Here is a 67,936-nt window from a genome sequence, read left to right as displayed (position 1 = left end):
TGAACGTTGTGAGCTCAGTGCGTATTCAATATAGACTTGGGTTTGATGCCCCCGATTCTTTGTATATATTACTCAGTATGCCATAAACAGTTGAAGTTTCAGCGTTCATAATCAGTTAAAGAATACATGTCTCAGTCTAGTCCTATTCAGTATTCCAGTATTATCTAACTCAGTGTGATCCAGTATTCCAGTATCATGTAACTCAATATGATTCAGTATTTACTATCATGTATTGCAATTTGATTCTCAGTTCTTGAATGTTGAACACCTGTATTTGGGCCTGAGGCCGTAGTTTATATGCTTTATGTATACTTGGACCTGAGGCCGTCGGTTATGCTTTATGCATTTTTGGGCCTGAGGCCGTAGTTATGTATACGTATACTTGGGCCTGAGGCCGTAGCTTGTGCACATATATATTGGGCCCGAGGCCGTAGCTTATTCAGATAAACAGGTTGTTCATCATTCAGAAGAGGGAGTATTCATATCCTTACTTCCTTTGTTCAGTTTAGTTATCAGTTATCATTTCAGTTACCAGTTATCAGTACAGTTATCATTTATCAGTTATCAGTTCAGTTATCAGTTATCATTTCAGTTTCTGTTTCAATAGTATCATTTCAGTACCAATTATCAATTCTCAGTTATCAGCTTAGTTTCAGTTTCAGCATTTATAATTCTTTCTTTCAGTTGCTTTACATATCAGTGCAATTCAAATGTACTGACGTCCTTGCCCGGGGCTTGCATCTCACGATGCAGGTAATGATTTACAGATTGATGATTCAGAGCGCTAGGATCCTCGTACCAGTTTGGTGATCCCTAGTTCTTTCGGGACATTATCATTACTTTACGATCTTTCAGTATTTACAGGCAGTTAGTATTTTCAGTACTTCATTAGAGGCTTCATAGACTAGAGTAACAGTTAGACAGAGTCTTAGGCTTTTCATGTTAAGCTTGCTTTTCAAAAGTGTTCTTATCATATAAAATATTACATGCCTTTTGCCTTATCTCTCATACTATTTATATGGGATATTCCCAAAGAACCCTACAAGGTACAAGAAGGAATATTCAATAGAATATTCCATTTGAAGGTTGCAAAGCTATACTAGCCGTTACTTCTATCCATGTTGCTCTACCTCGCCCCTGATGAATCACTCAGCAGCTTGTTCTGTTGACCACTGATCGACCTCTGCCAAACTGCTCATATTAATTTGCAGGTCACTCATAACAATCATCTCCGCGTATCAAATTTCTCTAATTCGATTTTGACCGTACTACCGTCACGAGAGGAAGTAGCACCACAAGAGGAACTGCCGGCACGAGAAGAGTTGTCAACACGAGAGGAACTACCAACTGCAACACCGTAGTGGACACTACTTCTATATGTCATCTTACCCTGTTTGCTCACTCAATCCACTTATTGGCTGTATTTACCTTTCCCAACATCCATCTGGTTATGAATTCAACTCTTTCTTAATCATGTTTTTTTTTTGTTGTACTACTCCCTCCATTTCATATTAAACGAGGTACTTTCCTTTTTAGTCTGTTCCAAAATAAATGACACATTTCTAAATTTGGAAATAATTCAACTTTAAACTACTCATTTTGCCCATTTTACCCTTAATGAGAAGCTTTTATAACCACACAAAAGTCATGGCCCTACAAAGCTTTACCCCTTAAGCTTTTAAGACCACAAATTGCAAAAATCTTCTTTTTTTCCTTAAACTTCGTTCCGAGTCAAACTAGCTCATTTAATTTGAAACGGATGAAGTATTATTCTTTAGGACTCCATTAAATGTGACATGACATAGCACAAGTAGTACTTCTTGAACGTCAACATCACGGAGAAATTTCGGAAAAAGTTGAGGCGAAGCCCACACAACTACCTAAGAGGATAACAAAGGAATTTCCACGTGAAACATGTATTGCTCCTTGGCTTTATCATGGAAACCGCGTACAACCCTCCCTTTTCTTCGATTTCAATCAATGAGAAGACAACGAACGCATTAATTCTTTCATGGAAGTCCATTCCAACTTGTAGTCGTGCTTCTTAAATCTGTATCTACTATAGGCTATTCAAATGTTCAATTAATGTAGTTGGTTTGGAGGGTGTATGGATAAGCTTAAAAGCGGGCTTAAAAGCGGGTCAGCTTATAAACATCCAAAGTACTTATAAGCTAAAATAAGCCATTAAGTCATAAGTTCAGTTTATGACTTTTCAGTTTATAAGCACTTTTTGTTTTATTAAGGCTAGTTTATCCTTAATAATATTTTTTAATTTAAAAATATTTTTCCCAAAATAAATTTCCTAAATTTCTCTTCGTGCCATATTTGTTGTTCATCCTTTTTTTTACAAAGAAAATTTTTAATTTATAATTTGTGTAAAGTTTTAAGGATATTTTGGTCATTTTAATAAAAGAACAGTTTATCAGCACTTTTCTACCAAACACATCAACTGTTTATTATCAGTTTCAGCATGTCTATCCAAACATGTAAATGCTTATTTAAAAAATTAGTTTCAGCATATCAATTATTTACGATCAGCTAATCCAAACGGGCTCTTAGCTCCTTGTCACTTTCTCCTTTTCTTCTTTTTTTTTTTTCATATATTTAAGAAAGTCGAAAAGAAAAAAAATCTATACTGAAAATATCTGTCAGCTTATTTGATTAGCAAGTTTAATTTTGCTAATCATGGCTAATTGAACCAAGTTATTTTGAGTAAAACCAAAAAGCGAAAGGATTGATATTTAATAACACATGCTCCTACCGAATATTCCCTCTAAATTGTACCTTTTTGTAGGATTTTCTATGGATAGCCCCCTTATAAATAGGAGGGGAGTACTTCCCAAAGGGGGGCTCTCTCTCTCCCTCTCCCTCTCCCTCTCACTCTCTCTAGAAAATATGTAAACACACCTCTCGAAAGAAAGGAGAGGATCTGTGATCCCATACCTTCATCAGATCCAAAAAAGGGTCATAAGGTTCTTGTATTTGTCTATCATTCGTCTTTATTGAAAGAAAGAAGATCCGTCTCACTGAAGATCGGGTGAATCTTTTTCTTTATTCATATTGATCCCATACCTTCATCAGATCCAAAAAAAGGTCATAAGGTTCTTGTATTTGTCTATCATTCGTCTTTATTGAAAGAAAGAAGATCCGTCTCACTGAAGATCGGGTGAATCTTTTTCTTTATTCATATTGATCCCATACCTTCATCAGATCCAAAAAAAGGTCATAAGGTTCTTGTATTTGTCTATCATTCGTCTTTATTGAAAGAAAGAAGATCCGTCTCACTGAAGATCGGGTGAATCTTTTTCTTTATTCATATTTTTATTACTTAATGCATCTTTCTTTATGCTATTAAATCTGGTCATAATCGCCGTCAACATTTATATTCGGCTATATTTTTTAATTCGTATTATTCATCTCGGATCTAGAGTTAATTATCCTTGACTAGGATTTAGCCTTTCATCTTTGATTGATTTGTCCAAAAAAGAGTGTAACATCTTTTGAGTCAAACATTTTGGCGCCGTCTGTGGGGATTTTCTAGTTAAGATTCTAGTTTTCTCTAGATGTCTAAAAGATATATGGATAATATATTCAATCCAGATGAGTGATACCTTCAACCAAATGTAATGTCGATTGACAGACCAAACATTTCTTCAAATCAAAGCTAAGTGTCTAATCCTGAACTTTACCCATCTCAATCTCATCAATAATTCCATTTAATTCAACCAAAAAGGGTTCCTCAAAAATTTCAATGGCAGACTATGTCTTCTCCTTCTTTTTTTCTATCTTTACTCCTTATTTCTTCAACTAACAATGTTAAATCCAATGAAGAAGGCTACATCTCAGTGGACATATCAAATAAGGGTCTTGATTTTGCGAAGGATTTTCTAGTACAAATGGCTGAGTCCTTACTAGTTCCCCTTGACCCACCTAAAATTGAGAATCAAAGCATAGTCCTTTTATTGGTACAGTTCATGTGGGTCTTCCTAATATCACTGTCGATAAAATCCATGTAATTTCGTCCACTGTTAAAGTTGGTGATACAGATAATGGGGAAGCTTCCATTCAGTTTATTAAAAAGGCACCAAGATTAGCGGCTTTCTCATCGGATTGTGTTGCGTTTGGTTCTGCGGCCACTCCACAACTTTGAAACAATCAAACATGAATATATTTCGGAGTGTTCGTTGTCAATCAAGTCACAGAGACTTTTCAAATCAAGAAACAAATATTGCAAGAATACCACGCCGAGATTCGCAAGCCGTTACCCGAGTTCGGCGAATGCCAGCTCAATCAAATCTCTCGAGCACAGGATATCGAAGCAGACGGCCTTGCCAAGCTGGTAGCGGCCACGAAAAGCATAACCAGAGGAGTGAATGTGACCACTCCTCTCCACTGGCCGACCGATCAAATCGAGGTAACGAACGATTTCATTTGGTTTAACTGACTATTTTTCTAAATGGAATAGAAGCAAAATTAAACAAACTGGGACTCCCCCAGGAAATGCATCATATTCCCCAGCGCAAGCAAAGTTAAGCAAACTGGGACTCCCCCAGGAAATACGTCATATTCTCCAATACAAGCAAAACTAAGCAAACTGGGACTCCCTCAGGAAATACGTCATATTCTCCAATGCAAGCAAAATTAAGCAAACTGGGACTCCCCCGAGAAATACATCATATTCTCCAGCGCAAGCAAAGTTAAGCAAACTGGGACTCCCCCATGAAATACGTCATATTCTCCAATGCAAGCAAAATTAAGCAAATTGGGACTCCCCCAGGGAATACCCCTTAAGGCCAAGGGCCTTCGCCAAAATGAAGAATTCGACATCGACCAAACAACGACGGGTTAACATTTCGATAAGTTCGGAATAACACCCCTTAAGGCCAAGGGCCTTCGCCAAAATGAAGAGTTCGACCTTGATCGAACGACGACGGGTTAACATTTCGATACGTTCGAAATAACACCCTTTAAGGCCAAGGGCCTCCGCCAGAGAAGAAGAGTTCGACCTTGATCGAACGACTACGAGTTAACATTTTGATACGTTCGAAATAACACCCTTTAAGGCCAAGGGCCTTCGCCAAAGAAGAAGAGTTCGACCTTGATCGAACGACGACGGGTTAACATTTCGACAAGTTCGAAATTACACTCTTTAAGGCCAAGGGCCTTCGCCACAAAAGAAGAGTTCGACCTTGATCGAACGACGACGGGTTAACATTTTGATACGTTCGAAATAACACCCTTTATGGCCAAGAGCCATCGCCAAAAAAGAGGAGGTCGACCTTACGGCCAAGGGCCGTCACCAAAAAAGAAGGGGCCGACCTTATGGCCAAGAGCCATCGCCAAAAAAGAGGGGGTCGACCTTACGGCCAAGGGCCATCACCAAAAAAGAGGAGGCCGGCCTTATGGCCAAGAGCCATCGCCAAAAAAGAGGAGGTCGACCTTACGGCCAAGGGCCATCACCAAAAAAGAGGGGGCCGACCTTATGGCCAAGAGCCATCGCCAAAAAAGAGGAGGCCGACCTTATGTCCAAGAGCCATCGCCAAAAAAGAGGAGGTCGACCTTATGGCCAAGGGCCTTCGCCAAAGAAGAAGAGTTCGACCTCGATCGAACGACGACGGGTTAACATTCCGACAAGTTCGAAATAACACCCTTTAAGGCCAAGGGTCTTCGCCAAAGAAGAAGAGTTCGACCTCGATCGAACAACGACGGGTTAATATTTCAACAAGTTCGAAATAACACCCTTTATGGTCAAGGGCCTTCGCCAAGAAGAAGTGTTCGACCTTGATCGAACGACGACGGGTTAATATTTCGACAAGTTCGAAATAACTCCCTTTAAGGCCAAATGCCTTCACTAAAAAGAAGAGTTCGACCTCAATCGAACGATGACGGGTCAATATTTCGATAAAATCGAAATAATACCCTCTAAGGACATGGGCCTTTGCCAAAGAGAATTCGAAATGTCCCTAAGGCCAAGTGCCATCAGAAAATAAAAAGGGAAAGAAAGACCGGGACTCGCCATGCAGGAATATACCTCGCACCAAAGTCGCGAAAAGCAAAAACATAGAAAAGTACACGGCGAATAACAACGAAAAATTCTTCTTTATACAAAGTCGCTGCGCAAATAGTCGCGGATTACATACGACCCGGATCAATGGTCAAAAAAGAGAGGTATCTTTTCACTCGTCGTCACCATCGCCACTCTCTTCACCACCATCTCCAAGATATTCTCCCTCGGCATCGGCATCCTCAGCTGCAATCCATACTAGTCAACCTCCCCATTCGAATTTCTCGAACTACGATTAATGAAGTCCGCTCACCGAGCTCGACCAAGAGGCGACCTCGATAAGCGGAGGGACTAAATGTATGGGTCAAAATTAGACCAGAGAAATTCGGCACGCGAAGACATAAGGCCGAGGTCGGACAGGTTGATGTCCGACAGGCCAAGGTCGGACAAGCTAAGGTCGGACCGGCCAAGGTCGGACAGGCCAAGGTCGGACCGGCCAAGGTCGGACAGGCTGAGGTCGGACAAGCTGAGGACAGACAGGACGAGGTCGGACAGGTTGAGGTCGGACAGGCCAAGGTCGGACAGGCTGAGGTCGGACAGGCCAAGGTCGGACAGGCCGAGGTCGGACAGGTTGAGGTCAGACAGGCCAAGGTCGGATAGGCTGAGGTCGGACAGGCCAAGGTCGGACCGGCCATGGTCGTGATGAAACAACTAGTGTGCTTTGGAATCCTCAAAAGGAATATTCTACTGAATATTCCCTCTAATTGTACCTTTTCTTTTAATGCTTTTCTAGGAATACCCCTTATAAATAGAAAGGGAGGACTTCCCAAAAAGGGGGGCTCTGGCTCTCTCCTTCTCCCTCTTTCTAGAAAAATATGTAAACACACCTCTCCAAAGAGATAAGAGGATCTGTGATCCCATACCTTCATCAGATCCAAAAAGGGTCCAATGGTTCTTGTATTTTGTTTATCATTCATCTTTATCAAATGAAAGAAGATCCGACTAACTCAAGATCGGGTGAATCTTTTCCTTTATTTACATTTTATTGCCACTTAATGTTACTTAATGCATCTATCTTTATGCTATTAAATCTGGCCATAATCGCCGTCAACATTTATACTCGGCTATATTTTTTAATTCGTATTATTCATCTCGGATCTAGAGTTGATTGTCCTTAACTAGGATTTACCCCTTCATCTTTGATTGATTTGTCCAAAAAGTTTAAATTTTTTTGAGTCAAACAGTTATTTGTATCTTTTCAAAAAAAAAAGATACAAATAGGTCCTAAACGTAGCAGGATCTTATCGCTTTCATATAAAGGAGAGAGAATGAGGAAGAATCAAACTCTATAGTCTTGCCACATCGATCAACAGCAACAAAATTCCCCTTATGCACAATGATATCGACTATATTGAAACTTACATCTTTTAACATAGTCCAGATCTCATCCAATGACTTCGAATAAATTAACATAGTATGATCATATTTTAGAGCTTCAAAAAACGCCAGTAGAGAAATATTACTGGTCTCATGAGTACACAACAAAACTTTTCTAACAAAGTCGAGTTTTTCGTGCTGGACACGATAAGATTTACAAACTTGAGAAACGCGGAAGTCTCACAGACGGCGGCACAGTTCTTCTCCCTAATATGAAAGAGATAGAAGAAAGGGTAACGCAGTCTTTTCATATTAATTTTAATAGACTAGTGGCTACTATTGCTAAGCATTGAAAATGCTGGATAAAAAGTAAATACCACTTTAAAAAGTGGCTACCCCACACAATTTTTACGATAAGGTGCGAGTAAATTTATACCATGTTTAGTTGGCAATAAAAATTTATCATGGTCTTAAAAAAGAAAATCCCACTTTATCCCATCAAACTTGGGATTATATTATTCCACCTCCCAAGTGGGATAAATTAATACATGGATTATCTCAGAATTATAATCACGGGATAATTTAGTCCGCTACCAAACGACCCCGAAGGGTCTTCCTCACTAGGCGAGTGGATCCACATTATTATATGTAAATGTGACCTTAACGGCCTCTTTTCAAGCAATTATTCGCTTCAAGATGTATGACAAGACCTTCATTCTCTCGATCGATCGAGAAGCACAACGGTATAAAATAGACTTGAACACAAGTAAAAAATATATGTCTATCTATTGCACCCACGTCCCGGGGGGGTGGGGGGGGGTGGGGACAATGATCCATAGAGAGAAATACATGACCAAAACAACACAGAGATTGGAGAGTCAGTCAGCCACTGTCTATTTCCTTTCAACTGTGAAATATTCTAAGATACATTACACCTAATTGATCTCATTTACATCTATCCAAATTATTATGAAAACTGATACAAGCTTGAAGAACTCTAGAAATGAAATTACCATTACAACAAACGAACATGGACTGGAAATAGTGCAACAAAATCTAAGCTGGGATCGGTAACGGCCCGCCACCGAGGAAATCCTTTGAAGCCAGCAGCTTTTCAGGAAGAAGTTCTCATTTACAAATGTCACCAAGAATCTTCAGAACAGTACTAGAAGAAAGTTGGTGTTACTTGTTACTCCCGGGGACGGGCAAGCCAGAGAGAGCTAAGTGCTCGAAGTCGAGAGAAATAATCACTGATGGCAAGAAGAGCACGAGCTGATTGGCGAGTTGTCAATATGCGATGCATTTGCTGCAGTGTCTGTTGTCGTAGGTTATCAGCCTGACATTTAAAACTTTATAGGTCAGTATTTTGTGTGCGAGGGAAAGCTTCCAACATGTACTCAAAACAACAATTACGGATCAATCCCAACCAAGTTGGGGTCAGCTATATGAATTTTCACTGATCAAGTCGCTCCATTTAAGCTCATCTCAAACCAATACTTTACAAAAATAAAAATAAGAATAAAAAGTAATAGAATTTCACTATATTTTCTAATGGCACCAACATGTACTCAAACATGCAGATAAACATTTGCACAAATGGCAGCTTATGCATGCAATTTACCATCTAACCCAACTAAACTGCTGCATTTCAAAACATAAATGTTATGGAGAGCATCTCTAAGGCAATGCAAGGTCATACAACATAAAACAGATCTTCTTTTCTTTCTGGAATTTGTCAACCTACCTAGCAAAGTTTGCAAACCTCACTTGGTCTTAACCTTTTCAACCATAACTATTAGCACCATGCTGGTAATAGTACCAGTTTTCCAATTGGTATAGCCCAGTGCTGAGTTGTCTCTGATTTGTCACTATAAAATCAAGAGTAGAAAGGGGCGAGAAGTTCTGAAACTTTTTACTAAGAAAAACACGGTCAATCAAATATGACGCCCGAAAACCCCTCATACATCCTCTCTATCTTCGGCACATATGCAAAAAAATACAAGGACTAAAGATCTTCAGCAACTTGGGAGCATCTTTTAGGTAAGATACACAGCCAAGCAACTATAAGAGAGAGAGAGAGAGAGAGAACTACAGTTGCTTCAACTCCATTCTTTGTTTCCTACTTATTCTCATCAGGAAAAAACACAAAATATCAAAACATAGAAGAAAAGAAGGAAAAAAAATGATGGAAACGAATAAGTAGTTCAATAAAGTCCCAAGGCACTATGTTCCACTTCGTAAGCTATTAATGATCTCAAAGAAGTGCAAATAACAAGGTCTAACGGCAAATACTTCAGACCACTATTTTCAGACCACTATTTTAAATACCAACACAAGACACCTATACCTCAACTAGGTACCTATTTTGAACTCATCCACGAGTATACTTATGCAACCTCTAAAGATTAATTGTTGCATAAATGATACAAGAGAAGCCACAAGACATCGCCATGAGAAAAACGGAAGAAAGACACGCTAAAAAGGAGAACTTTCCACCAGATAGAGCATGTATCTCTCAAATAATACATGCAATCCTGAATCTAGTATCCCCATATATGGCATACAACTATATCACTTGATTTTTAGTAACTCGTATGATGACCGGGAAATAAAGGTCCTAACAAGCACCTAGAAATTTCCTCCATTAATCTTGATGCTTGCATCAGGTATGCTGCCTACATCACACCTGCCTACATCACACCCCTTGAGGTGCGGCCCTTCCCAAGACCCTACGTGAATGCAGGACCTTTTTTAACACAAGGTAGTGCTAGGTGGCTAACGAGGCATGACAAAAAGGTCTCAAGTTGTTATTACTATGGTAAGGTCCAGATGGTTCTATATGCTAATGGAACTACACCGAATCTTCTCGATTGAGAGAAGATAATTAATGCAACCATCATCAAAGTTAAGATCGCCACCATATAATAAAAAAAATGGTAGCCATGCTCCGCTATCATAATTAATGTACTATGTAATCAAGCGGTGCAATAAATGCTCCGCACTCTATCCTTTATTACCTTCACATACATTGTCGTATTTTTGTATTTCCACATCTAATAATAGGTGTATCTTGCAACTCATTTGTATCAAGTTAGTTACCAATTTAAGAACACAAATCCCCCCTCCGTTCCCTTTTACTAGCCCCTTATACCAAAAACAAATCTTCCTTTTACTTGTCCGTTTTAGCAAATCAAGAGAGTTTTTCTTCCAATATTACCCTTATTTTTAAGTACCCTCACTTCCTAAGTTTATTGAAGTTACAACTTCAATAACCATTTACAAGGATAATTTAGTAAAACAAATCCTTAATAAATGATTTCTTAAAAGAAGTGCCAAGTAAATAGAGAACTAGTAAAAGGGAACGAAGGGAGTAATTCTCTCATTTCTTTCTCCTCCCTCAAGATTTTACACATGCTATCAAAGACTCTACGGCCTAATTTGAGATGTATCAGAGCCTCTATAAAGACATAAATTGCTTCTGCGCTCCAAGGGCAGCCTTACGTCACCTTTTGGTCAACGTTGTTCATTTTGTAAATATACGGTGATAGCTCAGAGAACACAGCCCTTTTTTGAAATGGTTATTATGGTGGGCATCTCTCTTCCTTGTTTTGGCCACCATTCAGGCAACTTCGGTCCCTCAATTTTTGTCGTCCAGCAACACATTTTCTATCAGCATTTTGTCAGCTACTACACTAGGCAGGCTTATGTCACCATCTAGTAGATGTCTCCAGTCATTGCCACCTAAACGTCCAGCGACATGTTGCCGTCTGATAGCACATTTTTAATCAGCGATTCAACAGCGCCACGTAGAGATCAAACAACAAGTCTTTCAGTCAGCACCTCGTCGTTGTCCAATAACATTTTTCCAAGCAGCACGCATCAGTGCCACGTCGCCATCAGCAACATGTTTTCAGTTAATAGTCAGTTATCACCACTTCACCATCCAGCAACACATTTCCAGTCAGCGTTTCATTAGCGCAGTGTTGTTTTCTAGTGACAAGTGTCTCCAATTAACATCATGTCATGCCACATCTCCCTCTACCAACAGTTTTCGATTAGGGTCAGGTCATTGTACATTGACACATTTGCAGTTAGAGCGACGTCGTTGTCCACGGACACATTACTCTCCACTCAGCACCTAATCTATACTACATGTTTCAAATTCAGCTCCTTGTCACATCCTACAACCTGTTATTATTCAACCAAAACCAGGTCGTCGTCAAGCAACATTTCATAATACGTTCAGCACCAGGTGCCATCCCGTGAGATGCTGTCATCCATCCATCAGTGCCATGTCATCAAACAATAATCTTTCCTGCATGCCCAACATGAATTCCCAGTTTTTGATTTGCAAAGTGTCCTCACCATCTTGAGTTTAACAGGGCATGTTAAAGGACAAGAATTCCCAGTTTATATTTGCAAGTAATGGTTGGCGTCGTAATGATAAATACGGTCATGTCAGGCAATACATGCACTACTATCATAATAAATGTAGTTAACTTGTATAATAAATGCACGATACTTAATCCTTTAATAATTTCACATATATTTCTGTATTTTCTGAAGTATTTTTATACATACAAAGTTGTATCTTGTAACGCATTTGTATTACCCCATATATCCCATTTTATATGGCACTCTTTCTTTTGTTAATGTATTCCAAAAGAATGACAGATTTAAATTTAAAAACTTTTTTAACTTTAAATTTATCATTTTATCCTTATTGGCATGCTATGATTGGAAGGTAGTAGGTGCATCATTCATTAAATGTAAATCCGCTCTGGTCATAAAGACCGATAATCGGGGGTATACTCAGTCAGTTGTAATTAATATCATTTTGATATAACAGATTTTTTATTTAAGAAAACAGCCAAACCGGTAATCAGACCGAAATTACTTCAGTTCATTAATTAAGTTTTCCTCTCTCATTTGATTCTATTGAATAAAATTAGAAGAAAAAAGGAAAGGAAATGTCACATGATTTAGCAAGTGTGCCTATCAATTAGATAAGTTAGTGAAAACACATAGCTCAATTTTGATATATTTTTTCTAGATTAAATAGTTTGCCTTTATAATATTTTCATTTTTATGCGCGTAATCTTTATCTGTGTATTATATTTCAGAAACTCCCTGAAGACAGTTAACCAGTGCGAGGCTATTGTTTGTTCATGCATTTGCTGCTGCTAGTATATGTGTACGCCTTGAAGATATTTACGGGTATATATCAAGTTTTTCTCGAAGTCTCCAGGTGCTCGTGCACCCTCGCCGGACAACATAAGTCCGCCTTAGAGTTTTGGTATGTGCCAAACATCTCGTTTTTCTTAAACTCCGTGCCCAATCAAACACCGCCATATAAAATGAAATGGCAAGAGTAAGTTAGTTACTAAATTATGAAAAACATAACTAGTTCTCAACATCTCCTCCCAAGATTACAATAAAATGAATTCTCTTTGTTACAGTGTCAACAAGAAGAGATGTCAAATTTATGCTTTTTCCCGCATTCAACAACAATGACAAAATAGAATACGACACTTTGGTGACAGATCCTGTCCAAGAGGGATGTTGGTTGGCAGGAATCCTTTGGGGTGGAATAGACAAGTATGATGCAGTAAAAGGTTTATTTGAATGGACTTAAATTATGAATCTCTCTTGAGGAACCTGGAAATTCTCCCCGTCTCATTTTATAACACACGTGTCATCTTATGTGACACAATTTCCTTTTTATTATGTCCCAAAAAGAATGGTACAATCTATATTTAGAAATAATTTTAACTTTAATTTTCTCATTTTACCCTTAATGATTATATTATACCGATGCAAATGTCTATGGCATGTTTTTTACCACAAGTTTCAATATTTTTCTGTCTTTCTTAAACTCTATATCCGATCAAACATTAACAACAAACACAGTGTAATCCCACAAGTGGGGCCTGGGGAATGCAGTGTGTACGCAGAACTTATCCCTACCTTGTGAAGATATCCAATCAAACAGCATCACAAAAAAAATAAAAAATAAAAAAAGGATGGAGCCGAGGAAATATGACACTATTCAATGACATATCAATGAGAAATCTGAGGCTTTTAGGAGAGCATCAGATAACCCCGTCTATTTTTTCCAATGAATACACACAAGTAAAGCATTAAGCACCTGGCGAATGAAGCCCTCAAGTGTTCCCAGCTTCCCCATTGCCATCGCCATTTGACCCATGTAATTGGCAACATTCCCCGAGGAGCCTGAAGGTCCAAGAGACCCTGCCAAGGTCTCAGCCAATGACTGCTGTAATGCCTCCATTCCCTGGGATAAAGCATCTTCAGCCTGTTGCGATGACTCTTGCAAGTTGTTGATTGCTAACAGTTGTTGTTCAGTTAAAGGCTCTAACTGATTAGTGAGAAGCTGCAACAATGGAAAAGGAAATTAAAAAGGGGTTTTTTCATTTTTAGCGCCGTGGCCGAAAATAATTACAGGTGGTAGCCCAAATATACAAAAAATATAATTTTATATGTATTTATGTATAGTAATGTATATTTATACTTAAAATACAAAACATATATATTTGCCAGCTATTATTTTTTTAGGCGGCCCAAAAATGTAATTATCCCAATTAAAAACTAGCAGGAGGTATTGAGTTAATGAGAGCAAAGGATGCACAAAATAACCTGCCTTTTAAACACCTCCAGCCCTTGGAAAGAGAAATAAAGGGAGCAAGCAAAGATTTTAGACATCTAAAGCTAAGAGTAATAAAAATGAATTGTAACCAAAATGAGAGAGAAAATAACAGTGGAGGAAGAAGTATAACTAAAGCAAAGATTATTACGAGAACATAGAATTTCAGGAGTTATCCGGTCTAAAACCAAGAACTTCTGTCTAGATAAGTATAGACAAGTCCATCATCAAGAAAGTGGCTGTAACTAAGGTCAGAAGTCGACTTGCAAATCCTTCATCAAGGAAGTGGCTGTAACTAAGGTCAGAAGCCGACTTGTCCTTTATTATTATTACTCCCTCCGTCCCAAAAAGAATGATACTTATTGGATCTCGAGAGTCAAACTTCTTAATTTTGACCGCAAATTCGGACATGGAATCTTGAAGTTTTTTGAAATAAAATTTACATATTTGGAAACTACAAGTACAATGTCACAATAATTAACCATTCAAAATATCTAAAAGACGTATAAAAAAGTCGTGGTCAAAGAACAACTCGTTATACTCTCGAAAATACGAAAAGTGTCGTCCTTTTTGGGACAGAAGGAGTATTATTTTATGAGAAAGGTAGAAAGATTTGTCCTTTATTATTCATAGTGAAGGTACACAATAGTAAGATTTTCATATGAAAGATTAAGCTGACTTACCACGTTGAATTCTAAAAGAAATCACCTCAATATTGGTGAACTCTTTTCTGAATGTGGATAACCACCAATTGTCCTAAACATCTAAACCCATTCCCTTTTTTTTTTCTTTCCTTAATTCCATTGGGGAGGCGGGGGTTGGGGTTTCTCAAGCAGTGCTGTCACTTCTTGGAATGGAAGAAAAGGCTCTCACCTTGAGAAGTTCTGATGAACGGAATCCACCCAACCACAAGAAGCATCTTTCTGCAGGAGTTTTCCACATGCCTGACAATATATGAAAAACATCAGCCTTTGCAGCATCACCTTTAATCCTGAATATGTCATCATAGTGCGCCAAGATGCCATCCACGATTATACGCAGTTCGCCATCACCAGCATGAGAACTTACAGCTCCCCTAAGCTCAGTAATACGCCGGTTGTGTTCTTCCAGCCATCGTGCATATTCTACATCAAACGTCAAAGCTCCTAAAATAGCAAATGTTAATATTACTTGCTTTCTCCGAACCCAAAATGTAAACTAGCTACATACAAAATCAATTATAGTCCAAATATATTGATCAAAAGCAAAGAACCAAAAGGGCATTCCATTAATCACAAAGTAGTTTGGATCTGTTAATATGATCCCACTCAGCACAATCATTCCAATATTGGGAAAATAATGTCTTTCAAAGAAAATTAGGGTACTATAAAACAGAAGACTCCATTTTTCGCACTTATCCCTACACCTACAGAGAAGTCTCTACCAAACTAACAAGGTTCCTGGCAAATATTGGATTTAATGCAAGTGTAACAGCAACTACACCTTAATCCCAACTAGTTATATCGCCTATATAGATCCTGTGCTTTCACTGGGTTCTTCTCTTAGTTATGTCCATATCAATTCTAAGGTACGTCATCCTTTTTACCATCTTCAATTATTATAGTGTTGCACCAGCGGACGGGTGCATTTGAAGGTTTATGTTGGCCAAACCATCTCAAGCTTGGAAGTAGCAACTGTTTGAAAAGTTGGAGTCTTTTCACCATTTTGCAAAACAAATTAGCTTACCATTTCCAGTCTTTGACTGTGATTGATCTCCTGAACTTGAAATAAATATGCCCTGCAGATGAAGAACAAAGCTTATCAAAAATGTTTATCATCTGAAATGATACTAGCCAACAACTACATAGGCTACCAGTAGTTCTAGAGCAAGACGAAATAAATGAGGAAAAATAATTGCGCCGAACAAACCTGTTGCCGAGCTCGTTGAAGCTCCTGCTCTAGCTGTGTCAGCTTCATTCTACTACTCTCTAACTGTTGAACATATGCCTAGACCACCAAAAAACCAAACATAGCATATACTTGGTGTAAGTGAAAGTAAAAGTATATGCCCTGCAACTTTAAACCCCATAAGAATGACAGCGGAGCGAAGTTAGACAGAGTTTTGGTGAAAGTTCAGATGTATAGGCTCAACCATGATGGCATGATGGATAAAGATGTCAAATGGATAAGGTAAGAAGATGCATAACAAAGTGAAAGAAAAAGTACTACAGAATGTTTGTAAGACCAGCACTGCTATATCACAATGAAAGCTGCACCTTTAAGGTCCGATATATCCACAAGATCAGTTATGAAAAAGAGAATGTTAAGACAGCTGTACAATGACCACATCCGAACAGAAGGTACAAGTACAACAAATACTGGATAATAAGAGAAAAGGCGCCTAAGATAGTTTGATTGTGTTCTACATAGATGCAAATACTTAAGTTATAGAAATTATCTTATTAGATTCAAATTATAAAGTATTTTGTGGTACAGATATTGGGACGTCATGGTGTAGTTATGTACAATACTCTTACTATTATTTTCTTAAATTAATTATGAAATAGAATGTCTTACCCAGTTCGCTAGCATTAGTGTTAGTATGATACCCTTTTATTCATAGATTGCTATTACTACCTAGAGTTTAACTGTTTTTGGCTTCGGTCTTTTTTATCTTGTTGTTCCTATTTGTTGCCATTACTTTTTTTTCATCCTTTTTCCAACCGAGGGTCTATCAGAAACAGCCTCTCTGCCCTTCCAGGGTAGATGTAAGGCAGCGTACATCTTACCCTTCCCAGACCCCACTAGGGGGAAATCACTGGGTTTGTTGTTGTTGTTGTTTAATTATGAATGGAATAGATATTTTAGTATTTTGGGTAGCCACCCCTTTTATGTTTATCTATATATCACCTTTTGTGTCATAATCCTTTTCACCTCCTTTCATTTCTTTCCCTCTTGCTAAAGAACTCGTAAAAAAACCTCAACCCTCTTTTTCCCTTATCAAAATCCAATTATCTTACATGAAACAATCAAATTCTCCTACTAAATTAACCAGCTAGACTTGTTTTTGATAAACCCCTAGTTACTTCTTTTTGTGGTAAGTTCACTAAACCTGTTTTTGCACTGCACATGTTTTGGTGTTTTTAGCATACCTCCTTGAGTAAAACTCCAATTTAAATGACTCAAAGTGATATGGAAAGATAACTTGTAACTCTACAACTTTTATGTTTATTCCAAAACCTAGTTATGCTGTTTATTACCCTAAAAATGGGACGAAGTACAAGGCAGGTGCTGCCCAGATTGATTTTTTTTTTACAAACCTTCCATGTGCTACTATACAATATTTTGAGCATATCTTTTTTTCTTCTTTTTTTCCGAAACTCATGTTGAGGTGATTTAAGACTTTTTAGAACCACAAGACATAGACCGATAATTTTCATGAAGACTACAAAATCTAGTTTTGCCGTTTACCTCCTCAAAACTGAGTCACAGTACAGGGCAATTATGCTATCCAAATCTTAATTACAAAAGGATGGGAGCAATGCAACTGTAAGAGGATTTACCTTTTTCCTTAGACGACTCTTTCGTGCAGCTTCACGATTCTGAGCAAGCCTGCGAAGCGTCTGCACAAGAAAAGTTCAACATCAGTAGGATACTTTTCTTTTCCAATCAAGTTTTATTAGCAAACTTTAAATGTGCATAATGGAATGGTTGGAACCTTTTGATCTCTTGGTTTGTCACTTCCATCAGAAGTCACACTGGCCACTGGTTGAGAGTTTAGAAACTGCGCCAAGAATGATGAATATCAATTTTCATTAAGAATTTGAAGTACAAATTATCATGGTACAGCAAGATTCTGGAAAGTTACGGAGTAATTTGCTGGCTTGAAATCAAATTTGTTTATTCTTTTCCAATATCTGTGAACCTAAAATTAGAATCAGGGTTGATCCTTTTTTTTTTCCAAGTGTTCCTCTTTTCTTCCTGAAACTCTTTGATGACATGTTCTGGTTTTGCAAAACAGGAAAAGAAATAATGTTTTTAAGTCATTTTAGAACATAGGGAGACGAGATAATAGAATATAACATAAGAAAAAATTCATATTAACTTGATTTACTTGTCAAGAAAAAAAGCATAAAAATTGATTTACTTATCTTTGAAAAAGATAGCTACTTGATTTCCAAATGGGAACTAAACTTTGAATGAAGATAATCAAAAACCATCAGCCATCAGTTAAGAGATTATGTTAAGTCCAGAAAAGCTATAGCTGAAATTTGAAAACAATAAATAAGATAAGAAAGTAAAGACAGATTTCAGAATTAACTGGTTTACCCTCAAGTTTTTATCATCTGTATCAGCATCTGTTGACGTGCTAGGACTGATCTCTACCATCATGAAGTGTTACCAACTTTGCAGATGATCACTGGGAACTTAGATTGACTCTCTCTGTAAAAGCACCGAATTAGAACACGACGTCAATACATATAGATGAAATTAAGTTGAAAATTGTACACAGATATTGTGCAATCATATCAAAATGCAGAAGGAACTCCACCTATGTGAGCTTTGCAAAGTATACTAGTAGCGACTCCAGATAAGAGAAAATTAAGGACGAGTATTGAAATGTAGCAATTCTCTGAATATTTAACTTTAACAAAGAGAAAGCACATCTATCTCCTACTTAATACTAAGCTTCAGCCCCACTAACATTGGCCATTAGATTTCATGCATCAAAAGTTAAATCACAGGTTACTTTCTCTTCTGTATTTTTTTTCCTTTTTCTTTTTTAATTTTTTTCACATTGCCAACTGTAGCTTGAGGGCTTGAGCAGCAGTATACACAATCCAAAATAGAAACGACGACCTATAGTCGTAGTTGGTTATATGAATCCTCTATGTCTATTCTCCTATAGTGCGCCCAAGGGTGTAGTCTAGCGGTTAATGCAGTGGGTCCCACTAGGAGTTAATTTCTTCTCATCTATTTAAAGTTTTAAACATTGGTGGTCGATCATAAGATACTTGTGCTGATGGGAGGTAGCAATACCCGGTGGAATAGTCGAAGTGTGCAATATGGCCCAGATAGCACCGTTATTAAAGAAAAGTCTATTCTCCGACAGTTTAGACCGATATCATTCCAATACTCAATACTTTTTCTTTCCAGACAAATCAGGAAATCCTTTTTTTAAAGTATCAGAGCTACAGTTTCACATCAAGAAAAAAAATTAAATTGCTCAACAGTTCTCAATCCTAGACAGACATAACTTCTGAGCTAATAGGATCAAGAATCATTTGCATCTCATATATAATATAGGGCTTTTAACACATTTGGTCAATCTGCCAAAAATGAATACAGCTGCTAGGCAAATATACAAAAACATATACTCCCTCCGTTTCAATTTATGTGAACCTATTTCCTTTTTTAGTCCGTTCCAAAAACAGTAACCATTTTCCATATTTGGAAACAATTTGCTTTTATGCAATAATTTATAGCCATACAAAATATATAAGCCTCGTTTTACACCACAAGTTCAAAAGTTTCTCTTTTTTCCTACAATCCGTGACCAGTCAAATAGATCATATAAATAGGAGTACTGATTATGTATAAAATATGTATACGATATATTATTATATAAAAAATATACATTCGTCCACTATTATTTTGAGTATTATACACTAATATAAAATTATTAATTCATCAGCTATTATTTTGAGGGGCGGCTTAGTTTCCCCAATAATAAAACCCAAATCAAATCTCCCCTCTCCCCCACCACCCCCCCCCCCCCCACCCCCACACACACACACCCCACACCCAACAGATAAATTCAAATTTGCTAATCAAATCCTCAGAAAAACCAATATTTTCACCTTCCACCTCAAAAAAAAAAAAAAAACACAGACAGCCTTCTAGCTAGTACATGGCAACTGAAGCGAAAGAGAGTTAAGCGACTTACAGTTTAATAAACGAATGACTTCAACCAAAAACCAAAGTTGGAGGAAAAAGATTCGGTATTTTACTTCTGTTCTTGTTTTTGAACGCCTTATTCTGTTGCTTTTTGTTTCTTCTTCTTCTTTTTGTTCAGAGTTCAGTAAATCAGTGAAATCAATTGAAGTTCTTTTTTCAGCAAAACAACAAACAAAAATGGCGATATTGATGAGTTGGTGTGACGCTTCACTGCTTTGTCAGCACACTCTCTCTCTTACCAAGCCAATTTTGACTTTTTTTTGGTCCTAGTGGATTCTTCTCTCTTTCTTTTTTTCTTTCTTTTTTCTTTTTTTTAAATTTTTTATAACACCTCTAACTAGCATTTTTAAAAATAAATTTAGTTGAAATTTGAAAGAGAAAAAAATGTATTGAAAAATAATTTTTGACATGCATTTTGCTTGAAAAAGATTAAAATTTTGTTAATGGAAAAAAAAATTCATCAAAAATTGGCTCAAACTAGTTTTTGGAACTTAAAAAAGAATCTATTCAATTTTTTTTCAAAAACTGATCAAATTTTATGAACAAATAATATTTTTAATCTTTTTTCAGAAAAAAGATAACCGAAATCTATGTTCAAAACGGGAGAAGGGGAACCTTGAAACGACGGTCAAGTGGCCTCCGAGTGACCTATAGGTCACGGGTTCGAGCCGTGGAGTCGGTCACTGATGCTTGCATCAAGGTAACTGTCTACCCCTTGGAGTGTCCGGACCCCGCGTAAACGCAGAATGCTTCATGCACCATTTTATGTTCAAACGGTATTAATTTGTGCGAATCTTGATTAGTTTTATCAAGTAATGATAATTTTATCCATCAAAATTTAGATAAATAAAAAGAAATAGTTTAATATTTTTATCTCCACTAAAATTTGAACATGAAACATATAGTTCTTCATCCATTTTAACTTTTTAAATTTTTTTCTATTTTGGGGTTTATATTTGTCTTTTAGCAAATAAATTTGAACCTTCCTAGTTAGTTTCTCACTTTAGAGTTTAGTCTCTTTGACAAGTTAACATGAAATTACTGTGGGGTCGCAATACAATGTTAAAATAACAACAATTTAACTATTCGTATTAGATTTTAAAGTTTACTATAAGTAAATCTATAAACCATTCTTTCTCATTATCCACAATTGGATAAAGACAAACTGGAATCAGCAATATGAAGTATGCTATGACAAACTTATGCGGGGTGCGAGGCAAAAAATTTACTTGATTTCATGTTTATACTATGATACATATTTTTATATTTTTGTTACTGCTAAATTATAATTAATTAATATACTTTGTTATCTTAGATTATAATTAATAAATTAGTATAATTTAATATAAATATTGAATAGGGATAAGTTTATTCTTGCAAATTGTGGCACCCCTCTCAATTCAGGCTACCGATTTAAATAAATGCATTGATAATATAAAATTATATTTTTGTTAATGAAAAAAATTACTCGTATTCAGTATTAATATATAAATACAAGACATATGTCTTGCATATATATTTTTACTGATAAATGATTTATGTTTTCATTTTAGTTCGTAATTCTTAACTTTAAATTGTTTAATTGTACGTAAACACTAAATACATAAATATTTTTCTTTGTTAAGCCGCCTTCATATGAATATTTGTCTCTCAATCATATATGTTTGAGTCACGTAGACTAAAACCGTCTAATATTTACCATTGCTAGCTAGATATTAGATAATTTTTAGCAGAAAACTGAAGTTATAATTTTTTTTAAAACTTAATACTCCTTCTCCCCCAATCTATATCGATTATTTCACATATAATTACTGAAATTAACTCATTATAATATTAAGTGGTTAAATTATTTTTTTACTCATTAATAATTGAACTTTAATTCACTAGAATAATAAAGTTAATAAATATCTTTTTGTAAACTTGTAGGTTGCAACAAAAACTAACTGTAATAACTAAAAATAGCATACTCGCTTCGAAAAGCACTCTGAGCCTTCCCTATTCAAAAAAAGTTTTCTGTACAACGAAAATTTATTAGCAAATTTATTTAACTAAAAAAGAAAAAGAAAGATCCAAAAAAATTAAAAAAGAAAAACCTGTTTCTTTCCCTCCTACAATCTCTCGCTATCAATCTTTAAGAAATGACCTCCTGTTTCCAACATTGGGATCATCCCTTTCTTTACCTCTAATCTTCCTCTTGCATTTGAAAAAAAAAAAAACAATTAAACAATTTATGATGAATATTCTCTCTTTAACAAATTATTATTTCTTTTCTTGACCCCTCCAAATCCTCATTTTCTTTCATGCTTTTCATCATCATGCCACTCTCAATTCCCATCATTTTGCCACCTTTTTCACTCATTTGGTTCTAATATATATAATCATTCTAATTTCCTTCCCCTTCAATTTCTACACTTGAAATAAAGGCGTAATTATTATTGTTGTTGTTAATGCGGATGAATCTTTTTCTATTTGGGATTGAAGCATAGCGATTATTGTCATTATTGTTGAATCTTGTAGCTGTTTGAGATTAAGATGTAACTATTGTCGTCATTGTTGCAAAATCTCTCTCGTTCTCGTATTATTTCTTTTGAATCCTCCATTTGACTTTCAGGCGTAACTGTTGTTGTCGTTGCTATCGTTGTTGAATTTTTCTCTACTTGGAATTGAGTCGTAGTTGTTGTTGTACGTTGTTGCTGGATCTAATAGCTGTTTGCGATTGAGGCGTAATTATTGTTGCCAAATCTCTCTCATTATTGTGGTATCTCTTCATCTTCATTTCTCTACACTTTATCCCCTAGTACAATGGGGAATTGTTGCTCTAGTGGAGAAGAACCAAATGAAATTACAAACAATGAAAATGGACAAACCAACAACCCTAAAAATGAAGAAACTTCATCATCTACACATAATCTTGATTCCACAACACAAACAAAAACAACCCCTCCACCTCCAACAACAACAACAACATCTCCTAGCCCATCATCAAAACCATCAAAACCATCACCAATAGGGCCAGTATTAGGCAGACCAATGGAAGATGTTAGAACAACATATACTATAGGAAAAGAACTTGGTAGAGGCCAATTTGGTGTAACACATTTATGTACACATAAACAAAGTGGTGAACAATTTGCATGCAAAACAATAGCAAAAAGAAAACTAGTAAACAAAGAAGATATTGAAGATGTTAGAAGAGAAGTACAAATAATGCATCATTTGACAGGACAACCTAATATTGTTGAATTAAAAGGAGCTTATGAAGACAAACATTCTGTGCATTTGGTCATGGAGTTGTGTGCTGGAGGTGAACTTTTCGATCGAATTATCGCTAAGGGACATTATACTGAACGTGCAGCAGCTTCATTGTTAAGAACAATTGTGCAGATTGTTCATACTTGTCATTCTATGGGAGTTATTCATAGAGATCTTAAGCCTGAGAATTTTCTACTTCTTAATAAGGATGAGAATGCACCTCTTAAAGCTACTGATTTTGGTCTTTCAGTATTCTACAAGCAAGGTATTAAAATCTATAACTAAATCTTTTCTTTTTTAAATAATGGCGGTGCCCTAGCCAGCTTGCTCGTACTTCTATTATTCTATTGTGTAGTACTTGTTGCTCTCGTCTGGCCATAGATGTTGGCTACTTTTTTTTCAAAAAGTTTTTCTCATAAAAGATTTGAAAATATTGTTTGTTCAAGGAATATGATCAGTTTTTTTTTTAAAATCTGAAAAAAATTTCAAGTTCCCAAAAATTAGTTTTTGGCAGTTTTTGGATGAAAATTTTTCTTCCAATCATAAAACTTCAACTTTTTTTCCAAATAAAGTGCATGTCCAAACACAACTTCAACTTCCAAAATTTATTTTCCAACACAACTTCAAAAACACTTTTTTCAAGTTTCGACCAAATTTATGACAAACGCTCGCGTTATCTCCTACCAGCATAAGTATCGGATATCATATTTAGATGTGGATTCATGATTTAAATTTGATTGGTCAATTGTTATATTTTTACAATTGAATCCAATACACTTTTAACATTATGAAATCAAAATCTACTATTTTTGTGATTTTTCACATATAAATAATGTTTTTTAAGATTTTAAAAGAGTGTTAAACTCTTTTCTTGAACTCTTTTATTTATGTCTTTAATAGTCATGTACGTTTGTTTTTGCAGGAGATGTATTTAAAGACATTGTGGGTAGTGCATATTACATTGCACCTGAAGTCTTGAAAAGAAGATATGGACCAGAAGTTGATATATGGAGTATTGGGGTTATGTTATATATTCTTCTTTGTGGTGTTCCTCCTTTCTGGGCAGGTAAATCACACACATAAGATTTAATGTCAAATTATTCGCATCTAAATATCCCATGTTTATGCTAAACCATGATATGTGTCTTATACATATATTCTTTAGTTAATCATGATTAAATGATATGTATACAACAACAATATCAATAAAAAAATCTAATATAATCTCACTAGTGGGGTTTGAAGAAGATAGAGTATACGCATACCTTACATCTACCTCAGGACAGATGCACGCTTACCGAAGCGGTGTCACGGGCAACACCGCTTCGTTGGGAAATTTTACTAAATATGTGTATTAATACTGTACAGAAATGGATAAGTAGGAAAAAATGATAGCACTTGACATAAATTGTGTTATGGTGTGTTGGTATCGTGCTTGATTTTGCTATAGGAGGTCAAAGGTTCAAACCTCAAGTCCTCAACTAGCACTTTTTTTTTTTTTTTTAATTTGAGTGGTTAAAAATTGTGATAGAAGTGAAATTAAACCCATTACCTTTTCTAACTTAACACTCAACCAAACCAATAGACTAAGGCTATTTCTTGTCTAAAAGTATGATAATCAAATTATATTCCAATTCTGTTATAAATTTTGACAACAATTACAAAAATTCCTGCGTACACTCTTGCTCTACCTTAAGGCATAAATGACATGTATGATCACTTTAATTTATAACTTCTAAGATAAACTTTCATGGTTCGGGTAAACACTGGGTGCGATTAAGTACCTCCCCGTTTACCTTTTTCATCATTTCTTTTACACTGAAATAATAAAATAGGGTGAAAATAACCTCTTGCAAAAATTAAGGTGAGACTGCGTAATGGATCCATTGTGATCGGATCCTCTTTTTTCCTGATAAACGTGGTACTCGGGCCAGCTTGCATGCACCTCGACTAATTTCATGGAATACCTACCACCTATCGCTAGCAACAAGTGGTAAGAAATCACCTAGTATTTTTGCCTCTACTGGAGTTTGAACCTGAAATCTAATGGTTCTTACTCATTTCATTGACCATTAGGCCACACCCTTGGGTGCATGATCCGACTCTTTCTCTAACTTGCATAGTAGGAATTTAGTGCATTATCGAGCAGCCAGTTTTAATAATAAAGATACAGAAAACTCTAATTATTGTATGTAAATATAACAAATCTTATTGTGTCACTCTTGGCATAAGTTAAATTTATTGAACAATTGAATCTTCTTCTTTTTCAGAAAACGAAAATGGAATATTCAATGCAATATTGAGGGGACATATTGATTTTTCAAGTGATCCATGGCCTTCAATTTCCAATGGAGCCAAAGACCTTGTCAGGAAGATGTTAACAATAGACCCCAGGCAGAGATTAACAGCTATGCAAGTCCTCAGTAAGTTATTTACACCCACAATAAGTGATCTAATCGTGTAAATATTTGTATGCAACATCAGTTCATACAATTTTAACTTAAAAAAAAAGGGCATCCCCGTGCACAATCCTACATTCATGCAAGGTCCGGGAAAGAGCCGTATCCCAAAAGTTGTGATGTAGACAGTCTACCCTAATGCAAGCATTAGTGGTTGCTACCATGGCTCGACTCTGTGACCTTATAGGTTACACAGAGACAACTTTACGTTTTCTCTAATGCTCCCCTTGATACAATTTAAACTCTTCCAAGTATTATATAATCAAAGAACTTATGTCCTATGCACGGGCGATAAAGAAGATTATTTACACAATTAAATTATTTATAAGGTAATTACAAGTAAATCTCTATGATAAGCATTAATTGGCGGCCGGTGTATATAACTCACATGTACTCTAACTAATAAAATTGTTGTGTATTAAGATCATTCATGGATCAAGGAGGATGGAGAAGCACCAGATACACCATTGGACAATGCTGTATTACATAGGCTCAAACAATTCAGAGCTATGAACAAGTTTAAGAAAGTTGCTCTTCGGGTAATTTTTACACTTTCAATATAGTTTAACCTATCGTAGTAGATTGTCTGTCTTATTTTTTAGCTTATTAGTCCAACATATTACGAACAATTACATTGAGGTAATCTAATAGTATAAAAATTATTTTACCCTACGGTATATAGAAGTTAAACTCTGGCGAGTTTTAAGGTCATTATACCTCTTCGTGATTGACTTTTAGCGTCAAAGCCTATAACGATAGGTGGCGATCAAATTTTTCTTGTCATTATTAACCTTTAGGGACCAGAATTCCATTTTTTTTTTCGGCCACTAATAGCCATTTTTTTGTAATAAATGAAGCAAAAATATTGTTATGGATTTGAAAGTACATTAATTTCATGTTAATTAAGTAATACTAATATATTTAAAGGTATACAAAAACTCACTACTTTAAATTGGGGAGATTTTCAGGTTATTGCAGGGTGTCTATCAGAGGAAGAAATTATGGGATTGAAGCAAATGTTCAAAAGCATGGATGCTGATAACAGTGGATCAATAACAATTGAGGAATTAAAGCAAGGATTAGCCAAACAAGGAACTAAACTATCAGATTATGAGATTAAACAGTTAATGGAAGCTGTAAGTTCTACAAGTTTTTTCCTTTTTTTTTCCGTAACTGTGATGTCCAATCTAGTTTGCGTGCACCTCGACTAATTCTACGGAGTACTTGCTACCTCCCGCGAGCAATTCTTAATTTTCAGTCATTTTTTCTCGTTCTCTCTCGAAGTATCCATTCACTCAAAATTAAGCGAACACAAGCTTTTTCGAGTTTCTAATAGCCTCTTCCCCTTCCCCCCTCCCGTTGTTCTTCTATTCGGTCGCTTAATTTCGAGTCTTCTCTTTAATCTCTGATTACTCGACAATTTTCACAAGCACAAACTCCGCTTTTTATCGGAGAAAAAATTCTTTCACAAAATAACCCATCTCTTTTTCTTTTTTCAGATAAGAAAAATAAGCCACCTTTTAGATCCAAACTAAGTAGGTGTTTGGACATAGGAATTGTAAAATTCCAAAAAATGGTAAAAATTCTTTTCAAGTGAAAATGGTATTTGAAATTTAGAGTTGTGTTTGGACATAAATTTCTGTTTGGGTTGTTTTGAAAGTTCTGTGAGTGATTTGAGTGTAAATTTTGAAAAACAACTTTTTAGAGTTTTTCAAATTTTCGAAAATTTCCAAATGCATATTCAAGTGAAAATTGAAAATTTTATGAAGAAACACTGATTTCGAAAAAAAGTAAAATTTTTTTGGAAAAAAGGAAAAAAAAAATTTATGTCCAAACGGGCTCTAAGCCTTCATAATTCGGATTTTTTTCAAACTCAGGGCTCATTCATTTTTTATTTGAGGTAAAGGAAAGTTTTCTCAGTATAGGAATGAATAAAGATGAGACATATACCCTACAACCTCTATTATCTTCAATTGTGATTTTATCACATGTATTTTTTCCCAAACTTTTTGAAATCCAAAACTGTTATACAATGACATAATATTTTGAAGAATTAACCCAAATAGCCGTTCATCAAATCGCTTAAACTAAAAATAGCCTGTGACATATAATACATGTATAATTTATATATAATTTGTGTATAAATATATATAATAAATGTATAATCTATATATACCGACTAAAATAATAAATAATAATCTGAGCGGCTATCTATATGTCATAGTAGGTAAATAGGCTATTGATTGCTTTATTTCCACCTCGAGTAGGTTGTTTTTGAAAGTTTATTTTTAATGCTAATTACCTTTTTTTATATATTGGGAACATTTAGGCTGATGCTGATGGAAATGGAACCATAGACTATGAAGAGTTCATCACAGCAACAATGCACATGAACAGAATGGATAAAGAAGAACATCTTTACACTGCATTCCAATATTTTGATAAGGATCACAGCGGGTAAGTTCCATCATATGATATTATTTTAAAATAAAAGAGAGAAAAAATGAAAATCTGATAATTAAGTTGGGGAAAATAAAATAAACGACTATTATTCCTCCTTTTCTTTTCTACTTTACTTTTTTCTCGCTTACTCTTTAATTTGGATTTTAAAATTCTGTTCGTTCCTAACTACATCTTATTTGGACCCTTCGCTTGCTTATAAGTGGATTCGAACTGACACAACAATTTGTAACTGGTCATTCAAAAATAACCAGTGTTTACCAAGTCAATGAAAAATAGTCACTATTTTGCTGCAATAGAGACCGGTCCAGCATAATATACTGGAGTTCGGTGCACATGTGTATGAACTTCCAGCATATTATGCTGGAACTCCAACACACGGAAAGTTCCAGCATAATATACTGGAGATTCGAGCACTTGTGTATGAGCTTCCAGCATATTATACTAGACCGGTATACTTTGCTGGAACTCCAGTATATTATGCTGGAGTTCTAGTGTATTTATGCTGGAGTTCCAACATACTTATCCTGGAACTCCAGTATAATATGTTAGAGTTCAAGTATACTTATGCTGGAACTCCAGCATAATATACTAGCGTATTTTCCGGATTTTGAACAGTGTTTTCGCTCAGATTTATCTTTACATGAAAAGTGGCTAGATTTGAATTACTTTTGAAACTGGGCTATCTTTGAACGACCACTAGTAAATCTGGCTATTTTTTAATTTCTCCCCAAGAATTTTCAATCCTTTGCTATAACCAACTGGGCTACCTGAACCACTTCTTAAATTTTATTTTTTCATCGAAAAGCGCCCAATCTAGTATGGGGGCAAATTCGTAAATTTAATTCCTTCTGGTGTTATTATAGAATCGAAAAACAATATACTCAAATACTATCCAAACTAAAGTAGAGAGCAATTAAATTAACTTCCTCTTCTTTCTCTTTAGTTGCATTGGAGAGATAAAACTACTTCAGATCCTGTAAGTGCTGCAAGTTTTTGTGCAATACGAATATAACTTCAATTGCAGACCCAAAAGTGGGTATCTGGTGAAATGCCCCTTTTTTCGTCGTATAACGTCCAATCTAGTAAAGGAGCAAATTCGTGGATTTAATTCCTTCTTTTTTATAGAATCAAAAAACAATATACTTGAATAATATCCAAACTAAGTAGGGAGTAATTTTATATTGAACATTCTCTTCTTTCTTTTTATTTTCCCTAGATTATGTTTTAATGTTGCTGAGGATAGTATTCCACCTTAATTAATATGTGCTTGTCATTTTTCTTCAGATATATATCAAGAGAAGAGCTAGAGCAAGCTCTGCGAGAATTTGGTATGAATGACGAAAATGATTTGAGGGAAATCATTGATGAAGTTGACACTGATCATGTAAGTCAAAACAACTAAATATACACATGCCAATACACATTCATTCTTCTTTTTTTCTTTGAGTTTGATTACGCTTTTCCTGAACCGAGAGTCTATCGGAAATAGCTTCTACCTTCACAAGGTAGGGATAAGGCCGTGATACACTATCTTTCCCAGACCCACTTATGGGATTACGCTGGGTTTATTGTTGCTGTTGTAATAAATAATAAGTTCATCAATCAATATTTTTTTGTTTTGCAGGATGGTCGGATAAATTACGATGAGTTTGTAGCAATGATGAAGAAAGGAAATCCTGAAGCAGCAACAATGAACCCAAAGAAACGAAGGGATTCATTTGTTGCATAAATTTTCATCATCAATTAATGAAAAATGTCTCAAAAGAATGAAAGACAATTATGTTAATTGTCTTTGTTGTGGAGAAGACCATACCATTACATAGTAAAAATTTCAACAACCATTCATGAGACATTGTATATTAACTATGATACTAAGAAGAAACACACACACACACACACACATTTACAAAGAATAGATTGTAAAAGTCATGGCTATGTTGAGATTTGAGGGTTGATAGGATCTTCTAATGTCAAACACCGTTTGGTTAAAGCTTTGATCTGAAAAGAATGGAGGTCTTTCAGAAGTATATATGTATCGATACTTCTGCAATTTAGAAAGTAGGTTTTAAAAGTTCATTTTAATCCGTTACCTTTCGGATATTGTTCGGTGTAAACATCATATTCAATCACTCCAATTGTGTTTGTTAGTACTTCGTTTCATACCTAAACTCTAGAGATGTAAAAATGTGCAAATAAATTAACACAGAAAAAATATAGTCTTTTCCTGTAACAACAGTGTCTGAGCCAGCTTGTTCACATCTCGACGAGTATATGGTTTCTCCCCTCAACACATAAACATGCTTAACTTTGTCCACGAAAGCTTTAAGCAAATGAGAAGAAAGTACCTACCATTTTCTTTCCCTCACTGCTGGAAATTGAATCCTGGACTCCCATAGTTTTCTCCCATTTCATTGATGCTCGGCCGCACTCTTGGCTGCCAGAAGAAGAAATATATATTTGAGACAATTTCTTGTCTATTTTTCATTGCAAATGAACAAAATAATTCATTAAACTTATAGCCTACTTTGATTCAAGACAACACAACAAGGTAACAAAACTAGAAAACTATAGTTGACCACAGCCTGCTAAAAATACAACTTATTATTCCCATTGCCCCCTGCTGCTAGGGATCCCCAGCTTATCCACTGTGATTCTTTTGAACTTGCCATTATCGGTTGCATGCATCTCGATGGATTCACTGGATACCTGCGACCTCCGACCACCACAAGTACTGAGTAACTCTGTCCACTACGCACTTCTATCAAGCATTCTTAGTTATTAAAATCTTTAATTCATTTGATTAATTCAGCCAATGGTGCTCAAAGAATATGTAGCACACATTATATGTGTACAAAGTCAAACTATTCATAAAATACTACCAAGCTTACCCAACTATCCATACAAAAAAAATTCTATCTTTACAACATAAGTAAAATGAACGAGAAGGGGGTTACTTTATGCACCCAAGAGTATAGCCTAGCGGTCAATGAAGTGCGTTAAGAGCCATGAGGTCTCAAGTTCAAATATCAGCGGAGGCAAAAACACTAGGTGATTTCTTCCCATTTATCCAAGCTTTGGTAGATAGAGTTACCTGGTTATTGGTTACTTACTGGTTACCTGTTGCTAGTGGGAGGCAGGTATCTCGTGGAATTAGTCGAGGTACGCGCGAGTTGGCCCAGACACCACGGTTATCATAAAAAAAAAGGGTGGGTGGGGGTGGGGGTTACTTTATATTCCTTAAGCTCTGCTCAGTCCCTTAAGAAATCCTATTCCTTTCATCCCATATAATCCTAACAAGTCATAAACTGGCTAGTTTCTCTATTGCTTCAAACTCAGCCTCAAGCTTCCTCATATTCCGAATTGCCAACCATTCAAAGTTCAAAATTTTTTTTTTTCTGAATTATCATCAATTTCGCCATGCAGGACATATCTAACCAGTTGTTGACAGAGTTATCTAGATGGATGTTCAAAATCTAGAGGTAATGAATAACATGAGCTTTAGTGTAAGCTCAAAATTCCACTTTCACGCAGATATTCAAGGAAGCTAAAGAATAACTTCAATTTTGTTCAATAAGAACCTCACCTGTGAAATTCATCCCCTTGAAGTTGATTTACTTTGATATCATTCGATGACATGCAAATTCATCGTTGATGCCATGTGATTCTCGCAAAATTGGACTTGCTGGCTGCAAATTCATTCCCTTGAAGTTGATTTACTTTGATATCATTCGATGACATGCAAATTCATCGTTGATGCCATGTGATCCTCGCAAAATTGGACTTGCTGGCTGCAAATTCATTCCCTTGAAGTTGATTTACATTGATTATCATTCGATGACGTGCAATTTCATCGTTGATGCCATGTGATCCTCCACTTTCAACATTGGTTGCTGGCTACAAATTCATCCCGTTGAAGTTGATCAGACTGCTTCAATTATCAGGGGATGACTAATTAGCAACTTCTTGATTGGCACGATATAACCTGAACTGTCATTATTCTGGACTTAGCTAGACAGGTTATTATGTGAGGGCAATGCATAATACAAAAATATAAGAACTTCTGATTCGCCAGTCTTTGCTCAGTTCTCTAGATATGTAAAACACTGGAGCAAGTAACAATAAGGAATGAATAAAAATATCAAGTATGGCACAATCCTTGTTGTAGTTGCAAATGCATAACAGCAATCACATGCACAATTCAATTAGCCAGCTCGCAGAACTTCTAGAAAAGGACATTTTTAGTTTTTTTTTGTGCCTAAAGCAATTGTTATTATTTAGCAGGATTTCAAAAGTTACAGAATTTATTTCCCAGTTAATTCTAAATCATAATTTTGAGTATTTAAGTCTGAGCTAAGGAATTTCAATATTTTTTCTAAATCTAACCCAGGGAAAAAATATATATAATTCTGAGTTGCAACCCAAACTGAGGACAATGCCTAAGGCGTTGAGGAAGTAATGGACTTTCTTCCTCTATTCCATTGTCCGTTGACCTTGTCAACAACCTTGCCATCTTCAAAGCACCTTTTGACTTAAACAACCTTCAATCATATCAATCATAAAACCTCCTTCGCCCAACGATTTAGCTATGAAATATGAATCCTAAACTGTTCAAACCTGCTCCAATCACCCTGCCACCCGTAAACTACAGATACCAGAAAGCATATGAAGGAAAGCATGTGCCATAAGTGTGACAATAGGGGAGGGAGACTGTATCAACCCGACCCCTCGTTTGAGTATTTGTGTTCCAATTCATGTTTGAAACTTTACATAAGTTGGTATTTTGTTTTGGGCCTTGTTAGTATAGTTCGGGTTGAGATCCAAGGGGCTTGTGGTGGTATCGGACTACTTGAACCATTTTTGTTGTTGCTGAAATTTTTGGTGTCTGGTGCATTGCTATCAATCAAAGAGGTAAGTTGAGTTGACTAGACGAGGAGACTTTGCTCTCCGCGATTGCGACCAACTCACCATGAACACGGTAGTCAACTATATTGACTCTCCACAAACGTGGAGCCATGACCGCAATCATGATGAGTTAGCGGGGAGTTAAATGAAGGGTTAAATGATCTTCGTGATCGCGAAGGGTAGACCGTGAACGCGATGATCTAGGCTGAGCCTGGACCGCGATTGTGATAGGTTGTTCGCAATTGCAATTAGGGAAATTGCCTGAGAGCATAAATATCCGCTATAATGAAATCGGATTGGATTTTCTTCCATTTTTGGCACAGAGGAACTCATGGGTGATTTCTTTCCCGACTGAAATCGACCTAAATCATAGAGGCCACAATTCCTTAAAACTATCTGATGATTAAACATGAACCTGATTGAATTCTAACCATAAAAACATGAGATTCAAGAGGGGAATTGGGGTTTCTAGACACTAGATACACTCCTATACTATGTACTAACTAAAGCAAAAGTAAAAACTAAAGCACTGAGAAAAACGCTACATTAGCTATTTGAAAGACATTGAAATAAGCTTAAATAAAAAAAGGAAGACTCAAATATGTGCAGAAGCAGAGTAACTAAAACAAAGAAAGAAAACTCAAAGATGTGAAGAAACAGCGTAGTGCATAGTGCAGGTTGGGAATCAGGATAGTAAAAATTGCAGAATACATCAGCAAAAGGCAAAACTTAAGCACATGAAAAGTAACTGAGTCTGCTTTTGGCAGAACTCCCAGGGAAGTAGCAGAATCCAGATTCCAGAAGGACTGATTATGGGAATAAATTCTTTGAAAAGCAGAACAGTTTTGTGAAATGCACAATTGATTGAGTCCAGGTTTATCCATTATAAAGGCATAGGACTTGACTTGTTTCCATTCATTTGTTTCATAATCGGCTTAGACAAGCACAAAAGAGCTCGACCCGGTCAAGAATGAATATTCAAAGACAACGGAGCAATTTTCGGCCATTACATTAGCACAATGATTCACTCAAGATTCATTCACAACAAAAGCACCACACCAGCAAGAAGTTCGAAACACACACACCCAAATTCAAGCCCCAAGTATGTCGATTTCATAACTCAGTTCATGTAGTGCAACAATATCTCAACAAAGAAGTAACAATCTCAATCATTCAAGTGTAAAAACTCTTAGATAGTCTAAATTGAAACCCTTCAAGACTCACAGAATTTATACAAGATTTACCGCAAGAAACTCAGCCAACTTAGGTGAGAAACATACCAGGTAATTCGACAAGAATGAGAGAATTAAGGTTATGGTTCGAGGACTCTTGCTGTGAAGGGAACGTCAATGTAAAGGGGAAGAAGGCGAAACATTGAAATTCGATGATGGAGGGAAAGAAAGCTCTCTCAACATCTGCCAGAAGCATGAGAGATTATATTACTGAGCAGAATCTAACTGAAGCTTGGGGATACTCTTGTGAAGCTTCATCAACAATTCACTACAGGGAATGCTAAATCCTTCTGAGGTTTTCTGTGAAAATTTTGGCAACAGTTCCACCACATTAATATCTTCAGAAAAATTACAAAGACATTCGAAGATAGTTGAAGTAATTGTCGAGTCTAGCTCAATACCCTTAGCAGCCATTTTGTGAAGCAAATCAACAATTTCTCCTGTTTGACCATTCAAACTAAAACCCTTGAGTAAACAATCATACACAGTAATGTCTGTCAAGCCAGAAGCATCCATTATCTCAAATAACCTTTTCGCCTCCTCCAATTGTCCTAGCTTCGAAAACCTATTTATTAATATGGAGAAAGTGAATACATCGGGATTCAAACCCCTCCTATTCATACCAATAAGCAACTGCTTAGCTGATTGCAAATTTCCTGCTTCGAGAGTCGAACTAATGATAATATTGTACGAGACTATATCAGGTTCACAATTTGCATCTAACATCTCTTTAAACAACCCCGTCGCTTGCTCCAAGCTACCCTCTTTGCACAAGGCATCCATCAATGAGTTGTAGTCAAAAGCGGTCGGATGATATCCGTTCTTTCTAAATCTAAGAAACAAACCTTTTGCTATATTGAGCACATTTAGCTTGCAAAATCCATCAATTATAGTGTTATAGGTTATTGAATCGGGAATAAAATTCAATTGATTTAGCTGCTTCCAGAGTTCCAAAGCTTTGACAACATTGTTTGCCTCTAAGTAAGCTCCAATAAGTACAGTAAAGGTTCCGATATCAGCTAGACTCTTGTTCTCAACCATCTTGTTATGAATTTTTGCAGCCTTATCGAGCTGGCCATCTCGGCAAAGTCCGCGTATCAGTACATTCATTGTAATAACATTCGGCTGAACATAAGTCTCGTCACCCAACATCGATTCGAAAAGTGTCATTGCATCATCCACTTTCCCACTTTCACAAAGTCCTTTTAGTAGTGTATTGTAAGTGACCAAGTCGGGTGTCTTGCCTTTCTCTATCATCACCTTTAAAATGTGAAAAGCATCGGCCAATGACCCTTCCTTGCATAGTGCACTAAGAAGAATATTGTAAGTTATATTTCCCGGCTCTTCACCCCTATCAAGAATCAAATTGAACAATTCCATTGCTTTTTTAGCCCTCCCGTTAGTGCAGAGCGCACCAATCATACCCGCAAACATAAAAATGTCGGGCTGGATTCCCCTGTTCAACATATCATCATACAACATTGTACTTTGTTTCAATTTGCCCTGCTTACAAAATCCATTAATTAAGCACGAATAAGTGACAACGCTCGGAGAAATTCCTTTCTCCAACATCTCATTCAAAAGTTCTTTCCCTCTACTAACATACCCTTTGTTGCAAAGCCCATTTATAAGTGTAGTATACACGACAACATCAGCTTCCAAACCCTTCGTTCTCATCTCTTCCAACAACTCCATCGCGTCGTCCAACCTACCCTCGGAACAAAGACCCTCCATCAAAATGCTATACGTATACGAGTTCGGACCACAACTCACCACATTTTCCATACTAAACCTCAAATCCAGAGCCTCCTCTATTTTCTTCTCTTTGCAAAGTCCTCTCATGAGGGTGTTTAAACTAACCACATCGGGCGTTACCTCTTTCTTATCCAGACTACAAACAAACTCAATAGCCTTAACAACCATACCATTTTCACATAAACCCTTCAATATAACATTAGTAATATACACATTAACCGTATAACCATTCTTGAAAATCAACCCCAATACACCAATTGCCAATCTTGGGTTTTGAACATACACAAAACATTCAACCAGAGCAGCTAATGATAAAAACCAAGGCAAGACTTGAACTTTTCTCATTTTATGGTACACCCTTAAAGCAAGATTGTACTCCTTATTCTTTGCAAATGTTACAACAAGAAAATTGCAAGTTGACTCAGATGGGATTTGACCCAAATCAAGATTTTGGTTAAAAAGTGAAAATACATTAACTAATTGGGTTTTTTTAGGGTTTTCACAAAGGGACCTTAATTGGGTATCCAACTTTTGTGTATGTGATGAGTAAAGTGTAGCTGCTGCTGAAAAGTGTTTGATAAAAATTCGATTTTGGGTATTAAAGGATTCTTGAAAATAAATGCAGAGATTCGTTAATTGCTTTCTAGTCATCATTCTGAACTGACCATAGACATATGTAGCTGAGGTGATGATTAAGACCAAGAAAGGTAGCAATTACGTTGTGTAAATTGGATTTGTGAGAGAAGGTGTGAAGGGTAATACTTAAAACCTAGAACGAGGATCGAAAATCACCTGTGACGCCACCGCTTATGGCTTCTGCGGTGGTCAGAAAGGCTTGAGTGAGAGCTTGAGGTTGAAACAGAACTTCATTGAGAGCTTGAAACAGAACTTTTGTATGCAAGCAGCAAATTTTGTAAAGTAGACAACATTTTCTAAGAAGCAATTTTTAATGAATTTCGGCAGGAATTTAAATTAGTTGAATTAATAAATTTCAAACTTTTTAAGTAATTGCTGAAGTAGAGGAAAGGGAAAAAAGAGTATGTAATAAGTGAATTTGATTATGTGTATTTAACTTAGGATTAATTACCGCACAATTATAAATTTGTACAGTTTAATTTTTCTAACTATTGCCTTTAAGCAGGCATGTGGAAATAAAACGTGTCAGATTTTGAAAAAAATACGATTCGTTAAGTCAAGCTGAGAAAATATATTTGAAATTAAAATTGTGTTTGGATATATATTTCACTTGAAAAAATAATACAATTTTTTGAAAGAAAATATTGCTACTTGAAAAAAAATTACTTTTTCGATCTTGAAACTCATACTTAAACATTTAGTCTAATGAATAATCAAACAATGTTTTGAGGATGAGTTTTGGAGGAAAGGAAATAAAAAGTTTGACAAATGAATTAACTATTATATAAAAACTCAAACTACAACACTCCTGAAAAAATCACTACAACAATAACAACTACTATGTCTGAGTTCCAAATAAGGCTGTATGGTGGGCCGGGCTGGGACCGGATGGGGTCCGCGGTCTTAACGGGCTAAACGGTCCCGGACGGCCGGTCCCTGGTGGTGTAGAAAGTTCGGGGCGGACCGGGTCCTTACATCAAGCCCACGAGCCGGGGACCGGCAGGCGGGCTTGGGCCTGTTCAACCGGGCCTAACGAGCTCCAACGGCTCTTTTTAAAAAAAAAATTATTTTTTTTAAAAAGACCAACGGTCAGATTTTTAAAATCTAGCCGTTGGCCTTTAATTTTCAACCGTTTGCAACTTTAAAAAATAGCCATTTGGCCCCCAAGCTTTATTTTAACCCCAAACTTTATATAATTACACTTTTTCCCAATTCTCAACTATAAATACCCCCTCATTCTTTCATTTTTACTCACCAATTCATCAATCTATCTCAATCTCTCTCAATCTATATCTAATTTCTCTTCTATAATTGCTTATTTTATTATTGCAATTTCGTGAAAAATTTTGAAGTTGGTGAATTGAAGTATTCAAGTCTTCAACGATTTTCAATTTTCAAGAAGTTGTTCGGCAATTCGGTAAACTCGTTCCAACTCTTAAGTTTTAAGAATATATTTTTGTGTGTTTAGTTTGCATAATTGTAATTAATATGGCATTTTCTTTGGAAAAAATATTTGGTGGTAAGGGAAAAGCTAAAATTGGTGAAAGTAGTCTCCAACCTACTACCCTTCCCCCGGCTCCCCGACCCAGACCTGTTACCCGTCCTGCTGCTCCTATTATTCTTGATAGTGATAACCCTTGTTTTCAATTTTCCGATAGTGAATTTTGCCATAATGTTGCACCAGGTGAACAATTAAATGAAGAAGTTATGAATGCTCTTTATCCTAATCAAACTATCTTAGAAAATGATGAGGAAAATGAGGATGTAGATGAAACTCAACCGGATTTAGATGATACACCTACTAGTCCTGTTAATAACCCAACTGATGCCCCGCCCGACCCACCTGTAGAAACCCCTACTTTTAATAGACAACCTTCTAAACGCCTAGAAACATCAATAGTTTGGAATTTTTTTACTCAAGTACGAGAACAAAATAAGGCTAAGTGTAAAACTTGTGGAAAATTGTTGGCGCATAAATATACTGGAGACCGTAGCGGTACGGGTAGTTTGGCTAGGCACATACAAACACACCCTAGAGATAAAGTTAAATATTTACAAATGAAAGCGCAGCAAGAGGGGACAAGTGTAGATACTGCGGTTAACCCTAGCACAGGTTCAAATCTAGTTCAACCAGGAATTAACACTGTGACCGGTGGTATTTTATATTACGATCCTAATAAAGATCGTGAAGAATTAGCAAAGATGGTTACCGTTATGTGTTTACCATATACTTTTCCTTTTAACCCTAATTTTGTGCATTATATTAGAAAAGTTTTCAATCTTACTTATAAAGGTTGGCCTCGCGCAACAGTTAAGAGCGATATTTATAAATATAAACATGAATATGACCAATATTTGCGGTATTTATTTACTCATATAACTAATCGGATTTCTATTACTACTGATATTGGTAGAAGTGATAATGACTGTGATTATCTAACTGTTACAAGTCATTGGATAGATGAGGAGTGGACAATGCAAAAACGCATTATTGCGTATAGAATAATTAATTCACGTCACACAGGTAAGTTTATTGCTAACACCGTTGCAGATATTTTTGCATTAGAGATAAAATAATGGCAATTTCTATGGATAATGCTTCTAGTAACACTAGTGCTATAGGCATACTTACAACAACACTAAATCCTACATTTAGTAATTGTTTCCATGTGAGATGTATTTGTCATATTTACCATTTAATCGTCGGTGATGGTATGAGAATTTTAAATTTAGAAATTGAAAAGGTTAGAATGGCTCTTAATTGGCTTTTTTATTCAAACCGTAGAAGTAGACTTAGAGAGTATTTTAAAAAATGTGATGAATTTGGCCTTATAGAAAGAAAGGTTCCTAAACCTTGTCCAACTAGATAGAATTATATGTACGAAAGTTTAGTAGTTGCATATGAATATAGAAACCCAATTAATGCAACGTTTAATGCTCGTGTTGGTGGTGAGGATGATGATGAAATCCTTACAAATCAAGATTAGACGAATGTTAAAATTCTTATAGATTTTTTAGAACATTTTCAAATTGCTATAAATGCATTTTCTGGACAATATTATCCTACTATTTCAAATTGTTTAGTTTATATTGCAGCACTATGTGATTTGTTTGTTGAATTTTCGGAGGGTGGGGAAATTTATCAACTTGCTATAAATGCAATGAAAGAAAAGTTTAAAAAATATTTTTTCCCTATCCCCCCTATTTATGGTGTTGCTGCATTGTTAAATCCAACAATGAAATTAGGAGGTCCTCACTTTTGGTACACAAATATTTATAAGGCTTTAGATCTTTCAGTTGAGGAATTTTCTACACTTGCAGAGGCAAAAGCCTCAATTAAAATAAATGCGCAAACAATTTATAATGCTTACCAACTTGCGTTAGATCATGCTAGGCCAAATATTCCAACCCCTACTTCGTCTAGTTCACAATCATCTAAAAGAGCTGCGGGCCTACAAGCACTTAAATCTTGGACGGAGTTTAGGGGTTCTCAAGGTGATAATTTTGATGAGACTTCACATCTAAATGAGCTTCAAGTTTATTTGTCGCAGGGACTTGAAAAGGAGAATCCAGACGGCACCTTTGATCTTTTGGAATGGTGGAAGGCAAGGGAAAAACATTTTCCGGTTCTTGCAAGGATGGCTCGGGATATTTTATCTATTCAAGCTTCAACAGTTGCATCAGAGAGCGCTTTCAGTCAAGCAAGACTTCAAGTAGGTGATCATAGAGCGTCTATGAGGGAGAGCTTGGAAAAATCAGTACTATTCAGAGATTGGATCCGCTCGGAAAGAAGAAACTTTGGACTTGCAGAATCACAACCGGAGATAGACGAAGCTTATGAAGAAATGATAGCGGAACTTGCGGAGGATGCTGCTTCGCCCGGAAGCGGTGATGAACAAGCTTCTTTTCCGCCACCACCAACGGAACCTCCTCCGAACCTTGAAGGATTTATGAGATTTGTTAGAGATACAATGTAGATTATGGTGTAACTTGTACTTTGGCATATCTTCTTTAGTTTTTTTTCCTTTTAATGGTGGTATTAGTACCTTGTTGTGCTCATTCCATTGGGGGGAAGAAGACTAAGAAAGATATGCCATTTTTGGTAATAAAAATTATAAAACATACCCTTGGCCTTGAATATCTCTTCGCAATATTTTTTTGTCTTTAACTTGCAATTATTTATAAGGTATAATATATATACATAACATACAATATATACTACAACAAATTATATAATGGAATATATATACATAACATACAATATATACTACAAGAAAATATATAAGGGCCATGCATAAGAGCAATTTATATATATACATACATATATGGTTTACAAGAAATTGCCTTAAATAAAAAAAAATTTAAAAAAAAGCCCAGAAATAAAAAAAGCCCGTTAGGCCCGCTAAGCCCACGAGCCCGGCCCATTTAGCCCAGGACCATATGGTCTTACGCCCGTCACGGGCTGGTCCTACCCGTTGAGCCCACGAAGCCCGGGACCGTGAAGCCCGGGACCGCCAGAGCCCGGGACCGCTAAGCCCAGGCCCGTTTAGCCCATTTAGGCCCGGGCCCGGCCCACCATACAGTCTTAGTTCCAAACAAGTTGGAGTCGCCGATATAAACTCCCATTCCTTTCATTTAGTTGACTATACTTTTTTACTTTTACAAGTTCAATATAGGCGGGGTCTTGTTGTGGAATAGGGTGAATATTTAGAGATGGCAATATGGCAACTATATCTGAAGCTTTAGTGTGAGTATTCCCCATTATACAAACGTAGTTTATTGCATAGGCGTAAGGATATTTCGTAAGTGGTGTCGATATGTAAAAAAAAATTAACAAATGAATAAATAACTATAACGACATAATATATACCGAAACGCAATTCAAGTACACTACTACAACTGCTCGGTTGCTTTTTTCATATTTAAGATTTAAAGATTATTCAAATAATCCCATTTTAGAATGACTTTAAATTACTTGTTGTCAATAAATACATGCTAGTTCAAATAGTATAACTTTACCATTTCGGATAAGGGGTCGAAGGTTCAACCCTTGTTAGCTTCAATATTTTTCAAGAAGAAAGATCAAATTTATATAAATACTGTATCCTATAGGACTCGATCCCACATCCTCTCTAATAAATTTGAAGCGCCAAACCAACAAGGCAAAGCCATTTTTGAGGTTAGGCCATGTCATTACTTCATTTGTATTAAATATTTGAATTTTATACTATTCATATATATATATTTAGTAAATTTTTCCGACGAAACAGTGTTGGATGACACCGCTTCACACCACATGCCTCCGCCCCTGGTTCATTGCTTAAAATTTGCTGTAGAAAAAAGTCTTCTTCAACTAGTCATCGAAATAGAGCGCAAGGAATAAGTATGCTTTCTAATTATTATTAACATTTGATGGACAATTGCAGATGTCTATTGCTTAAAGTTGGAGGTCCATCTATGACATGTGTTTAGAGAAGCTAATGAAGTTGCGGATTTGTTGGCAAAAAATGAAAGCAATTTAGATATTTTTGATAGCTTAATGACTTATTATGTACTAGTGATCACGCTCAACTCTAGTCCTAAAAAGGGGTAAGCGGTCACTGCAATATAGTCCGGTCTAAGAGTCCGTAGTCGAATCTCACAGAGAACTAAAGTTTAGCTACAATTGTTCACTATCACTAAGAAGACAAGTTCGAACAATCTGTAAGTTATAAATATAAAGGTTATTTTTGCCTGACTAATTAACTAACAAATTAAAGAGGTGAAGTAACAACTAAAATTACTAAAGGTTGGAGACAAGATTAAGGATGTCTAGAGTTATGATTTTTCCAATTGTCGAAATCCTCCCCGCTTTGTCTTCTATAATTTCGCCTAATTATTCTCTACCGATTGTGAGTACTTTGGTTGTCGTAAATCGTAATTCTCTCTCGGGCAACTGCCACAATTTACTAGATGTATTTTCTCGAAATACACTAGCTAGAACTAATTCACCGCTTACTACGATCGCACCAAGGTTTCGTTATCTCTAATTCCGCCTTTAAATCCTCCGTATTAATCTGTCACATACGTTAGGAGTAATGTTGTTCAACAACTACCTAAATGCATACTCTCTCTCAAGCAATACACACTAAATAGGCACAGTGAATTGATGGTCATTCAATCAACAACTAAAAAATACATAGTTGACAAGTAGAGAAATCCAACGGCTCGATTACATAAAAGCATAACAAGAATTCATCCTCCAAAAGGTTCTATCAAAACCCTAGATAACAAATTAGCTATTCATAATAGTATGCAAAATTACAATACTAGAATTCATAACTAACCATGGAAATAAAAGAAGAAAGAGGGAAAAACGTGAAGTTGAATCCTTCTCCTTCTTTCTCCTAGCGTGTTCTTGCCTCCCCAAAGTCTTCTCTCCTTCCAAAATAGTGTCTCTTCCCAAAATCACGTTTTAGGATGTATTTATAGCGACTAGGGTTTGTATGGAGCGGATTTTCCTTCTCCTATTTCAGATTGAAAAGGCTGATTTTTCTGCTCCGGTCCCGGTCTCGCGAAGTGAACCTCGCTTCGCTGTCTGGGAATTTTCTGGTTTCTTCTACTCCGATCCCCGTTTGGCGAAGGAAACCTCGCTTTGCTGTCCGGGACTTTTCTCTTTAGCTCTTTTACCATCAATTTTTGTTTCCATTTGATCCTTTTCCACATAAGTTTGTTCCTACACATAAGAAACACGTAATGATCATATTTTCACTTCATAAGTGGTGTGAACTCCCGCCACTCACACAAGAAATAATACATAAACACACTCAAAACATGCACTTTTTATCGTTTATCACCATCCCACACTTAAACTCTTGCTCGTCCTCGAGCAACTTAAAATTAAGCGCATAGGCAAGAAATACATTTCAAAACATACTCAAGCATCACACAAATGACAATAGTTTATATCAACGCTTAGAACCCAGCATATGCACTCTTCATACTGTCCCTCAAGTTTTACACTCATGCCGAGATCATTTAAAATATACGTGTGGCTCTTTCTAACATCCTCGCCTCAAAGCTTGACTCTAATACATTCCACACTATGACTCACTCCTTGTGCCAACTCAAAAATCTAGGTCTCTACCAATCCTTTGCAAATCATGTGCCTTCACCAACAAACCATAGAGAGAAAGTAGTCGACACGCTCAATATAAGTTCAAGTATAGTTTAAAGACTCAAATATAGAAAGAATTCGCTCACTCTCACAAAGAAACTCTTATGCCACCCAAGTTCGTACCATAGGCTTGCTCGTAGTGTAAGTCTCTACTAATTTAAGCACCTTATTGTCATGACCACTTCATTATCTTGCCATGAAACAATATATATTTTGGCCCTTCTTCATTAAGCACATCAACATATAGATACTTACCAGCCAAGACAGAGATACGGGAGGTGTTATTCTTTTTTTTTCCTTTTTTTTTCTTCTTCTCCTTTTTCTTTTTTTTCTTTTTCACACTCTTCTTATTTGGTATTTTCGGCTAGTACCTTTTTTTGTACACAAGTACACCTTTTCGGCCTTTCTGTGGTTTCACGCAAAAGCTACCCAATCTCTTTCTTAGCTCTTCTAGCTGGTTACGTGCTTTCGGAGGTAAAGGTTCAACAAGATTTGATTAAGAATAAAGGGGATTCGATTTGTAATGTGGTTGCCCAAAAAAAGGTCTACATGCTCAAAAGGGTTGACTACGGATAATATTAGCACTGATAGGAAAACAGGCTAAATGGTCAATCAAAGAAAGCCTATATCACTTCCCAAACTTACAAGACCTAATAATTTCGCTTCAACTCACAGACGGGGCAAGTTCTAGCCTAGCAAGGATGGCATAGGGTACACCAAAATCTCACCTCACACAATGCACATGACTCACTCAGGACGGCTTGAACCCGATCCTCAAGTTAAAGAAACTAGCACGGTCATCATAAAATTGAAGCACATGAGAATTAATCACAAGAGTCGAAAGATGAGCCTCGGCGTCAAAATAAAGTCAAATATATTTTCAAGGCATATAATTACAAAGATCATGAAGATAGTACTCAATTCATATGCTCCAGACCTAAGCCCCGATATAAAATATGTCAAAAGCACAAATTACTCAAGCTTCTTCCCATTCCATTATCAATTCAAAAAGAAGAAAAAATAATGAAAATCTTTTTGTATTTTTCGTTTTTCTTTGGACTTTAAAAACTCAAAAAAACTGCCTAGAAAGTCTATCGTTAGGAAAAGTCCAAAACTTCTTTTGAAAATTCTACCTACAAGAAAAAATTACTACCCGGTTCAAAGAGTCATCCCTAGGAAAAAAACCGTGGCCATAAGAAAAAACAAGAGGGATTACTTCTACCTATTTTTATTTTTATTTTTATTTTTATTTTTTTGTTCAACACATGTACAATAACACAACTAAAATAGCACAGGAATACCCAACCAGTCTCTTCACCCTTAAAATAATGCATTGTCTCCGATGCACACCCATAATTACAAGAGGGTAAAAGAAACTCCCTGGTAGGCCAAAGGCTGATGCATTAGCAGCTCATGGGTTACTCAGACTTCTCCCAGACTTAGTTCTTTATGCGGGCACGCCTACTTAGTTCTAACCATCTCACTTGCTTTTGCTTTCTTCCAATGGCTTTTCTTCCCATGCTCCTATAAAAATTAAAAGAACGACGCTACAAGAATTATACAATAATAAAAAAATAAAAATAAAAAAAAGCAGTAAAGCTGGGTTGCCTCCCAACAAGTGCTTGATTTAGCATTGCGGCACGACGCGAATCACTATTTGCCTCCACCTCGAGCTTATGAATTGAGCCCTAAGTTCTGCTTCAAGCTTATGATTATGCTCCTGGGTGGTAAAAAATTTTGCAAGCAAAAAATTAAATAATTCTTTTTGCACTTTTTAGCTTCTAGCTGAGGAGTGTCATCTTGCCTAGACGGCTTCGAAAATTTTAGAATATAAGGCTTATCTATCTCTTCCGTTGATTCCTTTTTATGCTCGTAAGGATCCCATTTCACCATCAGAACACAAGGTAGAAAAGTGTTTGGAATGAGGTTCAACGCGCTCAAATACATGAATTTCAAGATTTTCGACATCCTCAACACAGATCACACTAGAGTCAACTAAATTTGTATTCTCAATGTCCTTGGCTGACTCTAGTATCTTGTCTTCAACATTGGCACCCTCAAATTGTAATTGGTTGGTTTGGTCATATTATACTCTCAACTCCATTATAATGTCAATTTTTGCCGCTAATTCACGCTCTTCTTGGCTGTTATACACAATATCAGCTTTACAAGGTTCAACTAATTGAATCAATTGAGCTTCCAAGTTGCACAACTGCCTCTTGTCTTTGTATCTGCGGTGATTTCTCATCGTATTATTCCACAAGGCACTTTAGCATATCATTGATCTCTTTTAGATCAGCTTCCCTGGGTTCTTTGTTCCTTTTAACTTCAACAGAAAAAGTAGAACCATCATAGTAAGGGGTTGGGGAGGATAAGAAATATAAGCACAGCCATAAAAGTGACCATCTTGACCACCACACATATCACATACATTCCACACATAAGATTGAGTTGGTGCACATAACTCGCTCTCGGAAATATTTTGATAATTTTGGCATGGGTGGTTTCCTCCACAATACGCACAAGGAAGATCAACAGTAAAATTACCAATATCAAAACTCCCATATTTCACGATGCTATATTTCTCAAATTAACAAATAAAACTAAAATTAAAAAAAACAAATACTAGAAAACAAAATAAAAGTTCAAACTTGAAATCTAGCAATATGTACACCTACAGCTACACCGTTAGTTCCCCGGCAACGGCGCCAAAATTTGATCACGCCCAACTCTAGTCCTAAAAAAGATAAGCGACCGCTGCAAATATAATCCGATCTAAGAGTCCGGAGTCGAATCCCACAGAGAACTAAGGTTTAGCTACAACTGTTCACTATCACTAAGAAGACAAGTTCGAACAATCCCTAAGTTATAAATACAAAGATTCTTTTGCCTAACTAATTAACTAAGAAATTAAATAAGTGAATTGACAACTAAGGTTACTAAGGGTTGGAGACAAGATTGAGGAGGTCTAGAGTTATGATTTCTCCAATTTTCGGAATCCTTCCTGCTATGTTTTTTATATTTCGCCTAATTATTCTCTACCTATCGTGAGTACTTTGGTTGTCGTAATTCTCTCTTGAGCCACTACCACAATTTACTAGATGTATTCTCTCGAACTACACTAGCTGGAACTAATTCACCGCTCGTTACGATCGCACCAAGGTTTCGTTATCTCTAATCCAGCCTTTAAACCCTCCGTATTGATCTCTCACATACGTTAGGAGTGATGTTGTTCAACAACTACCTAAATACGTACTCTCTATCAATCTATACGCACTAAATAGGCACAATCAATTGATGGTCATTCAATCAACAACAAAAAAATACGTAGTTGTACAAGTAGAGAAATCCAACGGCTCAATTATATAAAAACATAACAAGACTATTAATGGAAATAAAGGAAGAAAGAGGGAAAAATGTGAAGTTGAATCCTTCTCCTTCTTGCTCCTAGCGTGTTCTTGCCTCCCCAAAGTCTTCTTTCCTACCAAAGTAGTGTCTCTTCCCAAAATCACGTTTTAGGATGTATTTATAGTGACTAGGGTTTGTAAGGGGCGGATTTTCCTTCTCCTATTTCGGATTGGAAAAGCTAATTTTTTCTGCTTCGGTCCCGGTCTGGCAAAGTGAACCTCGCTTCGCTGTCTGGGAATTTTCTGGTTTCTTCTGCTCCTACCCCGGTCTCGCGAAGTGAACCTCGCTTTGGTGTCCAGGACTTTTCTCTTTAGCTCTTTTTTCATCAATTTTTTTTCTATTTGATTCTTTTCCACATAAGTTTGTTCCTACGCATAAGAAACACATAATGAGCATATTTTCACTTCAAAAGCGGTGTGAACTCCCGTCACTCACACAAGAAATAATACATAAGCACACTCAAAACATGCATTTTTCATCGTTTATCAACTACTCCCTAATTTTACAATTTATGCTTTTGAAAGAGATATAATGGGTACAATGATGCCCAATGCTAGTCCCTCTATATAATGACACTTAGCAGTCTTTGGTAAATATTTTAGGCAAAATACATAGTTTACCCATCCACCTTGCACCCAAAATCCCTGTTACACACCTTTTGACCATAGGTTTAAATTTACACATCAAACCTTTCAAATGTGTGTCAATTACACACTACTTTTGACCAACCTCCCAGACGTGTGAAACACGAACAATGCGGCGCGTGAAAAGTTATTCTCTGCCTCACTTGACAAATTAAACAGCTAATTACTGGAATTGGGCCCATTTTCTGAACCCCAACGCCCACTTCTTCATCTTCTTCTTATTAAAAGACCATTTTCGTCTTTTTTATATTAAAAGCAACCATTTTCAGAAAAATCCAACCCCATTCTTCACCTTCCACATCTAACATTTTCAAGCTCGTTATATTTGTTAAATTAAAGTGCAATTCATAAGGTAAGATAATTATTCTTATGTAAATTCTCGTATTAGGGTTCATATTGAATGGAGAATTCGGGTCCATTTTGTCGATATGGAGATGCAGCTGAACTAGTAATTTCATGGAGCACAGACAACCCTGGTCGTCGATTCTACGGCTGTAAAAATTACGAGGTAAGCTAAGATTGTTATAATCGTTATTTCAAGATTTTATAAGCTTCATTTCAAATTGTTTTTGAATTTGCAGAAAGATAAGAAAACTGGGTGTAAGTATTTCGCATAGTTTGATCCCTCTACTCATGAACACTTGAAGCCAGTGATTTTGGGTCTGCTTAAGAAGAAGAAGCTGTTTGAAGGGCATTCGCAGGAATACAGAAAACAGAGGAATTGGAGGAGACTTTTTTCTTCTGATTTTAGGATTAATCATCCTTAAGGCCATTGTATTTGGTAGTTCCGAGCACTCCTATATAGTGTAATGATATTCCCCTGTATTGGGTGTTCATGTATTTGGCTGATTGAAGTTGTTCTTGTCTATGAGGGTTATCCCCTATTTTATTAGAGATGTATTCAAGCTCTTGTGTTATGTTCCTATTTAGCTTATTGAACTTGTTGATCTTATCTTGTGTTATGTTCCTATTTAGCTTTGGTAACCAAACATAGGTAATGCAGCTTTTGTATAACCAAAGTATACCAGTATAAACAGATTTTACGACCCAACTCCATGTCAGGCCGTGATGGCGTCCAGCACCGTTGCTGGACAAGTCAACAGTGAACAACTTAGTGATTTCCATTTTTATTAAGTGATTTTAACAACTAACTTTCCCTAAATTTAAAGCACTTGAAAAATAACGGATTTTTAAAAAACCCAAAAGCGGAAACAACTAGAGGAAATCATAACTGTAGAAATACAACCCACAAATCGTAAGTCTACTAATATATGCCAAGATCTAGTGTCACAAGTATGTGGGCAACTAGTAGAATATACAAAAGATAACTATCCTACTGTCTGAAATAGAATAGACAGCAACAAACAAAAGAGAGACTCCGGCATGCTGCTGAACGGCTCAGAAGGGGGCAGCTCACTGTGAAATCTCGAACCAAGATCAAGTATGCGCGCCGGACGGGTAACTAGATGCACCTGCCTCAGATCCTGTACAATTAAGTACAGAAGTATAGTATGAGTACATAAACAATATGTACCCAGTAAGTATCCAGTCTAACCTCGAAGAAGTAGTGACGAGGGGTCGACTTGACACTCACTAGGGCTAACAATAATATATGAAAAGGGTATGCTAAGCATGGATTGCATGAATAATACTGAAAACTCAAAACAGGAAATAATAAGTTCTTCTTTCACTAATATAAATTCCAAATTCGGTATTATCATTTAACAGTTTACATTTCAAGGCATTTAAGCAATATCAATCATGGAAGGTTCCAAAGAATTATCATGCGCAAATTATGCCAATGTCGTACGGCCCGATCCAACAAAATACTTAATTGTGCACTGCCGGAGGATCGAACGGCACGAACCATAGACGCATCTATTTACTACCGAGGCACTCAGCCCGATCCACAAATAGCAATTATTTTTAAGGAAAATACAAATTTCTCATTTACAGTCAAGTATTCCATTCAATTCTTCAAATAAGTGAATTTAACCTTTTATGAATTCTTTTATCAAATTCTAACATAACTCAAGTAATTAAATTAGCAAGTAAGGGCACAAACATTTCAAATAAAGCATGATACGGGCCTTAAACTACCCGGACAATAGCATAATAGTAGCTACATACGGACTCTCGTCACTTCGTACGTACGTAGCCCCCCCACAAATAGGTACACACGTTTGTTTTATTCCCCTATGGGGTTAATTCCCTCTTACAAGGTTAGAAAGGAGACTTACCTCGTCGCAAAGCCTACTTCCAAATTCAAGAATGCGCTCAAACCCTCAAATCGGAGCCGAAAAATCTGAAACTATTCAAATAGCGTAAAAATAATCAATATATGCTCAAAAGTTTACATTCTAACTATTTAAGTGATTACCCAACCCTAAATGTAAGGTTTCTAAAATTCACCCCTGGCCCGCGTGCCCGGATTCCGGAAATATTCGAAAGAAGTTGTTACCCATACCCTAAGGAACATAAATATATGATTTTTACTAAGTTCATGATCATTTTCGCGGTAAAATCTCATTTTATCAAAACTCTAGGTTTTCACCTAAACCCATAATTTCTACCCATTTAAATGTTATAATCTACCCATAAACTATGTATTTAACTCACATTATGTAGGAATTACTTACCTCAAAGTGTTAGGTGAAATCCCCTCTCTAAGAGCTCCAAGAATCGCCCCAAAATAAATAAATGAGCTCAAAAATGCCTAAGTCTCGTATTAAATGAGGTTCTGCCTCCAGCAATTTCCGCATCTGCGGTCAAAGGGCCGCATCTGCGCCCTCGCTTTTGCGACGAGAGTCCACTTCTGCGGAAATGGCCTGGGTCGGCTGGCGTCGCACCTGCGGACGGGTACCGTTTTTGCGGTCCCGCTTCTACGGAAGGAGGGCCGCACCTGCGAAACCTAGGTTGCCCCTTCATGGTCGCTTCTGCGTAGCTTGTCTCGCACCTGCGAGCTCGCACCTGTAGCTGGACAAGCGCAGGTGCGATTATGACAGATCTGGTGCATTTAGCTGTAGTTCCAAATTCTCAACTTGGTCCGAGCGTCGTCCGATTGGCACTCGGGGCCCCCGGGGCCCCGTCCGAACATACCAACAAGTTTGAAATCATAAAACGGACTTGCTCAAACTCTCGGAACGCCCGAAACAATATTAAAACTAAGAATCTCACCCCAAAACCAATTGAATCAAACTTAAGAACTTCAAGTTCTTCAATTTACTTCCAATGTGCCGAAACATACTTAAAATACTCGGAATGACACCAAATTTTGCAAGCAAGTCTTAAATGATATTACGAAACTATTCCCGGTCTCGAAATTCCATTTAGACCTCGATATCACCAAAACCCGATCCAAACCAAATTAAAAGAACTTTCAAAACCTTCAAGAACCAACTTTCACTATTAGGCGCCGAAACGTCCCCGGGTCATTCAAAACCCGATCCGAACATACGCCCAAGTCTAAAATCATCATATGAACCTATTGGAACCGTCAAATCCCGATTCCGAGATCGTTTACTCAAAATGTTGACTGAAGTCAAACTTGGCCTTTTAAGCCAACCTTAAGGAACGAAGTGTTCCGATTTCAACCCAAAACTATCCCCGCAGGTCATAAATCAGTAAAATCAAGTACGAAAAGTCTCATTTAGGGGAACGGGGTTCTAAAAAGCAAAACGACGGGCCGGGTCATTGCAATAGAAGACCTAAATTAACTTCATTTCACAAAACATAATACTTTATTGTCCATAGCAATACTTTACAAAACATAATACTTTACAAAAGAAGACCAGTCGGGTTGTCCATAGCAACACTTTACAAAACATAATACTTTATTGTCCATAGCAATACTTAACAAAACATAAAGCTTAAACTATAATAAAAATCTTCATTTCTTTTTCTGCTTCTTCGTTGGTTGAGATGATGAACTAGCTTGACTAAGATTGTGTTGTGATGTTGCAGCTCTTCGAAGTTTTCTTGTGCTTATCGCTTTTTTGCCCATCCACCTCAAGCCGGCACTTCTTGGTTGGTAAGCACATTTATCCCCTGAAGCGGTAGATCTCTCAGTCTTAGTTCTAGTGCTAATGACCTTTGGATTTTGTCCTCCACTCTGCCAAAGTTCAGTATATTTAGTTACAACATTACATTCAATAGAAGGAAAAAAGATGTAACGACCCGACTGGTCGTTTTGAGCAATTGCGTCCCGTTCGGCAGTCTGAGGTCACGAGTAGCTTCATATTATTCATATCGACTTACGTGCATGGTTGGAATCTGTTTTCGGATGAATCGGAGTCGAATTGGAAGAAGTCGTCTAGCTTTGGAAGCTTAAGCGGTGAGAGTTTGACCAAAATTTGACTTTTGAGTAAACGGCTCCGGAATGAGTTTTGGATGATCTCAGTAGCTTCGTATGATGATATTGGACTTAGGCGTGCACTCATATTTGGATTTGGAGGCCCGTAGGGTAATTTGAGGCATTTCGGCGAAAGTTAGAAAAGTTGAAGTTTGGAAAATGGAGAGGTTTGACCAATAGTTGACTTTTGTGTTATCGGGGTCGGAACGAGATTCCGAAAGTTGGAACAGCTCTGTTATGTCATTTGGGACTTGCCTGCAAAATTTGGTGTTGTTTGGAGTTGATTTGATATGGTTCGGACGCGTGGTTGCAATTCTAGAAGTTCTTGAAGTTCATAGGGATTTTCATGCGTTTTGGCATCCAATTCGTGGTTTTAGAAGTTATCCTGAAGATTTGAGTGCGCGAGCGAGTTTGTGAGGTGTTTTTAGACTTGTGTGCATATTTGGTTTGGAGCCCCGAGGGCTCGGGTGAGTTCCGGATTGGTTCCAGAATGATTTTTGCCTAGTCTTTGATTTCTAGTTCTGGTGTCATCACATTTGCGATGTATTGGTCGCAAATGCGACAGCCACAATTGCGAAGCAGCCATCGCATTTGCGAGGTCTGAGCTGCTGGACAGAGTTCGCATTTGCGAAGGACTGTGCCGCATTTGCAAAATCCCCTCCATCGCATTTGCGAAGATTTTGTCGCAAATGCGACCTTAGCAGGGTAATTCTGGGCTTCGCATTTGCAAACCCAGTGTCGCAAATGCGACATCTGCAGCTTGCTAAAAGCTGAGTATTTCGAGTTTTTGCTCATTTTTCATATTTTTGAACCCTAACTCCGAGAGTGGACGATTTTGAGAGAAGATTTTCATACCAAATCATTGGGTAAGTGTCTCTAATCAATTTCCAGCTATATTTTGTGATTATATCTTAGTTTTAACATCAAATTCATGAGAATCTAAAGGAAAATTTGGGGAAAATTGTGAAATCTTTCATTGTAAAATGATGATTTGAATGAACAAATGATATCGGAATTTGATAATATTTGTATGGGTGAACTCGTAGCGGAATGGGTGTTCGATTTTTGTAAATTTTGTCGGGTTCCGAGGTGCGGGCCCGGGGAGTTGACTTTTCTTGACTTTTTGCAAATTATATAAGAATCATAGTTTTGTTAATTGAAATTATTTTCTCTTGCATTGGTTGATGTATTCAAGTCGTTTTTGGCTAGATTGAGCCGGGCGTTGATGAATTGGTAAAGGAAAAGCTAAATTGAGTATTGAATTGGCCGGATTGAGGTAAGTATCTTGCCTAACCTTGTGTGGGGGACTTCCCCTTAGGAGTTGAGTCTTCTATGCTATTTGTAATCCGTGTACGCGAGGTGACGAGTGCGTGCTCGGACTTACTTGTGGGAAATTTGCCTTTAGGGTCCTTAGGTCCTTATGTTCATTATGTGGGAAGTATTCTGTTATGATTGAGTTTCCTAATTGCTTAATTTACCTCTATATGCTCCATACGATGTTGTTAGCTTGCCTCTAACTCTTACTTGTTACTTGGCCCTTATTTGCCTTAATTGAAATGGTATTGTTTCGTTATCTCTTAATTGTGAATTCCTCTATGACCCCGTATGTGTCCAAATTGTCGTGGTTGTTAGTGTAGTTATCACGTGCTTGTTATGTCTTGTTGATTGTTAAGGATATTGCGCTTCTTAGTTATTCCACGAGTCTTACATTGTGACTGTTGTGATTCTTATTACGTACTATTTATGCTTAAATTGATGAGTATTCATGTTGGACCAGGCTTATGGTATTTCCTTAGTATTTGACCGTTGTTGAGTATTGACTCAAGTTGGGATTTATTTTGTGAAGTTAATTGTTGGAACGAGATTGGTTATAGCTGATTTCCTTGTCGGGATGTATTTGTTTCTATTGTTGATTCCCTTCCCGGGATGTTGTTGTTTCTACTGTTTGGGTGAGAAAAGAGTGATAAAGCACGAAGGGTGATGCCATGCACATTTACATTTATATTGATGCATATGGTGAGGAAGAGAGATAAAGCACGAAGGGTGATGTTGTGCACATTTATATTATTCATATGGTGAGGAAGAGTGATAAAGCACGAAGGGTGTTGCCGTGCACATTTACATTTATATTGATGTATATGGTGAGGANAGGTCTTAAAAGAACGCGAGTTTAAAGATCAGTTTTAGCAGAAGGTTTAATCACAACTGAGTAATCCAAAGAGTGTTTGACTTGCAGAAATACAACTAAGAAAACAGTTGAGTAAGTAAAGGTGAGGGAACTGTTAAAACATCGTTTGGAAAAAGTAGAAATTTGAAAATACAATAGTTTAATTAGACAAGTATCAAATAACGTGATCCTGGGCAGAAAGGTAAACCAGTAATTTGAAAACTTAATGGAGCAAGAATCAGGAAATTAGTGAGAGCCTATAAATATGAAACAGGTTTCCAGATAAAGGGATTTTCAGTAAAAGAGGACTTTCGGAGAGACGGATAAAAAGAGTTGGGAAAGTTAAAAGGTTGAGTAGTTTGAAACTAGTAAAACAAAATCAATCATCTTTATTATTATTGGGCCTAAAGCTTGCCTAGGCGATGTATGTATTGCCTTCTTGTCTTAAAAAAAAAAAAGTGGCGAACATGCATATTGATTCCAGTTTTAAAGAGAAGACGCAGTCAAACAAACTTATGTTGTTAAATTAAACAGCTAGTGAGGCATTCAGCAATTGCAACCCTAAATAACATGATGTCTAATGCACATAAAGCTCCTAAAGCATGGTCTCTAAATGCAGTAGTAGTTTCATAACTGTTGTTCGTTAATTACTATCTGATTACAAAGTGAGTATAACAATATGAAAGTAAAGAGCCTAAAACAGGATATCTAGGTGTAAGATGCATGTCCTACGCATGGCTTCTATTGCACAAATTGATAAGTAAAGCCCTATAGACATGTCCTCTACCCATTAATTAAACTAAGCATGCATAATCCCTCCCAATTTCACTATAGCCCCAAGCAGTTGTTTACAAGTTATTACAAACCATAATAGCTGAATTACATAATGAAAAAATAAAATAAGAAGCTACTCTATAGGGAGCCTTCAACCAGGCCCAATCTTCCAACCTCACTTCTTTCGAGTTTCAGCCATGGTCTGGGTGCGGCAAAGCTCCCTAGGGCCCCATTGGGTCCCTGGCCAATACCAGCACCCAAACATTTACCAAAAATGTTGAATAAGTGCGGTGTGGAACTCCCAGCCTTTGCATCAAAGTTCAGTGGGTATTCAGAGATACCCAAAGCAATGCTTACACGAAAGGGGGGGGCAGAACCTACTTTCTAAGAATTGTGAGGGTGTGATAGAGTTTAAAAGAGTTGGGTTTGAAATACCAGTTTTTGAAGAAAATAGTTCCAGAGAACAACTAGGAGTTTGTTTTATATAAACAAGAAAGGAAAGAAACAGGACAATCACAACTCAGAAGATATGCAGAGTTCAGGAAGCAAACACAAGTAGGGATAGGGACTGGGGGATAGATAAATCACATGGCAGAAGTAAACTTATACACAATTAGCCCTTAGACTAGAGTTACAGCATAGTTATCACATAGTGTTCATGCCAAAGTCCAACAGCATTAAGTGTCAGACAGAGTCACACATTAGATCATATAACACTTAGGTGGAGGGGGTACAAGTTTGTAGGGGTAGATGTTAGGCAGAGGATGAAAACACATAAGAAAACATTGGTCATGCTGAGATAAGAGGAAAGATAAGCACATAGACAAAACAAGTATGCTCGCTTCATAGGAATCAAACAAAGTCATAGTGGATCACACAAGGGAAAGCAAGAGACATATTAGACCAAAGGGAAAGGGAAATCACAGAGACATGCTAGTTACATGGTAAAAAATAGAACCATAAGTGAAAACACAAAAGGAATAACAAGAATCTTAACATGAACTGAAACATGTTGTTTTGGGATACTGTAAACTTAAACTAGAAACATACCAGTCAAGAGTGAGAATAGAACAGCAAGGTGCAGAGAGGCAGAGCAACAGGGCAATAGTATGCAGAACAAGAAAGAGAGCAGCAGGACAATAGTACACAGATGCAAGAGAGCAACAGTAATTACTCAGTCTTGGCTTTCAGCCGACTGGGTGATCAGTAACTAATACGAGAAGCAAAGAGAATATGTATGATAGTAAGAGAGAACTCAGAATGATATCAGTATGCTCTGTGTGTATGTGTTTGTGTATGGCTTAGTGATATTTCGTGTGTGTGATGTGCAATGTATCAGTGTGTAATGCAAAAGAGAATGGGGGTACTTATAGCTCTCAAATTAAGTGAAAATAAGGTAATACGTATAGACTGATCATAGTTATGGAAATAATACCAATTAGAATCAATTAAAAACTTGGACTCCCTTCAATTAAGGAGTCATAGTTCAAACGGGTACAAATTGTATCAAATAAGGAAAATTATTATTTGCAAGACTGGTATTTCCATAATAGGAGTAGTAAAAGTATACAGAATATTTCAACTAAGGAAAGTATAAGGACAGCATATTGTGCACACAAATAAGTTCAAAGAATCACGGATGAAATTGAAAATCACAGGGAATCAGTACTAAGTAAGGAGAGCATTTCACAAATAAGGAAGTGATTCAAAAATCAGTGTAAAACTTCTAAGGAAAACATATACAAATTCGGGGATTCGAAGAGATGCACAAAATCAACAGAATATTTGGTAAACGATGAACAATTAGACCTATAAAACACAATAGGCATGAAAATCAGAGAACCCTAAGCAAGAAATCACAGAATCAATAGAAGGCTGGAACCCCAACAGCAAAATTAAAGCATGGAACTTGGAGAGTAACCAGAAGATCACACCAACAAGCACATAGCACAAACATAAACACATAATACTCAAAAAATCAGAAGATCTAGTGATTTCGAAAGGGTTCAGGAAACCCTAGTTTTAAAAGAAGAACAAAACGTTGAAAACTTGAACAATCGAAAAGATCTAGTAGAGAGTAGTGTAAAACACAAAAGAATAAGTTAAAAATCGTTTAAAAAGACAAGGTTTTTAAGAAAATTAGGGTTTCGTAATAAACCAGTGAGAGGTAAGGAACCTGGCTGTGAAACTCGTTAATATTGATGCTCGCAGCACCATCGAACCATAAACCATCGGAGAAAGGTCGGAGACAAACCAGGCAGAGCTTCCGATGACCATCTTGCATGGTGGAGGCTTCTGGAGTCTCGAAGATAGAGGGAATCAACAAGACAAGGTTTCACGGTAGCTGGTGGTCGAGAGAAGTGAGGCCGGAGGTGGCCGGAGAGGCGGTCGATTCATCGAAGACGAAGGAGAGAACCAGAAGGTTCTAGAGAGAAGGGAGAGCAAGAGTCGGTGTAGAGAGAGAGAGAGAGAGACCGTCTCTGAAATGAGGGGTTTGGGGGGGGGGGGTTTGTTAGATTTAATTTTGGAAATAGAACCTGGGTCGTTGATCTCACTTGATCAACGGCTCAGATTAAATCAAGGCTAGACCGGGTCGATTAATCGGGTATGGGTCGAGTGATTTGAGGACTGAGTCGGGGGTTTTGGGGTTAAAATTGGGGGTTCAATTTGTGGTTAAAATTGGAATGTAAAGGGGTTATAATTAAAATGAACGAGGCTAAATGTTAAACAACCATTTCTTCCCTTTTTATTTTAATAAAAATAGTTAAAATAGTTTTAAAAACCAATTAAAAGCACTAAATTGATTAATAACATATAAATGTTGATTAAAAAATACTGGGAGCGATTTTGTAATTATAAAATACTATTAATCGGAAAATAGGCTATAACTGCAATTATAGCAATTTAGCTTTAAAAATACCAAATAAAATATATAAAATATGCAAAAAATCACCTTAATTATATTTGGGTGTAAATATGAGAATAAGATAAATTATTCACCAAAAATGATAGTCTAGAAATAATTATTGAAGTTTGTACTATTAAAATAGACAACAAAGTGATTTTAAAAAATCTTTAAAATAAGAAAAATACCAAAACTCTTGGGTATGCTTATATATGCATGTACATACTATTTTGAGAATATTTTGAGTATATATAAAAATACATAGGGAAAAATTGGGTATCAACAGCTGATAGATTGGCCAAATGGGGAATACAAGTTCCTAGGAACTGTGTATTATGTGTGCCTGATGCTGAAGAAACACACTGTGACGACCCGACCCGTCGTCTCAGGAGCTACCGCCCCGTTTCCCCCATTTTATGCTTCTTCATGTTTCACTATCAGTATTTGGTGTGTTATAATTGATTCGGATTGGTTTCGGTAGCAAATGAGACACTTAGTCTCTTTCAAGAAGGCTTAAGTTGGAAAAGTCAATCGGACATTGACTAATGAGTTAGAGGGCTCGGATGTGATTTCCGGTGATTCGGTTAGCTTCGGGGAATGATTTGTGACTTAGGAGTGCGATCAAAATTGATTTTGGAGGTCCGGTGTAGAATTAGGCTTGAATTGGCGAAGTTAGTATTTTGGCGAATTCCGGTTGATAGGTGAGATTTTGATCCGAGGGTTGGAATAAAATTCCGAGAGTTGCAGTAGTTCCGTTAGGTAATTTTGGATGTGTGTGCAAAATTTCAGGTCATTCGGAGGCGTTTTGGTTGGGTTTTTGATCGAATGCGTAATTCGGAAGTTTTTAAGAAACTTAGGCTTGAATCCGATGTGATTTAATGGTTTTAGCGTTGTTAGATGTGTTTTGAGGATTGGAACAAGTTTGAATGAGGTGTTAGGATGTGTTTGTGTTTTTGGTTGAGGTCTCGGGGGCCTCGGGGTGAATTCGAGTGGTTAAACGAGAGTTTTTGGAAGTTGCTTCAGGTATGAGATTTATGTCATCTGGTATTTCCGCTTCTGCGGAAATGGACCGCAGAAGCGGTTCTGCAGAAGCGGGTGGAAAAGCGCAGAAGCGATCTTGTGTTGAATTGATGAGTTCCGCATAAGCGGACCCCTTTTCGCATCAGCGGGTCCGCAGGTGCGAGTGAATAACCGCAGAAGCGGAGAATATGTCGCAAAGGCGCAAGTGGTAAGTTAAGTGAGAAACCGCATAAGCGGGGAAATGGCCGCAGAAGCGGTCCCGCATATGCGGAAGCGGGACCGCATAAGCAAAAATCGCTGTAGGCAGTAGGAGTTTATATTCATTTTTGCTCCGCGAGGGTTATGTTATTTCCACCATTTTTGAGCGAGCTTTGAGAGCTTTGAGGAGATTTTGAAGAGGGATTCAAGGAGGAATGATTAGAGGTAAGTTCCTTGGCCTAAATTCACGAGACTATGTTAGATTTAGCATGGAAATTGGTTGAAATTCATCAAAAGGGGTAAAGCTAGGGCTTGAGTTTTTGATATTTCAAATTGGGATTTGATAGGTCATTTGATCTCGGATTTGGGAGTTCTAGGTATGTATGGACTCGTGGCGAGACGAGAAATCCGGTAATGTGAGTTTTGTAATTTTTCGGGAAGTGGACCCGGGGCTCGGGTTTTGCTAGTTTCGAGATTGTTGCTATTTTTCGATTGTTTTCGATTGGGTATTGTTCACTTAGCATATTATGATGTATTCGCTCTGATTTTGGTTAGATTCGACGCGCGTGGAGGCTGATTTGATGGGGCAAGGGCGTCGCGAGCTAGAGATTTCACCGGTTCGAGGTGAGTAATGATTGTAAATGATATCATGAGGGTTTGAAACCCCGGATTTGCATGCCGTAGTGCTATATTGAGGTGACTTGCACGCTGGATAGCGAGCGTGGGGTAGAGCACCGTTGGGGATTGTGACTTGGTCCGTCCCGATTGTTGATTTTACCGCGTATTTGATTGAAACTTATTTGATATTATCATGACTTGGGCTGATTGCCATACTTGGGGCTTATTGCCGACTGTTTAAAATCCTTGTGAGCTATCATCACTGTTTTCCTCACTATTTGAAAAATATTACTTGAACTCAGTCCATTTGAATTACACTGTTTCATGAACTCAGCTAAATTTTTACTCGACCTTGAGTTTTAACTGATGTTTGAACTATTGTTTGAGCTGAGCATTATTGTCTTTACTGATGCCTGAGGGGCTTATGATTATTTTTGGACTGATTGAGGCCGAGGGCCATATGTGAGGATATGTCGAGTGATGTGAGGAGGCTTTCAGGCTCGAGTGATATGTGAGGAGGCTTTCAGGTCTCGAGTGATATGTGAGGAGGCTTTCAGGCCTCGAGTGTATTGTGAGAAGGCTTTCAGGCCTCATGTTGGTATGTNGGAAAAATACCAAAACTCTTGGGTATGCTTATATATGCATGTACATACTATTTTGAGAATATTTTGAGTATATATAAAAATACATAGGAAAAAATTGGGTATCAACAGTATTTTCAATACCTCGCCGTATTTATATATATGTATTTCAATATTTCAAATTTCAATAATGGTTACATTTTTTAATTCAATTAGTTTCTCAATTAAATTCACTAAAACCGTTTGAAGTTGTAATTTACTTAAAAAAGAATTTCTACTAAGTTAATTTATTAAATCCCATGTTAACGGTAATAATTCATTCGATGTTGTATTTTAATTGAAAATGGTACTTTCTGTATTCAAATGATTTCTAAAAATAACTTCATCTTTTCTTGCTGAGTTCCTAATTGGTTTAGAAGTTGTACGCTACTTTACGTTATGTAAATGAGACTCTTTGAACTTCTTAATTGCATTGGTTATGGACCCTATATACTGAGTAACATGAGAAGGTTGTTGTGCAAAGTGAGACAGAAATATGTGGGCACGAGGTGCCGGGTGTGCGAAAGGTTTGGAAGTTGAGGTTACGACATGAGACATCGAGTTCTGAGATGGCTGGAGTTGTGCACTAGAAATGATATGATTGATTGAGTTGATACTGTCTTCCTTACTTGTGTTTATTCTACTTCTTTGTGTTCCAGTTATGTTAGTGTTGATTTACTTGGTTATCTTTCGTTTCCATCCGAGTTTCTTTTTTTATTATTTCGATTGTTTGTAGTTGATTTATCCGTGCTATTGATATTACTTCGTTACCTCTATCTTGATATTGGTTATCATATCCTGTTTAATCTGTTTGACCAGTAGGTGTCTTGACTGTTCCTCGTCACTACCCCACCGAGGTTAGTCTTGATACTTACTGGGCACCGCCGTGGTGTGCTCATACTACACTTCTGTATATTTTTGTGTACAGATCCAGGTATTGATCGATTGTAGTTGTGTGGGTCGTTGCGGTGGAGGCTCAAGGTAAACCTAATATAGCGTTCGCAGGTCTCGGAGTCATCTTCAATTGTACTTATTTCCATATTTTCCTTTTGTTTCGGAACAATGATGTATTTATTTTGTATAACTACTCTTAGAAAGGCTTATGACTTGTACTACCGGTTTTGGGAATTATAATTTGATCAGAGTAATTTAATTTAAAGTTAGTAAATATCAATGTTATTTCAATTAATGTTAGGCTTACCTAGTTTAGAGACTAGGTGCCATCACGACTCTTTCGGAGGGATTTTCGGGTCGTGACAACTTTGCTGGCTTCCGCATGACACCTGATTTTTTTCGGTCCTAACAAGTGGTATCAGAGCGTGGTTCAAGACAGGTTCATCTTGGCGGGTTTAGTTCTTGCCACAACATATTTGACGATAATCGTAATTTTTGTCTGAGAAATTTGACCGGTGTGTTACGCACGTTGAGACAAACTTTATGTTGAAGATTTAGAGATGCGACCTGTTGAAGGCTATGTGGAGAAAATGGATCAAATTTATTTTGTTAGAAAATTCAGGCCAAGGGGGAGAATTATTTGGTGTTTGTCCATATTTTCTTACCATAATTGGTTTTCCTATCTCATAAAGGAAAGGACAACATATTTACCATAATTGGATTTTTCTTTTCCTAGAAAGAAAATATAATTCTTCCATATTGGGCTAGTCCCTTTTCTTGTAGGAAAAAATTTGGGCTTCTAGAAATAGAGGATCCTCCTTCTCATTCAGTAACATCCACACTGTAGCCATATGGGGTTTGAGAGTCGTGTTTAGGGGGAGAACTTTACGGGACAAGTGTTAGTGTGTCACTTGTGTTTGCCTCTTCGTGAGGTTGTTCTCTCGATGTTTTGTACTCTCTTTTTATATAGTGGATTGCTCATCTCCGCCGTGGACGTAGGTCAATTGTCCGAACCAGTTATATGTTTGTGTCTTTTTTGGTAGATTTCTCTTTTGTTGTTGGATTTATCGTCGCTCAAGGTTTGCTTTGCTAGCTTCCGCATGACACCTGATTTTTTCCGGTTCTAACAAAAGAATTAGTTTAGAGCACCTTATCTGCTTACTCTTCTCCGCATTATTATATAATAATAATAATAATAATAATAATAATAATAATAATTATTATTATTATTATTATTATTATTATTATTATTATTATTATTATTATTATTTTTATTATTATCTTCAATTCTAGTATTACTGTTATTTCTTTTGATTTGGTTATCTTACTATTTTTTTCTACAATACTTTCCCCTTTTCATTATTTTCGTTGTAGCGTCTTTACTCTTGTATTTTTTAAAATGTTCTGAAAATACTACTTTTGAGCCGAGGGCCTATTTAAAATAGTTTCTCTAACTCACACAAAACAGAGATAAGGTCTGTACACTACTCTTGTAGATTATTCTCATTATTTTCAAGAAGACAAAAGCAACTCATTTTAAATGAAAAATGCTTAATATATAAGTTACTTTGACACACTCCTCCTTCACGTGAAATATTTACACAATAAAGGCGCATATAACCAAAGTAGCACTTACTATACCGGAGCGAAGCTACATGTCTTAAAGGTGGTCAACCGATCACCCTTAGTCGGAAATTTACACTGTGTATGTAGCTAAAATATTAGGTTGTAGATGTATATAACGTATATTGCATATTCTTTATCGGAAAATTTTTTTCACTTCTTTTAAGTTTGAACACTCTTGAAAAATTTCGTATAGGGTCCATTCTGAGAAAGCGTTCCCTACCATATATTTTTTCATATCTATATTTCGGATCCGATACCTCTAGTTAATGGAAGATCAGTTTCATCGACGGCACTTGGCGGGTGCAACAGTTAATATTTTATGCTAAGCTAAGATCAAATAGGGTAAATAGTGTTCGAACGCATACCCTTTCTTTCTCTGTCTACTCACTAGCTCCAGCTATTCTCTGGCCGCCACGTCAGGACGGCTAAAAAACGCGGTAAAATCCCAGCGGGCCCCACCAACGACCAACTTGTAGAAACGAAAAGGAATAAACCCAAAGATATCCTCTAATAGAAAAAAGAAATAAAGCACCATAAAAAGAATATTCCCAACTGTACCCACCACCTCAGTAATATATTCTCTCTCCTCTTTCACTCACTCTCTCTCTCACACACACACACACTCCACCTTTATAACAACCATTCAATCCCTCCAACTTCCCCTCATTTCCTCTCGAATTTTCACACTAACTTATTTCAGAACACATTTTTGTGTCTGTATTTGATTTTCTCGATCAAAAGCTATGAAATTCGGGAAAAGTTTAAGCAATCAAATAGAAGAAACGTTACCGGAATGGAGGGACAAGTTTTTGTCTTATAAGGATTTGAAGAAAAAGCTTAAGCTGATTGAGCCGAAGAAACCGGCGGCGGCGGCGGCTGATGAGGATGTTAGGGTTGCTAAGAAGATGAAATTAGCTGCCGGAGATTTTGATAGCTCACAAAAGGTGCCGATGACTGAAGCTGAAGTTGATTTTGTGAATTTGTTGGAAGATGAGCTCGAGAAATTCAATTCCTTCTTCGTTGAGAAGGAAGAAGAGTATATCATTACGTTAAAGGTAACTTTTTTCTTTCCTGACGCCTCAGTGATTTTTTTATTTTTTATTTAGGATTTCTGAAACTGAAAACTTGTTTGTGCAAAAGAAAAATAAAATACTGGAAATGTAGTAATTAAAAAATCAAACACAGTGATGTAAAAAAGCATATAATAAATAGTAGCGTAATTAAGAGGGGCGTATTTGTAGTGCAACTTCAAGTGAGCCCATTAGTAATTTACTAAATATTTATAAATATTTTTGTTGAATTCAATTCTTGTTCTATATTAATTCGAGGTCACGGTAGGAACTCATTAACTTTAAATCTGGATCTTTTAGTTCCAGTATTTTTATTATGATTATGTTTTAGTATTCTATTTTACACGTCACAGCAATTAGGAAAGGTTTAGCTGTTGGAATAATGGTATCTGTTGCTATTTGAGCCCTTGTTGTTAGTAAAATTGGTGAATTAAGCGAAGGCACGAAAGTTGTCTTGGTAATTAATGAACAAGCATAAAGGGAAAACCCCCATAAATCAATGAAATAATGTAATTCAACTTGTAAATAGAGACGAGACAGCAGTGAAAAGTATACTGGTTTGTTGGATTGATATAGCTGCGTGCTTAACTTTAGCCGTCGCATAAATGAAGTTCAAAGAAGATTTAACTGTTCACTTAGTCAAAAGGTCCCCTGTCCTCACCCAATTGATGAGTGTATATGATTTATGCAAGCTTCAACCGTTCCGTTAGTTATTTGTTAGTTGTTTTTCAGGTTTAAGCTATCATGTGTGAGTTTGAAATAGCAGGGTGAAACAAAAGTTTTGCTCTGCATCCATGATTTGATTGTAGAGATGTAGTTCAGGCTAATAATTGATTCTGCAAGGCTTGTTAAGTTTGGATCTTGTATTTGACATGTTTTGTAAATTGGTAACAGGAGTTGCAAGATAGAGTTGCAAAGGCCAAGCATCGTAACGATGAGATTATAAAGATTCGCAGGGAGATAGTAGACTTCCATGGGGAGATGGTTTTGCTGGAAAATTACAGTGCCCTTAACTATACTGGTAAATTCATTTCTCTTCTTTCGAATCTCTCTGAAACTTAATTAATTCTCAGAATTGCATAAGAGTTGATGTTTGTGCGTTTGCTGTATATTTGTATCTACACTCATTATCTGATTGTTGTGCACTGAATCTGTGGTGTCTGCTAAAGTAGAATTGGTGTAGGAACACCTTGAGACATGATATTAGTCACGTGCATAATCTCATAGTTAGCGATGAATAGTGGCCGATGTATCTCTTAGGTAACGGGTTCACGTATTTTTCATTATGAAGTGTGTGTGCATATATATATATATATCTGTGTGTGTGTGTGTGTGTGTGTGAAACCCCACTAAACTCTCAACCGATATTAGATCTGCACCCATAATTTTAGAAGTACAAGGAGTTCAAAGCTAAGAAACTTAAGGGTCGAACCAATCAAGTTTAAATCTTGGATCTGCTTCCGATGATGAGCCAATCTGATCTATTTCTATTTTTTTATAGGGCTCGTGAAGATACTCAAGAAGTATGACAAAAGGACCGGTGCTCTTCTTCGCTTGCCCTTCATTCAGAAGGTCTTGCAACAGCCCTTCTACACGACTGATTTGCTTTACAAGCTTGTGAAGGAATGTGAGAATTTAATTGATCATCTATTCCCTGTCATTGATGCCCGATGTATGACTGATGAAGCTGATGGAAATGAACCTTCGACTAGTGGCGATGGTCTACTTAGAGCCCCAAAGGAGCTGACAGAGATAGAGTATATCGAAAGCTTATACATGAAGAGCACCATATCTGCTTTAAGATCTTTAAAAGAAATTCGAAGCAAGAGCTCTACTGTCAGTGTTTTCTCATTGCCCCCATTGCAAATTAGTGGACCAGAAGACACTTGGAAAAAAGTTCCAATCTTAGAACAAGTTGCAAAATAATCTAACTATATACGGACAGTTATTTCGGCCCCCTTAAATGTTCTCTTATGTACTAGTATTATTTTTCCTTTTCGGGTCTGATGAATGCATATGTTATGCAATGTATTAGATACTAATTAACACAGATATTTAAAATGCACAAATTTAATCTCAAAGAGTGTTTGATGAACTCTTCTGGTTAATCTGTTCTATTGTACTGGTATATGTGTTTTCTTAGTGTTTGTTATTGCCTTTAGTTTCTGCTATGCACATTCTTGAATACAATCTACTTCACAGATAAAGCAATTTTGCCTGTTCAACTATGAGCAAACTCATAGTTGCTTCTATGACATATCAATCCGTTGAGCGACAACCCTTCCACTTGGCACCCTTAGATTACTAAGACCGACTCTGTTCAACTATGAGCAAACTCATAGTTGCTTCTATGACATATCAATCCGTTGAGCGACAACCCTTCCACTTGGCACCCTTAGATTACTAAGACCGACTTTTGTCCTTGCTCAACGGGTGGATCTTGTAGTCAAGCTCCCTTCTGTCTTTATACTTGAGAGCCAAGCTCCGTTTGATATGAGGAATCCTTTGCACGCCTCTGTTACCTTTCGTCTGTCTACGTAAAATTGTCCCTTGGCCTATAAGCTTTGGTTTTACCAGAAAACTGAGAAATATGACAATGAGATTTGTCTTCAAAATCTGCTTAGTTGGTATCAAAGAGAAATGGTTAGATAACATCTCAACACAACTACGCTAGATCAACTCATTTTTACATTTTGCACCACTAGTGTTTTTATTTTGTACGTACATAAACTATGAACTTTCTAGTTTGAGCTATCAGATTACCTAAACATAGCAGCTACAGCGTACCGGTAACCGACCAATCGTCCATAAAATATATTCGTAACCTGAAAAATAAGGCAAGTTTTGTCACAAAGTTGAAACACGCTACTAGGGTAAAAGTTCTTTACACAATCAGTGTATATAAGTTAAATCCTATTATCATGAATATGTTCTGATTTTTCATGGCATTTCATGGAGAAGCGGAGCGATTTACGGTCAAACTACAAGCAATAAGACAAAAGCAAAAGATGTACACCTAAGTACATGCCATGCAAAGCACCATGAAAAAAACTGAGAACAAGCAAAGAGTATTTGCACACTAATAAGAAAGGCTTTAGTAACTCAATCATAAGAGTATTTGTCTAAACTACCATACATTTCCTTAAAGATCTCCTCAACTATGAAAAAGATCGAGAAGACCCCAAAAGGACCCAAAGAGCAGAAATGGAAGACTTTTGATTTGATTTCATTCTCTCTTAAACAAACAACTTAATTAACGTTGGAAAAAAATGGTTTTAATATCTCAAAAAGAATTATTTAAAAATCATATCTAGGTTCATTCTTTTAATATTGTAATAACGGATCTTTATTACACTAATGTGACGACCCGGCCGGTCATCTTAAGAATTTACGCCCCGATCCCCTATTAACCGCTTTTTCCAAGTTTATTTCTGCTATTTTGATTGCCGGGACGTTCGGTTTTGAGTTTCGGAGAGTTTTGGGACACTTAGTCCCAAATGAGAGCTTAAGTCTTGGAAATTTGACCATAGTCGGAACAGTGTGAAGACGGCCTCGGAATGGAAATCCGGTGGTTCTGTTAGCTCCGTTGGGTGATTTCGGGCTTAGGGGCGTGTCCGGAGTGCGTTTTGGAGGTCCGTAGCTAATTTAGGCTTGAAATGCCGAAAGTTGAATTTTTGAAGTTCTGGTTCGATAGTGAGATTTTGATCCGATGGTCGGAATGGAATTCCGAGAGTTGCAGTAGTTCCGTCATGTCATTTGGGATGTGTGTGCAAAATTTCAAGTCATTCGAAAGTGGCTTAGTCG

The 67,936-nt window shown here is 36.8% G+C and overlaps 4 protein-coding genes across 12 annotated transcripts; 2 read left to right on the top strand and 2 right to left on the bottom strand.

The window, feature by feature from the left end:
- On the bottom strand, nt 8,232-20,262 carry LOC109226499 (transcription factor TGA2.2-like). 2 transcript variants are annotated; one of them, XM_019391271.1, is made up of 9 exons: nt 19,972-20,262; nt 18,354-18,467; nt 17,743-17,808; nt 17,588-17,647; nt 15,954-16,031; nt 15,771-15,822; nt 14,919-15,190; nt 13,530-13,775; nt 8,232-8,717 (listed from the first exon to the last, which is right to left on the bottom strand). In XM_019391271.1, the coding sequence occupies exons 2-9, from the start codon at nt 18,414-18,416 to the stop codon at nt 8,571-8,573; spliced, it is 984 nt and encodes a 327-aa protein (XP_019246816.1). In that variant the 5' UTR covers nt 18,417-18,467; nt 19,972-20,262; the 3' UTR covers nt 8,232-8,570. The 2 variants fall into 2 exon arrangements, with proteins under 2 accessions (XP_019246816.1, XP_019246817.1); XM_019391272.1 differs by lacking the exon at nt 19,972-20,262 and adding an exon at nt 19,065-19,407 and having other exon boundaries at nt 8,255-8,717.
- Nucleotides 20,534-30,303, top strand: LOC109226498 (calcium-dependent protein kinase 17-like). Of its 2 annotated transcripts, XM_019391270.1 has the most exons (9): nt 20,534-20,682; nt 23,206-23,499; nt 24,157-24,300; nt 25,505-25,657; nt 26,117-26,232; nt 26,662-26,829; nt 28,023-28,150; nt 29,441-29,540; nt 29,781-30,303. In XM_019391270.1, exons 2-9 carry the CDS (start codon nt 23,268-23,270, stop codon nt 29,883-29,885), a joined length of 1,146 nt encoding a protein of 381 aa, XP_019246815.1. In that variant the 5' UTR covers nt 20,534-20,682; nt 23,206-23,267; the 3' UTR covers nt 29,886-30,303. The 2 variants fall into 2 exon arrangements, with proteins under 2 accessions (XP_019246815.1, XP_019246814.1); XM_019391269.1 differs by lacking the exon at nt 20,534-20,682 and having other exon boundaries at nt 21,325-23,499.
- On the bottom strand, nt 30,081-36,977 carry LOC109226497 (pentatricopeptide repeat-containing protein At4g28010-like). 7 transcript variants are annotated; one of them, XM_019391267.1, is made up of 4 exons: nt 34,339-36,977; nt 31,740-32,143; nt 30,506-30,590; nt 30,081-30,154 (listed from the first exon to the last, which is right to left on the bottom strand). In XM_019391267.1, the coding sequence occupies exon 1, from the start codon at nt 36,697-36,699 to the stop codon at nt 34,498-34,500; it is 2,202 nt and encodes a 733-aa protein (XP_019246812.1). In that variant the 5' UTR covers nt 36,700-36,977; the 3' UTR covers nt 30,081-30,154; nt 30,506-30,590; nt 31,740-32,143; nt 34,339-34,497. The 7 variants fall into 7 exon arrangements, with proteins under 7 accessions (XP_019246812.1, XP_019246813.1, XP_019246809.1 ...); XM_019391268.1 differs by lacking the exon at nt 30,081-30,154 and having other exon boundaries at nt 30,216-30,590; nt 34,339-34,590; nt 34,692-36,977; XM_019391264.1 differs by lacking the exon at nt 30,081-30,154 and having other exon boundaries at nt 30,216-30,590; nt 31,740-32,154.
- On the top strand, nt 63,644-66,240 carry LOC109226496 (SPX domain-containing protein 1-like). Its single transcript, XM_019391260.1, has 3 exons — nt 63,644-64,117; nt 65,027-65,153; nt 65,634-66,240. Exons 1-3 carry the CDS (start codon nt 63,806-63,808, stop codon nt 66,056-66,058), a joined length of 864 nt encoding a protein of 287 aa, XP_019246805.1. The 5' UTR covers nt 63,644-63,805; the 3' UTR covers nt 66,059-66,240.

This window comes from Nicotiana attenuata, chromosome 6, assembly GCF_001879085.1.
Source record: "Nicotiana attenuata strain UT chromosome 6, NIATTr2, whole genome shotgun sequence".
In the NCBI taxonomy this organism is placed as follows: domain Eukaryota; kingdom Viridiplantae; phylum Streptophyta; class Magnoliopsida; order Solanales; family Solanaceae; genus Nicotiana; species Nicotiana attenuata.
The sequence above is the reverse complement of the archived record's forward strand: the minus strand, read 5'-3'. Positions and strand labels throughout refer to the sequence as shown.

What these genes read in the sequence shown, in the direction of transcription:
- LOC109226499 (XM_019391271.1), bottom strand. Translation starts at nt 18,416, where the DNA reads ATGATGGTAGAGATCAGTCCTAGCACGTCAACAGATGCTGATACAGAT. An exon ending in TTCAACGAGCTCGGCAACAG is followed by an intron (nt 15,823 to 15,953) that starts GTTTGTTCGGCG and finishes CTTCATCTGCAG; the next exon opens with GGCATATTTATTTCAAGTTC. An exon ending in GTTCATCAGAACTTCTCAAG is followed by an intron (nt 13,776 to 14,918) that starts GTGAGAGCCTTT and finishes CCATTGTTGCAG; the next exon opens with CTTCTCACTAATCAGTTAGA.
- LOC109226498 (XM_019391269.1), top strand. Translation starts at nt 22,785, where the DNA reads ATGGGGAATTGTTGCTCTAGTGGAGAAGAACCAAATGAAATTACAAAC. An exon ending in TTCAGTATTCTACAAGCAAG is followed by an intron (nt 23,500 to 24,156) that starts GTATTAAAATCT and finishes TTGTTTTTGCAG; the next exon opens with GAGATGTATTTAAAGACATT. An exon ending in ATGAAGTTGACACTGATCAT is followed by an intron (nt 29,541 to 29,780) that starts GTAAGTCAAAAC and finishes TTTGTTTTGCAG; the next exon opens with GATGGTCGGATAAATTACGA.
- LOC109226497 (XM_019391267.1), bottom strand. Translation starts at nt 36,699, where the DNA reads ATGATGACTAGAAAGCAATTAACGAATCTCTGCATTTATTTTCAAGAA.
- LOC109226496 (XM_019391260.1), top strand. Translation starts at nt 63,806, where the DNA reads ATGAAATTCGGGAAAAGTTTAAGCAATCAAATAGAAGAAACGTTACCG. An exon ending in AGTATATCATTACGTTAAAG is followed by an intron (nt 64,118 to 65,026) that starts GTAACTTTTTTC and finishes AATTGGTAACAG; the next exon opens with GAGTTGCAAGATAGAGTTGC. An exon ending in CAGTGCCCTTAACTATACTG is followed by an intron (nt 65,154 to 65,633) that starts GTAAATTCATTT and finishes ATTTTTTTATAG; the next exon opens with GGCTCGTGAAGATACTCAAG.